General features: G+C 36.1%; 1 long non-coding RNA gene across 1 annotated transcript; it reads left to right on the forward strand.

The window, feature by feature from the left end:
- The first annotated feature begins 17,160 nt into the window (after positions 1–17,160).
- LOC120596945 (uncharacterized) lies at positions 17,161–43,683 on the forward strand. Its single transcript, XR_005651273.1, has 5 exons — positions 17,161–17,650; positions 33,690–34,664; positions 36,473–36,633; positions 37,493–37,634; positions 43,414–43,683. It is a non-coding gene; the product is annotated as an uncharacterized LOC120596945 (long non-coding RNA).
- The last annotated feature ends 28,406 nt before the right edge of the window (positions 43,684–72,089 follow it).

Consider the following 72,089-nt stretch of genomic DNA (forward strand, 5'->3'; position numbering starts at 1 on the left):
AAGGGCAGTGACCTGGGAAGTTCTTCTTGATTAGGGTGCACAGTAGCATGCATAGTAGCTAGTACAGAATCCAAAGGTATCTGGTTGATTAGGCCAAACACAAATTCTGATTCCTTTGTAGTAACCTGATACAAGGTGCACCCAGCTAATGTCTATGCTTCTCCTTTAGAAATAGTTAATTTCCAAAAATAAAACCTCTCAGGGACACATCTTCTTTTAGAGTCTCCTTCAACAGAAGACAGAGCTCCAAACACTCCTGTCTCCTAACTGCCTCTAATCAGTATGCATTTAATATCCTGAGTAATAGTAATATGTTAATCAAGTCTCAGACACCTATTTAAATCTTACCATAATGAGATAACATATACAAAGACTAGCATAGAAACAGGAAGTATTGGTCCTCTTTTCCTCTCAGCAAACACACAGGGAAGATTAAGCATTGCTATCAAAATGAGCTTATGCATGTGAAAACACTTCATTGAATATATCAGTATAGAATTTTAAGATAGTATTATTCTGCTGTCTTTTTTTTTTGTCCCACTGGACTAAAAGAATATAAGTAATTAATTGTTCAGCAGATTTATCTAGGTTCTTTCATCTAATTACTAATCAATTTCATCAATATTATTCAAGCAAAAATTCATTCAGATTGTAATCCATAATATTAATTGGATGTATGTACAAAATTTATGTATAGAATTATTCATCAGTATTTTTTGTACTTACAACTTTGAAAATTAGAGAGACACTTTAATTGTCTAACCACAGGGGACTGGTTAAAGAAAATTACGGTGCCACTCAATAATTATAAACCATTCTAAAATAATATTTAAAAACCTATGAAATAATCATAATTTATTTTTAGGTAAGAGAAACAAATTACAAAATAGTAGGTAGAAAGTATATGTAAAAAAATACATATAAACACACATACATCTAGGTAAGAAATTTTTTTAGACTTGTAAGAGACATACAAAACACTAACAGGACAGAAATTCTGAATTAAAAACATTACTTCTGTACTTTAATGCACTGTGTATATTTCCCACTTCTATACATTATCTTATATAATAGGAAAAAACAATTATTACAGAAGAAAAAATCAACGTAGTGGAAATAATTTGTGGTGAAAATGACCTAGCTATAAGAGATAGTGTAGGCAAAACACCTGGCTGGTTGAATTTTCCAGTTTTCCACCAGTTGTTTTTGATTATGTAGGCATAGCCTCATTTGCCAGTTTAGAAGCACAGACTTCCAGAAAGTCTAAACAAAGAAAATGTAGATGGCACCAGCAGAGATTGTTAATTTTTCCATTAGACCAACCATCTGATTTCCTTGACTCTCCAGCCCAGGATGAGTTTCTGGCTCAAGGTATCAGTTAACTCCAAGCAGGGCTACATAAGTGTTTGTGGTGGAGGTGGCCTGCTGGTCTTGTGAGTGGTGAGTGGTCTCTGGCAGATGTCCAAGAAATCCAGATGTTAAGGAAGATCACTGATTGTAAAGATATGGGAGAATTTCATATTCTTCTAACAGGGAGACACAACAAAGCAGCAAAGTAAATGGCTATGGGAAAACAGTCCTCTGAAGGGTATGTTCAAATCATTTTTGCATGTCATAGAAGATCAAGACTCTGAACTATATGCCAGGCATTTTTTGAATTTTCCTTCACTTAAACTAAAAATTAAAAATATCTGAGACATTAGCCCAAATCCTTGGACTTTTGCCACATATACACTTACCACCAGTAAATCATGGCTGTCTGACTTACCTTGGATGGATTGTTTTTGAACTACATTTCCTTTAGAGAAAGACAGTGAACAAATAGGAATCCCAGTAGATGCTGCTCTCTCTCTCTCCCGTTTTTTGTTTGTTTTACTTTTTTCATTTTCACCACCCTATTTTAACTTGAAACAGCCTTTAAGTACACATTTACTAGGGGCTGTCATATTTTCTACCTGGAAATATTATCGGCATTTGAAGCAAATGAGAAATCCTAGAAACCTTTTTTGAAATGCCATACCTTAAGAAAACATCGCCATATATTTGTTCATCATATTTACTTGTCATTTTGTTGTCTTCAAAAACACTTATATCAAGTACACAGCCATAGAGACTGAGCTGATATTCTCTAAGAATCAGTAGAACATGGCACCTGCCTCACCAATCTACTGCAGGTATGCCTATGGATGTAGGTTTAGCCCTGAGTGCTTAAGATAGAGCCATGATTTCAAATGAAGGTACTAAGTATAAGTGAAGGGACTTTCTGACCAGAAGCATTCTATTCCATTATCTAAGGAGACCGGGGGCGGGGGGTGGGGGGAGGGGAAGGGACAATAAAAAAAGCCTTAAAAAAATTTTTTTAATAATTTAAAAATTTTTTCAATTACAATTGGCATTCAATATTATACTAGTTTTGGGTGTACAACAAGGTGATTATACATTTATATAGCTTACAAAGTGATCAGCCCGATAAATCTAGTACCCATCTGACATTATCCATGTAATTACAATATAAGGATTATTTTTTTAAGCCGCACTTCAGATCTGTCTCTGCTAGCTGATTATCAGCTATCCCTGGGAAAGCCATCTACCTCCAAAGTATATGGATTGGAGACAATAATATCCTCGATAGCCTGTAACATTAATAAACATATAGCTACATTTTCTGTTCTCAGCACAATCTTTGTCTCCAACATTCATGATTTCTCTTATTGAAGTTCACTTTTCCTTTAGTCTATAGCACTTAACAGCTTGTAACATAGTATAGAAAGTATGTATTTATTATGTCTTTTATAGTCTCCTCCTACTAGAATAGAAGCCCCATGAAGACAGTGCTATCCCTTATTTTGTTCATTGATTTACCACCAGCACCTAGAGAAGTGCCTACCTTATAGTAGGTGCTCATTACATTTTTAAAGGTGCATGAATACCTTATATACCACATGCTCAAGCCAGATATTATAAGAACTTATAAATATAAATCATTATTTTTCATTAGAGTGCTAATCGCTAGAACTAATTCTGTAATATGACTTCATTAAGTTTGTTCACGCACATTCAAGAAAGATTTATGTTTTTAGAAATTTTAGGAATCCTAATTCTGGTCCTATGTACTTTGTCCTCTCTGAGCTGATATTGAATACTGAGGATCAACTCATATGTCCTTAAATTACCTCCTGCTTTAAATTGTGTTGCACTCTACACCAGCGTCTTCCTAGAACAGCTTTCTTTCTTTAAGGCAATCAAAAACTACTTTTTATGAGGAGTGGGATTATTTGTATTTACTGAGATGCTTGAGATACTAATTTGTGTTTTGTTTATATTGTTGTCAAGGCAACGAAACATATGGGATTCATTTATGCTTTTTTTTCCCCCTCTTTTTTTTCCTTTTTCTAATTTTTAAGAAGGAAGCCAGGACTTTTGTCTCTCCTTTTTTCAGGTGCTGTCTCCAAAATCAAAACCTTCTGATAAACGATCTTTCCCATGTTTGTTGTGAACTCCTAAATTTATTGTGGAGATTATGCCAGACTTTGCAGAGGGTGTGGGAGGAAGGGATTTCTATTGAGGAAAGGCTGGGGGCGGGTGGAGGTGCTTTGCAAATTGTCTAGGGTCTTTATGGCTATTAGAAGAAATTTGGCTCTCACTTAGATTTGGACGGGAAGCTATCAGAGGGTTTTGTGCCTAAGAATGACATACTATAGCTTTCTTTTTAACAGCATCGCCCTGCTACTTTTTTGAGAATAATCTAAAGGTGGCAAAGACTGGAGTGGGGAGATAAATTGGAAGCTATTAACAATCATCTTGGCAAGAGACGATGGTGACGAAAATCGAAGTTGGGGTTTCAGGGTTTGTGAGAAGTGATCAGTCCTTGGGAGAGGAGGCCTTGGGGTACTATTTTTTAAATAGAAGTGTTTGACCCATTTAAACCTCCTCTGGTCCGGATTCCTTCAGCTTGTATTCCTGGAATGGGTAGGGTTTGAGTGTAGTCTGCAGATGAGAACAGAGCAAAGCTAGCTGGCCTACTCAGGCATTGAACCCATGACCTGATCTCATTAGCTTCTGCTCTAATCAATTTAGCTAAATGTGGTTCAAGAAACTACAGAGATCCCTGCTACCTCTCTTCATTGCGTCTTATGCAGTCAGAGCAGTGTCTGCCAACCTCACATAAAATCCTTGAAGTTTCTTTGCCTTTGTTGTTGAAACAGTATTAAATGCCTATAAAATTGATTTAGAAAATAAAGCAAAGTCTACAAAGAATTCTGCCAGTAAAACAGTAAGTCTTGTCTATCCTGGACACATGTAACCGTTCTCGAAAAATTATATTTATATAGGTTCATTTCGATAGTCTTTCCTTATTGAAAATAATGACAATTTTCTGAATTTGCTCAATATTCCACAAGGGATCAGTTCACCTTCTGGGCACACAGTTAGATGTTCTAACAGGCTTACATGAGGTAAAGAAATACCATTTATTACAGCTCAAACAGTAATAAGAGATAGAGATAACCGCCTCTTGAATAATAATTTTTAAACCCTTCTTCACCCAAGGCACAATGTTCCTTCACAGGAGAATAGTCACGTGGAGAACATGCCAATTACGAGGCAATTGGTTTGTTTTTCTAGCAGATTTGCTTTATTAGGAGCCCCCTAATGTGTTACACGTTCTGTTACAAAGTGTGACAATTTATGGTGCATTCTGGGGATTTCAGAAAAGGGAAAGATCTTGCAAATTATTATCTGTGACAGAATTATAATTTTACAAATGATTAATCTCAATCATCCATCTCTTTTTTCTCTTGGGTTGAGCAGGAAAATTATATCCTGCAAAATTAGCTGTCAAAATGTGAGCCTGTGGTTTTGGAGCATTCGTACATCAGGAAAACGAAAAGGAGATCTTCATTAATGAGCTGGATTAAATAAATAAGAAGGTTATTATAGGAGACATGCTGCTCTGTTGCTACAATATGTCTCATGATTTCCCAGTACTCAGATAATATTTACCTAATTGAAGCGGGATTCGATATGACTATTACTTGTTTCTAGGGATATCCCATGACCTAAGTTTGATATTTTCACCTATGTCTTCCTTTTGGACTGAGTAAAAATGATAATGCATTTTATTGTCCTTTGTTATTCAGTTACACTGACTATAGGTAAGTTATTTTGATGACAAGAAATCAGAAGATATCTTAGGGTGGGGAACATCTCACATACATCACCAGACCAGTACAGAAGTCGGAGAGCAGCAGCTCAGGAAAGAAGAGAAGATTTAAAGAGAAAATTACGAATCGAGAACCATTGAAACAAACTAAGAGACCCTGAGATCAGCCTCACCAGACATTACTTTACAGCTTTGGTACAAGTAATTATATAAGTTGCTATCATTCTTGTGATATATATGACCTATTGCTTTGTATATGTGTCATTCTCCTCCAAGCTAGGCTGCAAGTTCAATTCCTGGAATCTAGTAGACGCTCAATAAATAAATTTAAAAAAAAAGAAGAGAGAAAGGGATACTGAATAAAATGTGATTAAAAACAACAGTGGCTCATAAGTTGGTCTGTATAGATACTTAACTACATGTTTAACACCAAAATGATTCACATTATGATACACTTTTTAACTTAGAAGGAAGAATCGAGGACTATAAGTTTTCTAAGCACATGAAATAAAGCAAAAGATGGAGATTTTGTAAAGGCTAACAATGCTCAAGCCTGCCTTCATACACAAAGATGTAGCTGCTACAATCTTTCCTCCAGACATGCCCAGGTTACTGCAATATCGTAAAAAAAGCAGATGCCTAGACTTCCCCTTAGGTCCACTGATTTTAAACTCATCAGGATTTCCAGACATCAGTGTATTTCAAAGTATATTTTAAAGTTGCACAAGTAACTCTGAGGGTCAGCCAGAGCCGAGGGCCCCTGGCTGAGGGTTGTTGCTGCCACTGTTTCTGAGGAGGGGCAGGAAACTGCTCGGCTGGACCTCTTTGCTCTTTACCATGCTTGTTTTAGTCAGGATCTTCAGTTAAAGGAACAGAAGACCCCATACAAGTTACCTTAATAAGAAGGGAGTTCATAATAAGGACACATATGTGCCAGAACTGGAAAACTGTCATGAGATGAGAAAACCCTAAATCTACTTAAATATACAAGTTCATTCATCATCCTGAGCCACAGTCTTCCTTCCTTCCTTCCTTCCTTCCTTCCTTTCTTCCTTCTTCTTCTTCCTTCCTTCCTTCCTTCCTTCCTTCCTTCTCTCTCTCTCTCAAAAAAAAAAAAAATTAGTGCATCTAGTAGAATGTTTGCTTTTCTCTTCATTCTCTATAGAAATACTTCCTCATTCTTCATGCATGTATGAAGAATTTCTTTGTCTCTGACAGAGCCTCTACATCTTCTTAATTTTCTGTTCTTCATAACTTCAGTTTCCACCTGACCCATGAAAACTGCCCAGACTCTTACTGTTATGACTTATCATCGTCATCTCCCGCTGCCAGCTGCCTCACTCCTGAGAGAGCATCTGATTGGCTTAGCTCATCTTTTCACAGAAGGCCACATTTTAGTTTGCTGTCTAATGCCTTTGCGTCAGGCGCCACCCACGCACCTGCCCCATCTGGGACTGGAGGTGAAGAAGCATGCTGCCAAAATACTTGTGCCTCTGAATGATCTCTTTTGGAGAGACTGTGCATATGGCAGATACCTTCTATCTTCTAGAGTATGTCTCAGCATCTGCTTTATTTTAGAGTTACCTATATATATTTATATATGTCTTGTCTTCTCATTTTTGAGCTCCTGAGGAAGCGGTGCATTTTTACATTGCGGGTAGTATTTAACAGCCTACTTGGCATATTTTCTTTGTCCAATGCATGTTTGTTGCACTGATATGTATAATTATACTCCTTTCCTCTTCTTGCCTGTTTTTTTTTCTTCCTTCCCTCTCTCCTTCTGTCCTATGTTCTCTTTATCCTTTCCTTCCTCACTTCCTTTTTTTTATTCTGTCCACATCATGCAAGGACCTACTATGTCAGAGACTGTGCTAGACACGATAATATCAAAAATGAAAAGCCATATTTACTACCACCAAGATGCTCACACTCGTGTGGGGAAAAGATATCTATAGTAGGATGTTATGTTTAAAATAGCATGCGTTTGCCCTCCTGATATTTTTTTCTCATGTAGCTTACCAATTTCTTATTACTTCATTGCTTTGGGGATTTTCCAGGGCAGAACACAGAAGAAGCAGATGGCAATGTTTCTTGTCTTTTGTAAATGCTTAAATTCGTGGAAGGGATGTCGTATGTGTCTCAGAGGGGAAATTCGGAGAGGGTGTTCCTCTGTGAAAACAAGAGAAAAAAGAAAGAAAGTCTCCTACAGCTGGGAGGAAGTGTGTGCATGGGTGCGGTGGTTCTGAGGAAGAAGTGGTGGTCTTGCCCCTTCCTTGGCAACACTCCAGGGAGACGGCAGATCCCACAGCAAATAGTTTCATGCTGCACCCACGTGAGGTTCCCAGCGTCCCGGCAACAGATGGGTAACAGAGTCCTACCTGCTGCTGTCATTTGGACTGAGACATTAAGCAGACGGGAGTAACCAGTGTCCACAGAACCTTCGTATCTTTCTTCCGACTCAGGGACTTCCAGCAATGGGCAAGGAGGATTCTCCACTGAGGAGAGAGACAGAACTTTCCACAGGCTGTGTGATATGAGATGGAGCTTGGGGTAAATCAAAAGGAAAGAGAAAAAATACTATTTATTATAGAAATAAGTCTGTGAAACTCATTGTATATGCAAACATTTGACTGTGATATAGTGTATCAATTTCTAATGGCAATAATTATAACATAGTCTGGGACCATAGAAAGAGGGTGATCGAGTCTATAACTTAAGAATTTTTTTCTTCTAGTGGCCATTAGCATGAATTTGTGCAGTGTGTCTCTGACTTTAGGGATAAAACTAAATAAAACAACAGACTAGAAGAAATAAACTATAGGCCTACACGCTATGGGGTGACATCGTGATGCCTCATTATTATCAAGTCACGTCAGCAAGATGCCAGCTGCCCTTGTCCGTTGGCTAAGTTTTTAAACAGCTCAGTTCCTCACTGTTCTCCCAAATATTTTGTTGTTCTGCTAATTCATTTAACCTCTTGAAATCTCATTCGGATTCCTCTTTAAAGAAATGAAGGAACTTTTTAGAGAAATCTGGGTAGATTGAATTTGTATATCTTATGAAACACCTTATGAAAGTTACATGTTAGCAGTTGTATTAATATAAACAATTTAAAGTTTATTAGCATTTCTCCAACAGAGTCTCAATTCTGTTCTGAAATCTCAAACAAGACTATTGATTTTAATGCACCAAAAAACATTCTTTGCTTATGTGTTATATAATTCACACGATTATATATTTATCAATAAATATAAGGGGCCGGGCCCTGTGTTAGGTGTTTCGTATGCAGTGGATAATAATAGACACGGCTCTCACCCTCAAAGAGATTATGATCTGGCAGAGGAGGCTAATATTACATTAGTTTGTGAAATTGCAGAAAATGCCCCCAAGATCAGGAACGGTGTTTTAAGAGAGAATTAGAGGGGGTAACCTATTTATGAGTGAGCCCGAGAAACACTTTAGGAGCAAGTGAGGGTTGAGTTGCCTCCTGAATAATTAATAAAGGCAGAGAGAGGAAGAAGGAGAAGGAGGGCAACTGGTAGGGGGAGGGGGAGATGAAGAGGATGGGGAATGGGGAAGGAGAGGGAGCTCCAACACTTGAGCTCTCCAGGCACAAGCACAGGATGGGTAAAAACTTTTTAGGCAAGAATGTTTTTGGTGTTTCAAAATAATACAGAAATAGTGCACATATTGTTCTTAAATGCTTCTTTTGTTAAGTCATTTTTATGAGCATTAACAGTTGAAGAACATTTCCAGTGGTATTCAAAACATGGCTGCATGAAGACTTTTAAAAATAGCAAGGGACATGTGAAATAAAGGAGAGAGGAGGTATGTATTCTACGTGGACTTTTTTTAAATTTTTTGTACATCTAGTAAATATGAAACTTAATGTTACATTGTGGTTTGCATGGAAATTAAGTTTTACTGTCAAAAAATCTTCTACATTTCTTCCTTTTCTTCTCACATGATAACCAAAGCATTGATATTATTTACAGCTCTGTTTTCACACTTGATTAGCTTCCTAAGCTTAATGTTTAACATGTAGCTAGAGTTTAGTGTCTTCACTGTCCCAATGATCAAAATTTTATTGATTCTCAATACGCTATAATGAGTGAAAGTAAAATCAAAATTTACATTATGTACTGCTAGTGTTAATATTTCTGACCCATTTAGACAGATGTCATCTCAAGCATAAACTTGTACTCAACTGACACAAGGCCTTTTTCCAAAGTGATTAGATACAGTCAAGCAGAAGCAGCTCTCTACTGCATAACAAATCATACTTTTCATTACCTTCATTAATATACCTAAGCATCGCCATGAAACACCACTCCACTACCTGCCTCTACTGATTTGTGCAGCCTTCTGGCTGCACCCTGACTAGGAGTTTCTTTTATAGAATTTTGCTCAAAATTTCTTTCCACTCACATTTAATTACTGTAATTATTGAAGCCATGCTACAAAAGACACCCATAGAGTTTGCTGCAATTGTGTGAGTGACACTATTTTCCCACTGCCCAAAGTTGGAGCAATGTGAGCAACAAAATAATGCAGTAATAGATTATAACCCAAAGTATAACATATATGTTATATTATGTATACTTGTATATATAAACATATATGATATTATAATATATATATACATGAGTCTATATTAGTATAAATAAATCATTGAATAAATAAATACATAAATGGGAGAAAGGGACATATCTCCCTTAGAAAAGGATTCCAAAAATATTTCAAAAACCAAAACAAAACAAAAGCTCTAGTAGGTGGAGCTTAATTCTCCTCCTTTTAAGTTGTGGCTGGACTCAGAGACTCACTTCCTAAGAAGATACATGGAAAGGGAAAAATTGTAACTGTCGTGGAGAAACCAAAAGACACCACCTTAATCAAATGATCAATATTAAAACCACAAGCTATAAATCATATTAATATCACATACCTCCTGATATGACATGATGAAAAGGGCACTTCACCACTGTGATATCCTTACCAAAACAATGATCCTGGTCCAATCAGGAAAAAACTATGATATAAAGCCAAATTTAGAGGCCTTCTACAAAACAAATGGTCTTCACACTGTCAAAGGCATTAAAAACAAGGAAAGACTGAGAAATTCACAGACCAGAGATAACGAATGTGAGGTGGGATTCTGGATGGGATTCTGGTAAAACTAGTAAAATCCAGATAAAACCTAGAGCTTAGTTAATAGCAATATATCATGTTGGCTTCCTTGTCAAAAGTACCACAATTATGTTAACATGTTAACAATAGGGGAAACTGGGTAAAGTATATACAGAAACACTCTAATATCTGTGCAGATTTTTGGCAAATCTTAACTTATTCAAAAATCAAAAGTTTTTTTTTAAAAAAAGCAAATAAAAATCAATGTTATTTTACTTCTGACAACTAAATTCTTTATTAATGAAAGATTTTACAAGATAATATTAACAATGACTAACATGTTCCGAATGCTTACATTGTGCCAGGCATGTGCTAAATCTTTATATAATCCGCTTAATTCTTACAATGTACACATGAGGTAAATACTATGATTATACTTATTACACAGATGAGACAATATCCCAGTTCTCACAGCTAATAAATGCTACAAAGCTTTCATAGGCCTTAGAATCATCAGAAAGATTAAATTATTTTCAGTAGTATTGTAGGATTAGATATTCAGGCTCTATTGTATTTAATTCATTGAGAATTGACAAACTTTTGTTAGACAGGATAGTCAATGATCAAGAGCAATCTATTTTCTAAATTACTGTGTGTGTGTGTGTGTGTGTGTGTGTGTGTTTTATATACTATAAAAATAAAGTGTATTGTGCCTGTGATTTTTGCCAGTTCTCCACCATGAGACATTTGATTTCTAAGGGCAGGAACACTGGTTACTGTGTTGTTTCTCCAGTGAGTAATTCACCCCTGGTCCCCAGTCCTGGGGCTGTTCTCTGCACAGAGTGGGGCTCATTGTATGCTAGTGCCTGACTGTATGAATGTGCTGCTTCAGGAAAGTTGGTCCAAATCAATCACTCCTGATGTTGAAAATTTACATTTGAAAAAGGCTGTTCCCAAACCCTGGACAAAATTATTAAAAGAGGAGAAAACCAGTGAGATGTCTGCTTCCACTGTTGTGATTGTGGTGGTGGTAGTTTATTTTTTATTTTTTGTTACATGGATCTAAATTGTCAGACATTTTCATTCTGAATTGATCCAATTAATTACATTTTCTTTGTCTAAGAACCTTTAAAGTGGAAACAAAACCAGAAACAATCAAAAGGGAAAGTTAGAACAGCAGAGAGGAAGATTGGAGGGTGGGGGTGGAAGAGAACCAACAAGAATGAGTAATAAGAGGATGAAATAGATAAAATCATATTCACATCTAATATGTTCTGGCCACAATTGCCCTCCAGCTTCCGTCTTTTGTAAGTAGCTTCCACAGGCTCTAAGTGTGGCCAGCGAGTGTTTTAGACTCTTCCAATATGACCCTGCCTTTTGCCTCACCAGCCTGCAGTAGCTGTTTACATAGCATGTGGATAAATAGAAAACTCATCTGCTTATTTCCAGTAACCATACCAAAAAAAAAAAAAAAAAAGTTAGCGAAGGATGCTGCAATACAGTATGGTGTGTTTAATAAAACACTTTCCCCAGGAATTGAAAGAAGCCTCTGCATGTGGGATGGAGCAGCAGCTTATCACTAATTCAGAATCTCCCTTCAGCCTCAGACTTTTGTCTTGCTTCTTCCTAGTAGCCATGCTTTCAAGCCTGATGGCTCTCTTTGTAGTCACTGTGCTCCAGAAGGGAGCTCAGAGGAAAGGGAGCAAGAGAGTTCATTAGGGATATTTCGCAGTCACTCAGATCGCAGGATCTCTGTCTCATCTTCGCAGATCTCACTGCTCATGGAGCGTTGTTCTTTATTTTGTTACTTATCCTTGTACGGCCAGAAGTCTACAAAAACGGGGCTCCTGCGTGCTGCCATTCACATCAGTGGAATGTGAGCACAATTCAAAGCATGTCCTGCACTGGCGCGCATTCACTGATTGCAAATCAGCTTATTGTATTTTTAAAATCCCATTTTCTTGAAATTACAGCATTTGAAGATGAAAATCTTATTCTAACAAAAGCATATTACAAAAAGGAAAAATAAAAGAGACGAGAGAGGAAGCAGGACGGGGGAAAGGAACAAAGAAAACAAAGACAAACAGACAAAAAGAATGATCAGGTAGGATTATATTTTCAAATCTAGGCAGCTGACCTATGAAAATCAAGTTTTGGTTGAGGTTTTAATTTACTTGTACGTATTTATTTCTTTTCAGAAACCTCTCCTCAAAGCCAATCAGCATTGCTAATGTATTGGTCTCCTTCCAGCCTTGAGAAGTCAAACTGAGACAACATTATCAGCACTCCGGAAAATCAAAAGAGTCAGGATATTCTCCACCAAATGGAACCTTTTCCCTCTCACCTTTCTGGATGTGGACCCTTGATTACAGCATGTTCTTCTTATTATAAGTCCTACTTTGAACATATTGCTTTATTCCTAGAAAGCCATAGCCATTAATGATTTTATCACTGAAATTCATGGCTACAGGTGGCCATTTGAAGTTTAACATGAGCTTTCTATTGAAAGAGAACATGCTTAATATTATTTAATAGGAGCTATACAATTTTGGGGTCCATAGAGGAAGTCACCTCATTCCCTACTGATTAGATGAAACTTCTGAAGTTCCAAAGGACATCTGAATGAAAAAATGGGCTGAATCCTCCCAGTCAGAAACCCCTACCCTCTGCCTAGATGCAGTATTTAGTCCACTGAATCTTTATGAAATCTAATCTTACTAGGCCCAAGTTGATCTTTAAGGCAGGGAGGCTGGCCTAGTAATGTAGAAGCTGGTTACATGCATTTCCCTGGCTAAAAATGACAAGTTTTCCAAGTTTGAGCAAACTTAGGCTTTATTTCTTTTAGAGGTTGGCAACTCCATGTTCATGTCCTTATTAGGAGAATGCACATGTGGAGACTACTTCGCACCCAGGAGCAGAAACACGTATGACTCTTTTCACTACTTCAGAATTCAAAAAACATTGATTCAAAGCAGTAACACTATGTTGAACTAAGTAAGGTTCGGGGACTTCCCTTTTCCCCAGACCACTGAAGCAATAGGAAAGAGTTTTTACATTGTACCAGACTTCCCTTGATTGCTACAAATCAAGCAGTACCCTCTGTGCGTGTACCAGGGCCGGATTGTACAATGCCAGGGAGTGCCATCAACACAATATAAATAATGTCCCTGGAGTTTGCAATGCAGTGGTAACGGTGCTTACTATGTGCAAGGAATTGGGATAGGTCCTGTAGAAATAAATATGGCACAGTCCTTGACCTTAAATTGTTTAGACTCTAAGTGGGAAGACATGCCATACGAAGGTATAAAATAAAACAATACTTTAACAGCTAAGTTACAAAATATGTGAGAATATAATATGTGTAACGAGACCCCGGGTGGTTCATTGTCAAGTGTTTGCATAAACAATGTGTTCTGAGTCTCCATGAGCAACACATGCCCTGGCCACTTGGGCACGCCCAAGTGTCACACTTCCATTTCAGCTCTGCTGCTTATTCTGTAATATCTTTTTTTTCTTTTTATTCACTTGTACTTTGAAAGCCTGATCTTAGACTTTGAGCTTTAATATTCTATGTTTCCAATTCTGTTAGTTTTCTCTGCAGCCAAATGTGCTTACATTCTTGTTCACTCAGTCTTAATAAAAAGGATGTTTGCACAGCAGGGAAGCGTATTCTCATTTATCTCTGACCAGAAATGTGAAGAATGGAATGGCCTGATGGCCATTATCTTAACCCTCTGTGACTGCAAACATTTTGAAGTAGTCGAGGAAACAACTGGACCTCGAAACCCACATTAAAGTTTGCTTCTCTCAGCTATAGACTACAGATTAAGTCCCCAGTCACATTTCTGACATAAGACTTTTTCTTGCAATAAATAAATATAAGATTATTTTGTGTTCAACAAAAAAAAGAGTCATCTAACTTGATAGACTGCAAAACTCATGAGTTCAGAGTTCTCAGTGGGAGTCAACTGGCATATTATTTTTTGAAATTCCTCCCACCTTATTAAAGAGAAGCATTAAAGGTCATGCCAGTGTTCCTCTGTTGTGACATCCTAGCTGTCTGTGGAAGCAAGTCAAAGCCATGTTTCTATTATTTCAAGAGTGACAGGATTTTTCTATTCACCTTGCTGCAAACAAAATTTAAACATAAATAAAATAAAAGTATGGATGTATTGACCTACTCCTCAATGAGAATATAAGCCATTCTAAGACACACCCACACACATACCCATGCACACACACACTCACACACACACAAACACACACCCCACTGAGGACTAGTAAATATTTCTGAGCAAACTACAATCAACAAAACATAATAACAAATAATTTATTAGTAAATATTATTCCTAATAACTAGATCCTCATTTAGAGATTTTGAATAGGCTCATGAGTTTAGTTTATAAGTGGCTAAGACCAAATTCTCTCTATACCATTCCTCCTAAATTAATGGGTTGAACACAAATTAATCTAACAATTCATGTTTCTTGAAATCTACTATGTATCTAACAAAGAAGGAAAACAAAAAGAAATAGTGATATCCTCTGTCCACTATCTGATATTCTTGAGAGACAACAAAGCATTTTATTAAAAGGCTACATCGAACCCTAATAATAAAATGTTGAGTAAAGAAAAGGCTGAAGCAGTGTGACATGCAGATATGGCATGGGAAAGGTCAAAAAATGGCAACTTTAAGAGAATGTTTTCAGTAAGGAAATACGGCTTGAGCAGAGCTTCGAAAGATGGTACTAGAGAGGCACAATCGAGGACTTGACTCAAAGCCAGAACAGTGTCTCTCTGGATCATTTCCTACCAGGAGAGCTGCTGAAACACCAAATTCTCATCATATGTCTCCTTGTGATCATTGGGTGGGTTACTACCCTAGAGCAGGGGAGACCTCCAGCTCATATCTACTTATCTACCTACCCTGTCAGTTGCACACTCCCTCCAACTCCCTAAACTTTAACGCCATTGTGGCCAATCCACAGTTCTCTGCTTTAAGGACAAATCGGGTGAGAACCGTTGTGATCCAGGCACAGTTGTTTTCCCAGTTTCCCTTTCCAAGGATTCAGTTACCCGCCATCAACCACAATCCAAAGTATTAAATGGACAATTCCAGAAATAAACAATTCATAAAATTTAAATTATGTACCGTTATGAGTAGCGTGATGTGATCTCATGCTGTCCTGCTCCATTTAACCCTAGACGTGGGTCATCTCTTTGTCCAGTATACTCATGCTCCCCGCCTGTTAGTTACTTAGCAGCATCTCAGTTATCAGATTGACTGTCCCAGTATTGCAATACTTGAGTTCAAATAATCCTTATTTTACTTAATAATGACCCCAAAGTGCAAGAGTAGTGAATTTAGATACACCAAAGAGAAACCATAAAGTATAAGGCATGTATGTATAGGGAAAATCATTGCAGGCTGCGTGTGTGTGTGTGTGTGTGTGTGTGTGTGTGTGCAACCATGATTTCAGGCATCCACTGGGCGTCTCAGAACATATCCCCCACTATAAGGGGGACTACTGTATAAACTGTTGATGTACTGAGTCAGGGTAAAGAGTTGAAGTCGATCTGAGAAAAATGACTCACAGAACGAAAGGAAACAGAGCATCAAAAAAGATGATGATTAAAATGGATGTGGAGATTCTAGAATTCTGTCTCTCTACCCAGTCCTCTATGGAGGTTCCTGTCATGCTTCTGTGGAGTTTTATGGAAAACCACTAACTCAAGCTTATTGTCTAGTCTGTTGTGTTTACTCTTGTTCTAAGTGGTAGAAGCTTGTGGTCAGGACAGATAGTCTGAAGGTCCGTTGTCTAATATCAGGATGATTCAAATGCTCGGTTATTAATATTCTGTAGTCATTGCAGTAGCCCTAGGCTCGAACAGCCACATGCCGGCATTCCTGGGATATGAGGTGTTTCAGAGCATTTGGTGAAAGAATGAGAGAATGCTATGAAAGAGCTGAGCACTTCCCATATACAGACATTAGGGGGATAAACAAAACAAAAACATATGTGGTCTGAATAGTTATCCTAGGCCTAAGACAAATGCCTCACTCTAGTGGTTCAAAAACAGTCTTTTTATACCCTTTTATGTATCAGGGCTTTCAATGGGCCACAGAGAAGCAGCAGCAGCAGCAGATGCTGTTCTCATGAGGTTTCCGGAATCCACTTGGCCACCGTTCGCCTCAGCAGCCAGGCACTCGGACAGTGTGACAGAACAGTGAGCTTGGTATCGGTACTTCTGTGGTGTTCATTTTGATGTGCACCCAGGCTTGAGGTCCCCAGGCAAGCTGAGAGCGATTTTTCACACTTCCTCCTGTTTCTCAGTCTCCCTCCTAGGAGGGAGGCCATTTGTTAACGATTAGGAAGACAGAGGCTTTGAACTGTTCCTCTCACCCACAGAGAAAGGTGGGCTCTGAGCCCTGGCCACCCCAAGTGTCCAAGGGAACATGAGCTTCCTCTTTTCCACCCTCTGTGAAAAATGTGGCAGGCCTGCAGATGAGGCCAAGGAAACAAACCAAGTTGGCCAATTTGCTGCCAGGGCCTTAAATGCTATAAAGCGAACACAGTGGCTCTCCTGTTGAAGGTGAGAGGTGCAAGATGAGGTTATTTCAACTCTACTGAGGACCCCTGCTCTGTGATGTCTGTTCACTCACTGGTTAATGCTGTTGCTTAACTAGATGCTCTGCCGAGAACATAATTAAGGAATATGAATTTTCTTTTGAGAATTTTCTAATTAGATTAAAAATAAAATTTCAAATAAACTTTTACTTTTTATTATTATACATCATTAAAATTTTAATTTTTGTTTAGTAAAGATTTTTATTAAAACACATTTTATTTTTTAAAAAAATATATCCTCAGTCTCATTAATCATTTAGGCAACAGTGAATAAAATAGATATTTAAGAATTGTTTGGTTAATATCTGGATGATTCAAGTGTGTAAAATGCAAGTCAGGTCATAGCAACTGCTAGGCTATGTTGGCTCTCTCTTATACTTTTTTCTTGGCTCAGACAGCATTCTCCTCTGGTTTATGAGGTGGGGCAATAAAGAGCCGATCTTTTCACCATAGGAATGCCTGTGATTTGGTCGGCTACTCAATTTAACTCAACTAAGTGCTATGTCATCCTGGCATGTCATGCGGGGCACACCCTGTTTAGAAATGGAATGAGGAAGCTGAGGTTTGCTTAACCCAGGCACCAAGGCCACTGCGTCAGATCCTGGGATGCCCTCCAGCTGCCAGGACAGCCCTGCCCTGCTCTGTGCTCCTCATCTGGAAGATTAGGTTGGGGCAACAAGGAGGTGAGAGGCTCAGCTTCTGGGATTCAGCCCAGCTGTGGAGTGGCACGAGAGTAAGACCTTGTATTGTTTTTAAGAATTCCAGAGAGAGAAGCTGGTGCCCTGACTGTGTGCAGGCTGAACCAGTCCATCGGGAACAGTAACATGTCTGTGAAGGATGTGTGTCATCTGCTGCCAAGTAGGAGAAAAATCTCTTTGGAAAGATCTAAATAATGACTTCAGAAAAATCTTAAAAGTAACTAGAATACCTTCAACTACTTAAGTAAGGACAAACTCAAAGACTGAGTGACTTCAGGCCAGCCTCATGGAGTTATTGTTCTCTGAAGAAAAAAAAAAGACTGGATGACAGCAATTGTGTCTTGATTTCCTGATTTGCTCTAGAATAAAATAAATTGCATGCTTGCTTCGAATAGATGTTAGTAATAAATAAATATGATATTAAAAATCGGTATATATCTAAACAGTAGAGAGTGCTATTAAAATGCTGTAAACCCTCAAAATAATTGCCTTCAAGGGAACCCCTGATAGAGAATATAGTCAGATGGTTGCTGGACTTATCATGGTGATCACTTCTTTAAGTATATAAATGTTGAATAACTATGGTGTATGCCTGAAACTAATATAGTATTGTCCGTTAGCAATATTTTAATAAGGAACTTAAAAAAAGGGATCCCTGAACTTAGGCAAACTGCCTCATGAGGAGGTCAGATGCTGTGAACAGACCTCTTTTACAAAGGAACACTACATACAAACTTAACTGCGCTCACTATACACATCACCTAATCTCACCACTACTTAGAGCACAAATTTGACTGACCTTGTGCAAATTATAGCTGCCTCCAGATGTGGTCACAGAAACACTGAGGTGATAACCCTTAGGAGTACAAGAATTCCTGCAATAACCTCTAATTACAGACATCAAACAAACTTAAACCAATTCCTCTCTCTCCTTTGTTGGGATTCCTGGGGCTTAACAGACCCACAAAGCACTTCCTTTCACGAATGTAACCAAGACATTAGTAAATGCACATCTCTTATACTGACAAACAATGTTTATGTGTGTCAATCAAATTATAAAATAAAATACTAACAGTGCTCTAATTGTTAACTGTAATTTTCTCATCAAAGCTACAAAATACAGTTGTAGTCCTAAAGTCACAGCTGGAAGCTGAAAGGTGTCAAGGCCACCTCAGGACTCCCCCCTGGCTTGGTGTAAACTGGTTCCCACGGGCCTGTACTTCTGATATTGGAAGCAGCATGCAGATCCTCAATTACTCACACTTGGTGAGAGATGAGCTTTGACAAAGCAACATACCCACCCTGATCTATTGAATAGAGACAAACTAGTGCCACCACCACCACCGCCACTACCATCACCACCACTATCACATCCTGTCTCTTCTTCTCGAGGTCTGTGAATGAGTAATCAGGTCCCACGGATAGCATCTATAATTGGCTTGAAACCTCCCTCAGAGTTTCTGAAATAGTCAACTCTAGGGCCTTCCAGAATGCTGTGTTTTATTCTTTTCTTTTCTGACTGGAATGACAGCCCTGCCCTGCTCTGTGTTCCTCAGACTCTCTAAATAGAGTGTGCTGACTTTCAAATGTTGACTCATGATTCAGGGAGAGACAGTAGTGAAATCCTGGTTTATGCCACAATTGGTATTGTACTGTGTGAAACAAATGACGTGTAGATGTATTTGGCCTATGCAGTACTTTAAATTTGAATTAATGGTCAATGTTAAAAAAAAAATCAGAGGCTATCCCATAAAAATCAATTTATGGTGTCTCTTGAAAATGTTCAGTAGCACTAGGCCTGCATTCTTGCATGATGCCCATCAGTTGGAATTGATTCCACTCTGCACAGGGCATGCGTTCTCTAGATCATCATGTCTCCTCTGTAAGTCTGTTGCTAAGCACAAGTGACTGGAACTATGTAGCACTTAAAATTCATTTACATTATCTGCTTGGCTTCTGTATAAATTTGAACTTGTGATCTGTACTGTAAGCTATGCAGTGTCCTTTATACACCACTTACCATTTTTCCCGCAGCCCATGACATCTGGCCCGGAAATCTCAGTACAGCCTTGGTGACTTACTCCACAGAACACTGCCTAATTTGACTGCCAAAAGGGGCACAATATTAGGTTTGCTTTGATAGTCTTGTATCTTTTTATTTTCTTCAAACATTCATGAGAAGTCTTTGAGTAGAAGTAGCATACAAGCCATTACTTCTTCATGAAGAATCTAGATTTGGGTATCTAGTAGATTTGGCAAAAACTCCAAATTAATGTCTATGTACCCAGAGAGAATGACCAAATGCGTGCAGATGTGGACTCTGGAGCGTGCGTAGAGACTCCATAATTCTTCCAGATGAAAAAGGTTGCCCTAAGTTTCACAGGTGCTTTAAAGGATCCCTGACAGAATTACTTTGACAAATGCAGTTTCTGAAACACAGTAGGAGAGTAAGGCTAGTCCCTGTAATAAGCAGTAAGTGCACAGGAGCTCAGAGAAGGGAGAGGCTGCTAGGGAAGCGGGACTCACAGAGGTAGCATCTCAGCCAGGCCTTGAGGGGTCAGCAGGATCTGAACATTTGGAAAGCAAAGGGAGGAGTTCTCTGTATCAAAGTAAAGATCTGAAAAAAAAAGCACGGTAGGGGGGAATGTAGGCAGTATACTGAGAACAGTTCAGTTTGCATAGAGTGTAGCTGAGGTTCTCATACTTAAAAATCATCAATAACGTAAAAGTTTATTTTCATTTGAATGTTTACAGTTTGACATGGTATTGAACTTGCAGATGTTCCATCTTTTTTAAATTAAATGTTTTGTGGCAAAATTTATTAATAAAATTATATGTTTCAAGTATACAATTCTATAATACATCCTCTGTATATTGCATTGTGTGCTCACCACCCAAAGTCAAGTCTCCTTTCATCACCATGAATTTGGCCTCCTTTACTTTCTTCGATCTCCCCCTACTCCCTTGCTCTCTCACAACCACCATACTGTTGCCAGACATCTATCTTTTAATGATCATTACAAGTGATTCTGTTGTGGAGGAAACACAGTCCACACTTTGGGAGAAACTTTCTTCATGTGTATAGTGGGTAGATAGAGGTGGCAGGGTCTGATTACAGACTTCAGGCCACGGAACTGGTCATTTTTCTATGGTCAACAAATGGCTACTTTTCCTGGCTGTTTGATATTCGATATTGGGATAAGAGAGAGGGATGCCTGAAAGATGACATCCAAGTTTAGATCAGAGGAAGGATCTAACAGAAGCGGGGATCGTTACAGAAAGAGATTGGGAATGGCCCTTGGTTCAATTTTTACCTGTGGGCAAAAATCTACTTACCTTTGGTTACCTCTAACACCATGTGTAATGGAGAAATCCCCTTGGGCACTGGTCCAGATCCCTCTGGGACTCAGTTTCTCATCTGTGACATGGAGATGAAAATAGTATCTTTCTTGATCTGTTGAGGATCAAATTGGCTTAAGTATCTGAAAGGGCTTTTGAGGAGTGTATATATGTATGAATTTTTTTTTCCTTCAGTAAAAGAGTCGATTATTAAAGTTTCTAGCTTGGCTCAATGGATGCTAGAACACCTATCCATGATTTATATGTGTTTGCAGAGTATGCATGGGTAAGGCTCATCATCAGGCATTAAGAGGAAAAAAAATAAACTGGATACAAAATTATGTTTCCAGAGTAATTACGATTACTGCATTATATGTGAGAAATAACTATATTTCAAGAGTGTTTTTCTCTAGTGGTAAGATTGTTCATAAATTTATATTTTCCTTCATTTTTGAAATTCTCTTCATGGGCATGTATTACTTTTGCAATCAGAAAAAAACAAACATTTTTTTTTTCAGTCCCAGGGTCCTAAAGCCATTCTGAAATCAGTAAAGTTATGGAGTGGTATGCTTTTCAAGAACCCCATTCTCCTTTTATTTGACTTTTCCTGCTTGAGCACAGACCCATTTTCTCAACTGAGTGTATGCATGTGGTTTAGATAGAGTCTTCAGGGAATAGGAAAAGGAAAATATCAAAATGCATTCCTTAAACTTGTGAAAGCTAAGTCAATGTATCTCAATTAAAACCAGGAATCCTTCCAATATTTACACTGGATTTGCTTCCAAACATTTGCCTTTTTAATGAATTGGGAGGGACACAGCAATGAAGCACAATAAACACAGGATGCTAACATCTGGAGGGAAGAAAAGAAAGGAATTTGTAGGGAAAAGCCAATTTTAGTTCCAAAATGGGGTATAATCTTGTTTCTAATTTCTCTAATTTGTTTGTGGGAAATGGAGGTAGTTAAAAAGCAGGGATTCATAAGAAGAGACTTGAGGCATGACTTGTTTTGTACCCTAGCCTTCCAGAGAAACAAGAACTTGTGCCTCCAGGATATTTGACATGCTGCTCACTGTTTGAAGCCAGAGCAAGATCAAACTGTATACGAAGCTATGACTCACTTATGTCAGAGTGGCAGACTTCTATGGCCTAGAAAATAACGAGATTAGGAGAGAAAGGCCTATGTCCTCATTATGTAAGTTACCGGAATTATTAGAATGGCAGACAGAGATAATTTGGGCCTTAAAGTCCAGGTAGTGAGTGTTTCAGAAGATGTCCCAAAGATGGGAATCATAACCATCCAAACTGAATTTCCAATGACCTATTATGTATATTCAGAAAATTTCTTGGGTCAGTTTTATAAGAGACAAAAAAATACCCTCAAGTTTAGTCCTACCTCTTTTTGTTCGGAAGAGTGTAAGAGAGTTAGAGAAACCATGGTTGGATAGCAAAGAGAAGATATAGCACTGCAAGAGGATGCTAACAGTCCATATTCTCTTAATAGATTTTCAGTGTAAACTGCAAAAGTGAATTTTCAAATAATTACCAAGAGAAAAAAATGAATAAAGTAACCTAAAAATGGAAATCTAGTTTCCCATCAGGCTTTTATGCCAACTTCATATTCTTTCGCCTGAATTTATTGCAAGAAAGCAAATGAAAATGCATATGAAATATTTGTATGTTTATTGAAATTAGCCACTAGCTTTCTTCTCAGCTTCACAGGCATGCTTTTACAAGAAACAAAGCATTTATTTTTATTTTAAGAGTCATTTATTTTCCTATTAAAACAGCAACAAGAACTGAACCCTCTAAAATATCTGTCATCTGGAATGTTTGATGATGGAGGTCTTAATATGTTTTTTTTTGTGTGCATGCTTATTTTGCTTTTGTTTTTATTTTTGGAGAAGAAAGATAGGGTGGTTTGATTCAAATTGATAACTATTTGTTTTTCACTTCATTTAGCTGGTATAGAACTAATATAATTATTTCTCTAGCAGCTTTTTAAAAGGATTATCCTATCTATCAATCAGTAGAATAAGATTGTGTTTAAAATAGAAATAAATCTATACCTATAAATTTCTTGCAGGCTTGGCTATCTTTTTTGTTTTGATTTATTAACATTATCAGTTTAAAATACTTAATTTCTACTTATTTCATTTCAGTATCTCTTACTTATCAAACCATTACATTGTTCTCCTTAGGTATAACCTCAGAATTTTCTCAACAAATACTGGTACTCAGGAACACTGAATAAAAATACAATAAAGACAGTTTAATGCCATGATTTTTCTTCTATTAGGTTCATACTGGATGTTTTGGGATTTTATCAGTATATATTCATGGCTGGCTTAACTAATAAAGAATAAACAGGTCTATACTTTAAAAGTTCAATACCATGCCAAACGGTAAACTTGCAAATAAAATTCTTTTGAAATGACCATAGTTTCAGGAAGAATTTAAGAGCTATCTTTCCCTTAGAAAAATTCTGCTAATATTGAATATTTATAATTTCATCCCTTTAACAGAGCTAATTGGTGACAATGTTGAAGAAACACTGCTTCCTCATGAAGTATTGAGCTCTGCAATCAGTACCCAAAAAGATTCAGAAAGCAAAATACAATGTTATTGTTTTTCTTTTCGTTTTTTTTCCTTACGTTAATTAGATTAAAATGTGGGGAATGCGAAGAGGGATTATCTTGAAAAGAGAGACAAAAATTCAACATAAACTTAAAGTCAGATACCAGAAAGTTATTTTTCATTGAATTGTTTTTTTTTTCTTTTTCTTCTTTTTTTTACTAAAATCTACATCAGGTACATATTTTTTTTTACTAAAATCTACATCAGGTACATATTTAGAATGCTATTAAACAAAAAATAGCATTTTTTATAAGTAGGAACACACTTATTTGAAAGTCAACCATTTTCCTGTTTTTTTTTTAAACTTGTCTTTCTCAAAGAAATAATCAAGAGATACTAAAAACTAATGATTATTACAACAAATATTCACCTACTAATTGATAAATTATTCTTGAAATGGCCCAGAGGTTTTTTTTTTCTCCCTTTTGATGTGGCAAGTTTTATCCCTTTTAGATCAATTGTTAGTTCTTTTCAGTGAAGGAAGGGAAGAGAGAAGAAGTGAAAAATTAGGCAAATCTCAATGAAGAGACTTCAAAGACCCAGCAGGGCCCAGAGGGATGACTTTTTAACCTCTCAGAGCTACTCTCTTTTGCTGCCCATCTTCCCCATGGATTTTGTTCCTCTTCTTCCTCCTGAGAGAGTCAAATCAAATATACTCTATGTACTTTTTTTTTAAAGGAATATTTCAGAGTCCACCAGATAGAACTGTTAGTGTTAATGGTTTACATTTTAAATGTCATATTGAATTTCTGCAAAACAGTGATCTCTCTAGTAATGCACTTTTAAGCTAATAAATATTTGCAAAGTTTTAGATAAAACGTGAGCTTCAAATCATTGCTATAGATGTAGCAATATTGGATCTTTATTTCTAGGGGTCGTTGTGTGCCTTTAACTATTTTTGCAAAGGTCTTAAACATGTGCCTTTGAGTTTGAAATCCAAATCTGTTTTCTCACCACCATAGATTTATGGGATATATAATGAGATAATCTTGATTTCACGCTTTGAAAGGAAGTGAGAGACCACACCTTCTCTTTCCTTTGAGGTTTGACTGTTAAATGGAGGAAGACATCAGTGTTTGCTTTCACCTGTTTTTCTGCAGCATCCTGCTGTGACATCACTGTCCTATCTGCAGTGTGAAGGGTAATGAAGGTTGTGAGGCTAGAAAGAACTTTGTCTGAGAACAGATTGCACACAATCCTCCCATATGCATCATTTTTCAATGACATGAAAATATGAATCTATATGATTCATTTGCTTCCTGACCTAACCAATCATCTGGCTCTCTGTATTTAATAGTTACCTGAACTAGTTTCTCTGTTCATTTGTATGACATCATGGATTTCACCTTCCCTTTCCCAAACATTAGCCTGAACATGTTACTGAAACATTAAAATACATTCAAACTCTAGATATTTAGGACCATATGGATAAAATGTCTATTTGAACTCTAATATTATAGTTACATTTTATATTCTCATAGCAAAATATTAAATACTTTGGGATTCAGAAGGTGTTTATCATTGAATGGGGAAATATATATTTTGTTGAGCAACCTAGTCTCACCATAGTTAAAGGGCCTGGGAAAGGAGAACCTTAAAATGAAGCTATAACTGAACCATGTATTTTACTTTCTTGATTTACTCTCTTCCTATTTCCGCATTTGGCTCAGTGAATGATAAACTGTGAAACCTCAAAGATGATCTCTTCCAACACATTGTCTAGAAAAGGGAACTGCAGCCCAGAAAGGTGAAATCCCTTCATTCAAGCTGAATTCAGGTCTGAAACCTTGTTTAGATTAAAGACAGAATTCCAAATAGAGGTCGGTGAACTTAGTGTAGCATCAGCTTTGGGGGTATGGGAAAGGTGGGAAATGGGAAAAAGTTTTCTGAAACAGAGAAAAAGCATTTTTAGAGTCAATTAGACAAATCACCCTTAAGGGGAAACATATTTTGTGATTAAAGCCTTCCAGCATACACTATTTCTCAATTAGTTCAAAGAGCACAGTCACAGATGTGGGCTAAAATATGCTGCCTCCTTCAGAAGTTCTCATATCAATGGTTAAGATCTCTTTGATTTCATAAATGAGTTGCATGTTGTATATGGGTTTTTTTTTTTTCCTTTAAAAATGAGAGACTTATAATCTGAGAAAGTTAAACACAAGTACACCCACTGAAAATACATTGGTAGCCTGGAAGATGTCTCATACCAGAGTATTAAAATGGGCAAAGAAATAAATATGAGTCTAAAATTGTTGGTGTTCCAATTCATAATACCTTTGACCTCAATCCCATCCCAAAATCTAAATAAAATATTCTTCCTTCCCTGAATAGGGTTGCCCTTTAAAAAAAAAAAAATAGGACACCCAGTTAACAAAACAAAATAATCTTTTACTATAAGTATGTTCCATGTAATTTGTGGAACATTCCATTTATTCCTAGTTAATCTGAAATTCAAATTTAACTTGACAGCCTGTATTTTTTTCCAGCAACCCTATCTATGAGAGAATCAGGCCTCATATCTCAGAATTTATAAAGGTATTTATAAAAAAACAAACACATACACACGGAGATTACGCCACACATTTCTTGGCAAACATTCTTACCTGGGGGAATTGCTAACAGAGGACTGGCCACAGTGACCAGCCAGGATGTGGATTCTATCTAAAAATCCTGGAGGTCTGTTCCTTGAGATGATCCATGAGAGAAGGACATCAGAGACGTACTGGAACAACAGTAGAAAAATGTTTTCTTGTCTACCTTTTTGTGAGTTCTTTTGCTGCCAAGTAGCCAGCTGGTACATTTTTTTTTTTTTTTTTTTTTTTTTTGGCCCAAGTCCATTTATAAGACCTACATCAGTCTTGCACTAAATTATTAGGCAGGCTGCATCAGAATTTGTCATAGTACATGTTAGGAATTAATTCCATGTGTTATAAGGCGGGGCGGGGAACGGAGAGGAGATTCATATTCTCATATGACTTGTAGACTCTTGGAATGTTAGGGCTGGAAATTTTATTTTTTATAAAATATGTAATCACTTTAAATCACAGAGGAAATGGATACTTAGGCCCAGGGAGCTTAAATGATTTGTCTGAGAACTCAGAGCAGGAGCCAGGACTGCTACCAGGGGTGCTGATTCGAGGCTTAGGTGACTGTTCCACATCTCAATACAATTAGGTATCAAAATTGGGATTGACCATGTAAGACTGTGAATGAGCTACAATCCACTTGCTTAATATTCCCAACACTAAAGGCCATCTTGTTTTCTCAATTATTTACTACATACCCACGATAAATAATAGGAGTGATGGCTACTAGTGCTGATTCACAGCAGCAGTAAGACCTAGTGGATAGCGTGGGGACTTGGACTCATACAGACCTACTCAATTTCTGGCCTGACTCTTTACTAGCAGTGAGGACTTGGGTTGGTTAGGGAAGTGCCCAACCTCTTGGAGTATCTCTTTCTTAATCTGTAGAATAAAGGTAGTGATGACACCCACCTCAAAGGATTGTAGTGAGAATGACATAAAATATGCAGATAGTGTTCTTACACAGAGCCTGGCACATAAGGATCCCCTGATGAATGTTGGCTGCTGTTCTAAACCATGAACTTAGAGTTAATCCTGTTTTCACTGAGTTCATATTTTAGCAACAACACACATAGGTATTTCTATTTAGAAAGAAATACCTTAAGTATTTATTCTTAGACCAAGGCATAATACTCCATGAAATAAACAGAAGATTTTGGTTAATTATCTGACAAAACCAGAAAAACAACCCCATCCTTATTATTCAGAATTCATGTCAAACTTATTGAGCAGACTCCACCAGTAGCGTGAGGGAGTCAAGCCACATATTATAAATCTTCTCTCCCACTCCTCTGAAACATTCAAATATGGCAGAGTGATTCTATTTGAGCTATTTTAACAACTGCATCCAATTACATCACTGACTCATTTAAAGATGATTAGATGTAGCAAAAGCAAAATTATAAAGTCAGCAGAATTTCTTCTTGGCAGTATCTCACTTCTCATTCTCCAATCTTCACTACCCCACACCCTAAACATTCAGTCCATTTGTGTAATTCTCTGACTCCAAAAGACCCAGCCCTGTCACTCTCATACACTCTGACAGAGCACGGGGGCCAAAAACCCTTTTCTTACACTATCCTTCTGCATGTTCATTAAATGTCTCATTTCCTTCATTGACAGGCATTTTGAGGAAAGAAAATTGATTTAAGTTAATTCAAAATGTATCTGATTGATCCAGTTAATTCAGCCAGTTTTTTTTTTTCTTTATACTTTTTGAACAAGAAGCTTTTAGCACAAAATACAGTGGATTTTTCTGAGCCAAGGTCTTTTTTGAGGTAAGAATGTCTAAGTGAGAGAAATTTAAGCCATGTGACCTAAGGAGTGTAACCCAAATTTCTCCAAGTTCTCTAGGCTTCAGGGATCACTCATCTATTTAATGCATTCTGACGCAGAATGTGCCCTGTCCTGTTCAGCCATGAAATGTCAGCTTTCTCTCCCTTGTATTTTTGCAACCCCTAAGGAATGGCGACATGTTAGACAAATCCATCCTGTAGTGATTTGCCAGCTTTCGCTCTGATCTGCTTCTCTAAATGTCTTTGCTGGATACCTCTTTCTATGTCACAGCCCTGCTCCAGCTTGCTGCCATTCTGCCTAATACAGCTAGGTGCTAAATATTGACTCTGTATCTTCCTTGATTTTTTCAAAGCACAAAAAATACCAGGTTACAGTATTTACATTTTTATCATAGCTTGGGACTGTCAGAAGTGAATTTTAATGCAAAAGAAAAAAACAGAATTCAGAATTCAAAATCATTTCTCATAAAATTCAATTTCATACTCTTTCTAAAAAGATTTCCATCTCTTTTAAGACTTTTCACTCCATTCTATCCCCTATCTTCAGAATGCCATCGTGTTCCAGGACTTAGGTTATCCACTGATTCTATAGGAATTCCAGAACACATCAGTGAGGTGTCTCCAAAATTCTTCCCCAAGTTAGTGCTAGACCCAATGGAATGAGATGGGCTATGGGTTCAAAGGACATGAGTCAACCAGGAGAGAAACTGACTTGTGTTAGCCGAATTCTTCTCCAGGGATATCCTAAGAAGAAATTGCTTTTCTCAGAGTGATATTTGGCTCAGGGATCTTCCACGATCCATTTTTCTGGAAAAAAAAAAAAATCCTTTCTCATGAATTAGCAAAAGTAGAAGTGGGGAGACAAATTACTGGAGTAGTCCAGGTGATTGATGATTGTGGTAAGAAGAGTAGAGATAGAGAGACGTGAAAAGGCTCAAGATAAATTATGGAGAAAAAATAGTGAGGACTTGAAGAAGGTTTAGGTATGACAAAGAAGGAATAATGACTCCCAGAGGGTCACAAAGGAAACTTCTGGCATCTTGAAAGTGATCACAAGTGTATTTATAAATAGACGTTTCTTAAGCTGTGTACTCCAGATGCCTACATTTCATGTTCTTTTATGCTCTGCACACTATACCTGAACAAAAATACTAAAATGAGGTTTCTGGCTTGGCATCTATGTGGATATCAGTATCCTTTTTTCAGCTGTGGAGGCCCAGAATAAGAATAAATTTCAGTGGGGGTTGGAGGAGGAATTAAGAGACCTATTTTGGTTTGTGAGCGCTCTGACATCACTGGGCATCAGCCAAGTGGGCCTGTCACGTGGGCAGCTGGACTTGCTTAGAGGAGAGAACTGGGATAAATATTATAGACCTTTCTCATTTTCAGAATTTTACTGCTATAGTCTGAGGAAAATCAGATAGGAAATAATATGCATACCTTCTGAAAAAACAAATTGTAGGAAGTTAAATATGTTTATAAAATATTAAGAACTGTTCCTGGTTTCCATTGAAATTCCACAAGCCTGATGGTAACCAGAAGCTCTATAGGGCCTTTTGCTTTATGTCACATATCTGAAGTTCTGGCAGCAGAGAGAATATACGTAAAGATCATTTTCAAGAATCATGATTGGTCTAGATTTTTTTATTGTTCCAAACCTTTCATAAAACCACAAAACCACTGCTTGTGTATATAATTTTGAAGTGATTAGATACCACACTGACCAAACATCATGTCATCTATATCTTCCAAAATTTTGGAAAAAATAATCAGGAAGAAACATTCAAGTTAAGCATTTTAAGACCTGAAGGATATGGTAAATTACTATGTTGATGTTGTTAATTTAATACATGCTACTTATCAATCACTGACAATATATCTGCATGTATGTCTCCCAAATTCACACTTTCTTTTTTTCTAGACCTAGAGTTGTACCATGGGGAATTGCAATTATCCAAATAATTAAAAAAATTTAATTATTATATAAATGAATTAAATAACCAGGTATTTCCGTGAAATTATTAAAATCATTATTTAGTGTTTTGATTATATATCACTCTGCATCACTGATACTGTCAAGATGCGTGAATCTCAGATGATATATTAGAAACAAAAATAAAAGTAGATATGTACTTTTATGTTTACTCTCAAACACACAAACACAAAAACTTTTACTACTGACAAGCAAATGCAATCATTATGGGATGATGTTTACTATAAAGAGTAGTTAAGAAATATAAACCCGGCTAGGAATCTACTCAATGAAATATGTTTAGAAACAGATTTGCCACCCACTCAACAGAGTACACTTCATATCAGCAGGTTATTATAATTATTTCAGAATGGATTAACAGCAATCTGTGTGAGAGTCAAACACAACAGTCACACTTCCTCCAACCTAATCATGGTGGGAGTCACACAGTGATCGCTGTGGAGCTAGGAGAATAAATTTCTGGCCCATCACTGTCCAGTTTACAAAAATACAAAAATACTTTTGAGACTCCTACATGCCAATAAATTATACAAATTATCTGTCAAAAACAAGTTTGATTTAGTCGGCAGGGGTGCTAGGCAAGAAACCATAGGGCACGACTGAAAATCACTGATAGAAAATACAGAATGATTGGAGAGCACAAATTCAGCAGGAAGAGACACAAGGGCCACAAGGACCCACAGAGACAACAAGATTGTTATTTCTTTATGGACACTCATGTGTGTGCACACTTTAAAAAGCCAGTCATATTCTTTTAGAGAACAAAAGCAAAATAATATACTCAGTGTTCAGAGCGAAGGAGAGCTTGCAATGCTAAAGTGATGAGAGCATTAAAGAGGTAATTAATATTTATATTCTATAACTATTGAAGTTCTAAGAGATAGAGCTAAACTAAAGACAACCCCAAAAATCAAGATTCAGCATATTTGTGGGAGAAAGATGGACAAACTAACATTTAATGACCACACAGAAAGTCAGTGTAGTACAGGAAGAGCTGAGCATGGAGCTGGAAGCCAGACTGGTAGGGGTTGAATCTAGGCTCAATCTCTATGTAACTGTGAGCAAACTAAAGCACCTTTCTATGCCTTAATTTCCTGGTCTGTAAAATAAAAATAATGGGACCTTTCTTGTGAGGTCCTTTTGAGATTAAATGTTAATTCTTGTAAAGCACTTAGAACATGTTTGTTAAATAAGCAGGCAGTAAATGTTAGATATTATTATTTGGAGACATTAATACAATTAGTTCAATAACAACTTTTCTTCTATTATGCTCATGGATTTATTTCTTCTTTTACAGGAAGTTTAAAAGAAGCAATTTATAAAAATTTGCCCATATAGTCACTTTCAATTTCTACTGAAAAGCAAGGGTGAAGGGATCATCTAGACAGTCTTACTCTTTTTCTCTGTTGATTGAACTTGAAGGACATCTGTGGCTGTGTCTTTGCTATCTCCATTCGGAACTAAGATTCTAGAGCTACAAATATTTAGTACACGAGTAGTTTGACAAAGAATGTGCTAGGCTACGTGTGGGGGTACAAAGTGTAATAAAACCAGGTCCTTGTCCTCAGGGCCTTAGAATGAATCGTGTGTCAATCTTTTGAGACTTAAGGGGAGTAGATGGAAGAGAAGAAGTAGGGTAAGTGCTGCACTATCAGACACATAGTACATACTCAATAAACAAGATTGCTTTCCAGGCTCATTTACACAATATTTAAAATCTCTCTAGGACACTCTTCGAATTCTCCCACACTTCACAATTGGAACATAGAAAAAAATAAACCAAAAATTTTCAGTATGCATTCTAATTTTCAAGCCTCAATTACTTACTGTTTTTATGAATTGCAAAAAGAAAAAAAAAAAAAGGTATTTTCCAATGCATTAAGGACTTTCTTTGGTGGCTCCCCAAATGGAGAGGAAATGAGATGCATCTCTGACCTAGTACGCCATTTTATGGTTATTTTTTGGCTTATATAAGTGTGTTCCCCATAAAATAATTGACTGTCTAACTATAACTAACTCATGTCACAATGTTTCCTCCACTAGCTTTAAAAATTTAAACGATGTCAAATAAATTTTGTGATTAAAGAATTTTACTAATATATATAATGAATCTAGTTCATAATAGAAAACAATAATTTTCAGTCCTGGGAAACTCACTTCTACAAGGCAGACAACAAATTGCCATAGTTCATAATAGAAAACAATAATTTTCAGTCCTGGAAAACTCACTTCTATAAGGCAGACAACAAATTTTAGAAATATAAGTAGAAATCAAATTGTAAAATGTGTCTTTTCTGTCTCAATCTGGAACTAGTGTCTCGTATTATCAGAATATTAAAAACTTTCTGTTCATGATCATTTGTCCATTTCAGTATATTGTAGATATTTGCTACTCTGTAATCAAAATCAAAATTACATACTTAGAATTTTCTCAACAAAGAACATTACAAAACACAATTCAAATGAGAAGTCAATGAATACTAATTACTAGGAATAAAGTTTTTTAATTCTAACATTGTATATCTTTAGTATTTTAAATTATAAAAAGTGATGACTGTTAGACTAAATGAATATTAAATTCTGTAAAATTCTCAAAAAGGGTTAATTTATTTTTGAAATAGAGCTTGGTCACCCATAGTAAAACTCTCATTATTTATTTTCTATTACTTAATGTCTAACATCATAGTCCATTCATATTTTTTGATGCTCTGTAACTTGTTCACTTATTCATTAATGTAATAGACATTTATTGAGTGTCTACCCTGTGCCTTGTGCTGTAGCAGGACCAGTGTTGCAGAGAAGAATGAAACAGATAAAAATCTCTGTCACTCTGGAGCTGGTATCACATAAACACTGCTCTAAGAAGGTAGATAAAGGTCAAGGGTGTCAAATGGTCAAAATATATGGTGATAGAAGGAAATTTAACTTTAGGTGGTAAAGAAACAATGCAGTATATAGATCATGTATTATAGAATTGTATACTTGAAATCTATTTAATTGTATTAACCAATATCACCCCAATAAATTTGAATGAATGAATGAATGAATGAATAAATGAATACATACATACATACATACATACATAAATACATAGATTCCATGGAAAACACAAAGACTTCTTTGCACTTAAGGCTGGTAAAGAATAGTAAAGGTAAAAGCGTTGTATTAGGACATGAACTAAACATTTTATATGTGTTGCCTTATTTAATCTCCTCAAAATATGATGAGTTATGCCATAATTATTTTCATTAACATATTTCACTAATATGCCATAACTATTTTCACTGATTTTCAATACAGATTTGGGGCCCAAATTTGTGTTCTTAAACACTATGACCAATAAATTTTCATTGATGCAAGAAGTTGTTGTAGCACAATAAATTGCTAGAAAATGAAGGAGGCCATCTAGATTTAGAGCTGATGAAATACTGAAAAAAGAGTAAGTGTTCAGAAGTTCTCCATAGAAAGTTTAGTCATAAGGTTGTAGACTAAGCATTTGCATAAAGAATTAAAGGTGGTGCAATTGTACAAATATATGTGATTGTAATGCCTCATACATGTAAAAGTTGGGTGGCCCATAGAGAAAACATTGTTCAAGGGGACAAGAAGAGGATGCAACATTCCTAAGCTCTGTTTCACCTTGTTTTCACCATTCCATTGCATTATTTCTTGGCCTAATTTTGAATCATTTAAAGATCATCTAATTAGAGAATTGTTTTCTCAGTCTTTTTTCCAGGCACTTCCCATCATAAATATGCAGCTGACCCACTATCCCCTATCTAAGGAAAGAAGTATGAAAAAAGTCTCATTCTTTTCAAGTCTTGGAGAAGAATGTCAAACAAGGAGGTCAATATTACAAAGGGCACAGGACAGTTGTGGAACAAGCGGCTTGTGCTTCATGAGTCAGTAATTGCTGGATTCCATCTCAGGGACTGCATTCTTTAAGATGTCTGAATATTCGAATCATGATGGACTGTACTTAGTACAGAACACTTCTATTTTTGTGTATTTTAAACACCTTTAAGACGTTTCCTGATAAAGTCAACTAAATTTCTGGATAATTTGTAAACAAAACAAAACAAAAACCTTCTGAGCCATCGTGAAAGTAGGATGTTATGGGCATAAAAAAAAAAACAAAGAGAAATCCAAGAATCTTGGGAGCTGTGCAATCACCAAAGGTTGGCTTTTACTCTAAGGGCTGAAAGTGGGAAAATTTGAGCTTCCAGTCTGATGGCTGCATAGAGCCCAAAGGTCAAGAGATAAGACTTAGGGTTGAGAATTTTTCTCCAGTCTCCCAGACTATTGCTGTGGACATCGAGAGATTTTCTCGTGTGCTGCTCTCACTGCTCACTTCCCCTAAACAAAGAGTTGCAATTATAGCTAAGAGGAGAGTGTGGAGAAGAGCAGATATGGGTCTGGGACTTGCTTTTCCCTTCCTTCCATCTGGATGGTGAAGTATTCACCTAGAGCTGCCTTCTTCTTACCCTCCCTAGAATCCCACAGGAGTGAATCAAGCTTTCTGACAAATGTATTGCTAAGTCACAGAGCACATGCCTGGCCCTAACAGTGAGCACAATGGACTGTAGAAGTCAAGGACACAGAATCGTGCATCAAGATCTGCTCTCATTCTCCTAAAATCCCAGGGACAAGCCTGGGTGCCAGTTCTTCATAGATTGGAACAAGGGTGGCCACCTGAAAGGTATGCTGGTGGTTAAGTTTATTTGCATGCCTGGCAGTGTTTACATCATGGTCTATATATCCCAGACCCTCACCATCAGATTCCTGGTAGGGTTACTTTATAGGACTTCTGTAATTGGCTATAGTCCTCATTGTAAATCTTTGGCCTTTCTCTAGATAACAACAGATGGTGTGGTGAGGAGAACCAGAGACCACCAATAGCTTTAATTGCTACCACTTATTTGGGGCTGACACTGCTAGGTCCTGAACACATGTGATAGGTACCATCATCCCCATTTTATCAATGTTAAAACTGAGGCTCAGAGAGGTCTAGGGACCCATCAAAGTTGCTCAGCTAATAGGCGAGTAAATCAGGATTTAGACCCTGCTCTGACACCACAGCCTGTTTCAGAGCCTCTGCCGGCCTGGCTGCCCCCACTTTCAGTTGCTCGGCTAGACTGGCAGTACTGCCTCTTGGAAATGGGGAGTAGTGGCTGCTCTTAGTGTCAGTTTCTCCAATAAACCATGTCACGATCCACTTAGGGCAGGGCAATGGTCTAAGAGTATCAATCTAGGACTTATATTCTTGCAGGTTTATAGCATTTAGAACACTTCAGAGAAATGAGACCCTTAAAATTCCATTTGATTATTTGTTTAGCAGCTGAGCTATCTTCCCAGTTACAATGATCACAGGAAAATTTTTTTCCCTCTACTTGAATAAGCACACCATATGGTGAGGTGGGTAACGCCTAAGGCTTCAGACTCTCCCAGGCAGAGATTTCTTGACTCACAGACTGTAACTGAATGTCCTTGGGGTCTTATAAATAAATCATTTTTTTTTATTGTGTTAATATTCAACTGCTATTGAGCAGGTCAATTTTTTTTTTTTTGCCATGACATATATCTCTGGAAACCCGCTCATTTTCACCAATTGCCTTTTCTCAAAAAATATGAAACTGGCTTGAATAAAATATACTGAATTATGTTTGGAGAGAGTGTTGAGAAAGCCAAACCGATGAGCCCCCCAAATCTGCTTGTCACCTGCTGTGGATTTCTAAATCATGCCATGAAGAATAAAGCACTGCCAGGAGTGTCTCAGATCAAATGTCAAAAGTGTCTGATTTAATTGTTAGCGTAAGGATTTAAGATGCTGTTTTTCCCTGGTGCTAACACCTCTCATTGATTCTGGAGCATTTCTATTTGTTATTTATCAGAAACGGCCTCGGTATTTACAGCCCTATCACTCTAGAAGGGAAGCATTTGCAATTTGCACTTTCAATTTTGACTCCTAGACTCCTTCTTCTTTAAACATCCCTCAAATGGTATCAGACTGTAATTCAATGAATGCTTTGTAAGCAGTTGCACACAGCAGTTCTCATCCCCATAGGCAAACATTACAGAAGGACCCTCATAATTCTTCGCTAATTGAAATCTAAAATGATGAACCTTAGTTAGGCCTAACCTCACCAACGTCAGAACCTGTGGGTGCATTTGTGTGTGTGTTCATGCATGCATGCCAGCATGCTGCAACTGGAGGCATATCTTATGGAAGATTGTATTGTTTAAAATCAGGCACATCGATACTTATTTATATCCCATTCCACATGATTTTCTTATGATGAAATGTTAGTATTCCTCCATCAGGATGTAGGCTCATCATTTCCTCCTCTTGAACTTGAGGAGATCTTTGTAAACTCTTTGACCAATAAAATGTGGTAGAAATGGTGCTGTATGTCTTCCGAAGTTGAGTCATAAAGAGCAATCCATATCCTGCATCTCTCTCTGCTTTTCTCCCTCTCTTTCCGTCTTAATGCTGCCCTTGGAACTCAGCCACCATGTTATCAGGAAGCCCGGGCCATGTGGAGAGGACACAAGTGCATGGATACTCTGGACAACAGCCCTGGCTAACACTCAGCAGTACCTAACTTCAACCTCCATGGGACCCTGAGCCAGAATCAACCAACCAAGCCACAACCTAACCCACAGAAACTGTGAGTTAATGAATGATTATCATTATGTAAAGCCACTTCATTTTGAAGAGATTTGTTATGATGCAATAGGCAACTAAAAGATACCATTTCTCATTTTCCCTGATTTGGAAATCAATCAGTATAGAAAATATTTTTTTCCTATTTTGATATTATAAACACTCGAGTGATAATTCTGAATGGGATTTTTGTTATCAATAAACTTGTTAAAAATAATAATTAACAACTCCATGAATGAACTGTAATATAAAATGTGGACTTTGTATGATAATGACGTATCAGTGTAGGTTCATCACTTGTAACAAATGTACCACTCTGGTGGGATGTTGATAGTCAGGGAGACTATGCATGCGTAGGGGCAGGGTCTATGTGGAAAATCTCTGCATCTTTCCTCAGTTTTGCTTTGAACCTTAAACTGCTCTAAAACAAATAAAGTCTTCATAACATATAAATACTAAATTAATGATAATTATAATTTTAAAAGTTAACATTTACTGAGGACTTGCTATGCATCCTCTAAATAACGCTGTAAGGTGGCACTGCTAACTATGAGGCTACACTAACATGAAAAGTTTATAGAACACCCGGAATACTTAGTGGCTCTCCAGGTTCTGGGATGAGAAAACTAGGCCTAAAGGTTGAGTGACATTGGGATATAGGGAGGCCTGGCTATTTGGTAAGCAAGGACAAACAAATCATTCATTCATTCATTTATTCATTCATTCATTTGATAAGTGTTTGCAGAGCCACCTACACATGCTAAGCCTTATTCCAGGTGCTGGGGATAGAGCAGTGAACAAAGTGCAAAAACCCTGTCCTCATAGTGTTGACCTTCCAGTAGACTAGACCATGTCTCTTCCAGTTTCGCAGGGTGACCACTGCAGATCCCACTGTGCACCCCAAGCTGCTCCCTCCTGTTTCACCAAGTCATCTCAGACATTAAAAAAGAGCCAATTATAGAACATACTTAGGGTCACGCGCTCATTCTCTACTCATCCCTAACTGTAAGTAAGAATAGCAAAATGAATGGAATGCAAAGCTAGAGGGAAAAGAAGAAAATTTCAATACCAAGTCAACCACAGCTCAATTTAAAAAAGAGAGAGAGAGAGAGAGAGAGAGAGAGAGAGAGAGAGAAAGAAATGGAGACTTTGGTAATAATCTCTGATGGGAAGAAGGAAGAAGTCAATTTTGGAGCTTGGGAAACTCTGAGTATGGGAAACAGCACATTTGAGTAGGAACTTAGTTCAGTCATGCCTGAGGACACCAGAGGCCAATAGGGGCTAAGTTAGAAGAGGAGATGGGAAGAATCCAAAGAAATATTTTGCTTATTTGGAAATTATGCTCAGAGTCAGTGCTGATGGAGATTAGGAGCTACAGAAGTCACAACTATTTTCAAGTTACCCCAAAGCTCATATAAAATAGCTGGTTCATATTAAAAATCGTGTTCTGTTTCTATTCCATTGGGTTCTGAAGATTTAGAGGAGAGAGGGTGAAGGTACTAAACCTAACTTCCCTCTGAGAAGAGTCATTTAACTGCTCACCTTAGGCAAATTATAGATTTTGCAGACTGCTAGGAAGTTGTAATTGGAGACTGACTTCTCTAGCTAAAGAGGAGGTTTGTGTAAAGCCCTTCCCCAGGCCTGAAGCTGGGTAGAGAGCCTGACTAAATAACTGTTGGTGTTTCATGACACAGAAACCCAAGCCAGCAAGGCAGTGTATAAGGAAAAACCAGAAGTGCTGCCAGGGCCCCAAAGAGTTCCTAACGAGCCTGCAATGCGAGTACATGGCTGAGGGTTGGCTAGCTGCAAAGCAGTCGTGAGACTCCGTGGATTTCTCTGCTCTCTTGTGAAAAACAGTGATCTTCCCTTCATGTAATCATCTGGTTAAAAATCTTACTTCGGTAACCTCTGAAGTTCTATTAACATCTCAAAAATTGTTGTCAGTCTTTCATAACAACAATGGCTGAGGAAGTAAAGTCTAGGAATCTTGATATCTTCTTCTATGATTTCTTTACCAAAGGTTTCATAAGATAAACCTGCTCTCTGCAGTTTCCTCAAACCTCTTCAAGTGGCAAAGGTAAAAGTGTCATGTAAATAAAAATGTCCCAAACTAAAACTGGTTTAATGAAGAAAAATCATACAGAAAGTGACTTGTATCTTAAACACATACATCTAAACTCTGGACACAAAATAATGTGTCCAGAGTTTAGAATTAAGAATCTTAAAGTGAATTTAATATCATATATAGAATAAGTTTTAAATTTAAAAATGAAAGAAAAATATCCTTCCTCTCTCTTAGTATCTATTTCAGGCTTTTTTTTTTCCCCCAAATTAATTGGGAAACAGGGAAAAGTAAGGAAATAAACAGTGCTTCATCCAAGGCAACCAAACACTCTGGATCCAGCCCTCCACCTGGGTGAGAGAAACTGTTCTCATTTCTCACCTCTCCTCTGATGAAAGAATATTAAGCTATCTTTGAATGGAAGCAGATTCTTTACCAACAGAGAGACATATAACTTTAAAGAAAAAAAATGAAGGTACTCCTTGGAAGGTGCTTGGTTACATGATTAGGAAATTTTTTTGAGATGAAACCTAATGGAAAAACTTAAAATCTCTGTACGAAAACACAACCTCAAAAGAGCAAGGAAAAACATCTTTGCCATATTTATGAACAATAAAAGACTATGTTTTTCTATCTACAAATAGCTTATTTAAATCAACCCAATAGAGACATGACATACTACGCAGTAGGAAAAGTAGAAAAAGAATGTAAAGAAGAGATTTATAGAATTAACCAGTTAGCGTACGAAAGATGTTTGGCTCATTTATTAATTTAGATGTCAATTGAACATTAACAAGATACCATGTTTACTTTTCAGAAAGACAGAAAATTAAAAGTTTGAGTTTATCTTGTACTATCAAAGATCTTGGAAATATAAGTTTTTGCACATTTTAAGTGAGATAATAATTTCATATAATTTTACTATAAGAAATTTTGCAAATATCTATCAAAATGTAAAATACATATACTTTTTGAGCCAATAATCTTACTGCGCACACCCAAATAAGTTTACTGCGAAGAACTTCCCAGGATATACATGAAAATTTTATATAATTGTGTGTGTGTGTGTGTGTGTGTGTGTGTGACTGTGTCTTCACACATATGGGTGTTCATTGTAGTATTCTTTGTAAAAAAATAAAACTGGATACAATCAGAGTCAGCCAATAGGAATTAAAGAAATTATAGGACAAAAACATAATAAAACAGTATAAAGTCATTAAAGAGAATGAGTTAAGTAAAAATGACTCATAATGTAAGTGAATAAAGCAAAGTGTACATAGTATATTTAATATGATCTTTTTGCTATAAGATAAAGACAGAAATATATAAGAAAAGGAGAGAGAGATGCCAGTATACGCAATGCCCTCTCCACTGTAAGAGATATAAGAAACCGTAAATCAGTTACAGTCTGGAGAAAGCCTGAGAGTTGGGGTCATGGCAAAGCAAAATAATTTTATTTTCATTTTATTCCTTTTTGTACCTTTTTATATTTTGTAACCTAATACATTATTAATTTCATTTTATAAAAATACCAACTGTGTTATCTGAGCCAGGAAGTTATAGTCCAACTCTTATTTTCTTCTTTGTACTTCTCTGCATTAAAAAAAACCCATACTATTAGCTATTAAATTAAAATATGTGTATCTTCCTCTCTTTTTCTTACATGTTGAGGATCAAAGTTATATTTCCCTACCAATAGCTAGAATAAACCATATGGTAACGAATTGAAATTGTAGATAGCAGGAACTCCTGTTATCTATATTAGCTTAATACAGATACAGTTAGTTACATATAGAAATATTTATAAATAATACCCTGTGGCAAAAATCTGTATTTTTAAAAGATCATCATCTCTTACATCACAGCATAAAAACTATTGACTTAAAATAGATTACAGACCTAAATGTAAAACCTGACTGTGAAATGTTTTTAAAAATCTCATAAGAATAAAGTCTCTATACTCTTGAGAAAGGCAAAAATTTTTAGACAGCAGACAAAAAGTACAAATCATACATTGTAAGATATTATCTGTTAGCCTATGTCTCAAGTAGCAATGTCTGAAATTTGTTCAATGCCCTCTTCCCTTCCCACCCCCTCTCCATTTGAGACCTTTGAGTTTCAACAGGGTGCTCCCACAGCCATCAGTGGAACCCACAGTGAGAACTCTGTCTCTAAAGGTAGAACACAGGCACTGTGGCTGGGGAAGGGGAAGGCTGGGTTTGGTTCCTGCAACTAGAGATGCTCTTCTTTCCCAAAATAAGATCCCTCTTGCTAAATCATAAACTAACGCAGACCAAGGCTTTTAAGAAAAGAAAAATCTTATGTAGACGAGTTTTTATATTCAATAACTTTCGTTTTTATGGCACTAAAAATAGGAATTCAAAGAACACAAAATCAGAGCATCCCTTTAAAAAATGGTTCTTTTGTGGACAACTTCTGAATTCTCCCTCTGTTGTCTGGATTGTGGGGTTCACTGGAGGACTCAGGTGCAAAGATAGGGCATTTATGCTCTATGTGACCTCTGCAGAACCCTGACCTGTTTCTCTTAACTATTTGCCTGTCTTTAAAAGCAAACTAATAGAATCAAAGAATGATTTTTTTTTGAAGCAGGTGTGTTATTTTGAGTGGGCAGATCTTTAACTGCTCTCCTTTGGGAAATGTTAACATCATAAGCAATCAAAAATTGTATAGTATCTGTAGTAATTGTTTCACAAACTAATCATTTTGCCCCTTCCTTCCTCTTTCCTTCCCTCGCTGCAGACCAAAGTGGTTTGAATGTGTCCTCCAAAAAGATACGTTGAAATTCTTACCCTCAATATCTGGGAATGTGATCTTATTTGGAAATAGGGTCTTTGCAGATGCAATTACTTACTTAAGGATCTCAAGAAGAAAGCATCTTGGATTTAGAGTGAGCCCTAAATTCAATGTCTGGTATCTTTATAAGAGGAGGGAAAACACAGAGACACAAAGAAGGAGCCACATGAAAGAGAGAGGCAGAGATTAGAGTGATATAGCTATAAACCAAGGATTGCTGGAACACAAGCAGCAGCTAGAAAGAAGCAAAAAAAGAGTCTCCTCTAGAGTCTTCAGAGAGAGCATTGCCCAATGACACTTTGGTTTTGGACTTGCCACCTCCAGAACTGTGAAAAAATAAATTCCTATTGTTTTCAGTCCCCCAGTCTCTGGTAATTTCTTACGGCATCCCTAGGAAACTAATACACTGGCCAGTCTTATAAAAACACCTGGATTACCAACAATATTTCATTTAGACCACGTCCCAAAGCTATGTCAGAGAAACAAGTCATTGAAATTAGAGTCAGGAATTTTTCTTAGTCTAGCTTAAGGTAAAAGCAGAAGTCGACGTGATAGCACATAGAGAAAAAACAAAGGCTTTTTTTTTTTTTAAATGAATTAGTATGAATTACCAATTAGTAGAATTATTTTTGAAAACAGTCTGGTATTATCTTGTAAAGCTGAAGATGTGCACAGCCTTTGACTGAGCGTGACCACTGCAAAGGAATGAAACTATTGCACGTGAGGACAAGTGCAGAAACTTTTTTAAAACGTTGTTGTTACTAATAGGCATAAACTGGAAAAAATCCAAATGTCCATCAGCAGGATAATGACATATTAAATATGTAGTATACTTACAAAAGAATGTTATTCTACAGTTCGTAGTCATAAACCACAGCTACATGAAACAAAATGAATGACTTTCACACATAACGTCAAACCAAAAAAAGCAAGACAAGAAGAATGTATACATAATATGATTCTATTTACAGAAAATCCTTAAAATAGTCCTCAAAACTAAATAAGATGCCAATAAATCCATAAAAACCTAAATTATATGATTCGGAGATGCATCCTTGGGTAGTAGGACTATAGAGCAGAGCAAGAAAGTGATTACTATAAAGTTTAGGGTGGTGGTAGGAAAGTAAGTGCTTATGATTGAGAAGAAATAGACAGGTAGGGGGCTCTAAACACAGTGGTGACATTCTTTTTATTAAGCTGCATGGTGTTTTTACAGATGTTTATATTTTTATTTCTATATCTTTATTCATTATACTCTCTTTCTTACATAGAAAATATTTTAAATATTTTTAAAACTAATTTTTTAAAAAAGGTAAAAGATAAAATAAGGAAAGAAAATAATTTATAGAAGCTTTAAAAGCGTAAAATATTCTAATTCACCTTGAAGAAATTTGTGTGTTTTAATATTGTTTTTTCACATTATTTTTCCTGCTCTGGTTTTCTGCCTGTCAGATAAACTCTTAGTCAAGGGATTTCTACTGAAATCCAAGACTCTGGAAAAGGAGGGGAATATGATTAAAAAAAGCAACTCAACAACTCTTAATTGTTGCCTCGAGGTCAGTCTACTGGGAGAATGTGGTATTTAGCTTTACCGCAGACTAGTTTTCCCAAGACTGTTAAGTGGTGGCTGATATTGGCTGGAGACGCATAGGTGTAAGAGACCAGCTAACATGTAGCACTTTACCATTTTCAAGAGCTTTTCAAAGCCCTCAGCTAAGCCTTGTCTAAGCCCAGTGAGAAGAACTTACTGCTATTTTATTTGTCAGATTGTTAAACTACAGAGAAGTTAAGGGATTTGTTCAAAGTCACAAAAATGACAGAGCCAGAATTGGAAACTAGGTTTTTTTCAATCGAATTCAATGACTTTTAATGGAATTCTGTGGCAAATGTACTGACATCAACACACAGGTGACAGAAGACTTGGTAGCATTAAACTGGCTTGACACAAACATCTCCAAATCACACTGTCAAGTCATGGACCGTGAGTCAACAGGATTGGAGGGGGTGTGCCGAAGACAGACACGATTTTAGCTAATCACAGTACATCTGAGGACATTTGCCTTTTATAAGTCTTCTACCCCTGACAAAATTAATATTGCTTGTGATGATTTGTACTGTTTAGCAAAGTCCTCTGATTATCTTCCATGTGGTTGATATTCCATCCCCCCAAATACTTAAACCGCCTCCAGACAAACCCCAGTTCTGTACAGACTAAAAATAATGAATCACTTATTAAATTATTTCAGATAAACAGACAATATCAGATCTCTGTTTGTACTTCATGCTGGAGAAAGTGTTCAGACCCTGTCTGTTTCATATTGCTGTACTTGATGCCAAAAATCGACCATTTGCACTACTGCTTCTGCCAAGAAATCCCCCAGGTCCTAGAGTGGTTTCAACAGAGGATATATGAAAAGACAGAACAAATATCATCGTTTGATCCTCATTCCTGTCCTCAAAGCCTTTGCAAACTTAAGCAAGCTATTTTTTATGTTATCTCAGCAAACTCTGGAAATCTACTGAAACCATTCCCAGAACTGGGACTTCGAGCTTGGAAGTTAAAAGGTAAAAGTTTGCATCCCCTAAATATTTTAGTAAAGTAACTGAAATAAAAGATAAGCTAAAAAGAAACCAAAACTAAGGTCTCAGTCAGCATCAAGATGGACATATTTCTCTTGCTTTCTTTAGTTAATCCTCTCATATACACTATACCTGAGGCACAGGCCAATGAATTACCAGTTTTGCAAAATGGTAAATCTTCATGAAAATCATTAGAATCTGGGGGAAAGAGTCAAAAAATGAAATTGTAAAGAAAAGAGCACATGGTGGCAAACGTGTTCGCTTATTATTCATTGCGCTGCATATGATGCTGGGTCTGGGCATATTTCACTCTTAAGATGAGTCTGGCCACCTGGTGGATATGTCAAAACAACATCCAGATCACCTCTTTCTTTTCCCTTCATCTTTTCCTGAGCATTACTTCCATAGTACAATTGCACACACCTTTATCATTTCACATAATCTTTCCAATATCACCATATTTCCATCTAAAACAAAATACAAGAAGAAAGTGAGTTGGAACCTTAGTATACATCATTTGAAGAACTAAGAAGCCCTACATCTGAAATTTATCTTTTAAATTGGAATGGTACATGTATCACATAATATATAAAATAAGGGCATTTTGTCCATTTTTAAGAGTCTGGTGAAGTTTCAGGAAAGGTTAGGGAGAGAATGTCTTCTCCAGTTAGATCCCACCACGCCTGAGGTGCATTACTCTGGTAAGCAAAAGTAACATATACATTTCTTCTTCCATGTTTTGACTGCATATCTACAATCAAATTAAGTCACTTCTGATAAGAGAATACGCAAGGAAATAAAGAGAAGCAAACTTAGGATGGTTTCTTAGACCAATCTCTGCAGAAAGAATTTAAGAATTTTCATATTTGAAGAAGATCTTCACTTGAAATTGCTAGGAAACTTAGAACTGATAAACCTCGGTTTTCAAATCTGCAAAGTGGAGATAACTGGACTTTCTTCACTGGGTTTCAGTAAAGGTTTAATGAGCTCATATAAAGTATATAACAAGAAGTCAAGTACTTAGTAATTGGTAAATAAAAGTTATATTTAGTAATTATATTTACACTATTTTCCAGAAATATTCATTTGCGTATAAAATTTCAGGTTAATGGGGTGAATAACAACAGGAAAACCACTACAGGCAAGAATATTATGTTGCAAACTACAAATCAATTTTTTTTCCATTATGTTAGTTATTGCTCACCAGTTACCTTGAGGTTCTATATTTTTATATTTCAGGGGAGGAAATCAAGACAATTTCGTTGGGAGCTCATAAACAAATAAAGAGCAAGAAGATTGCCTTGCACTTCTTTTATACATTGACTGTGCCAAAGACAGTATCAGACATACACAAAATTAGTTTTAACTACATTTAACTTTGAATTATAATATCCCTTTGAATTATATTTTTATAATTCTAAAGATGACAAAATGTTCTTTGAATCATATTCTGACCACTCTGTTTGAACAGTGCCCTATTCAAAGAAAGCTCTTTCATTTTCTTTTTGTGCCCCTTTCCTTAAAAAAAAAAAAAAAAAAAAACAATTAAAGGCAGAAGTGCAGGAACATGTCATATTCACAGGCATCTCATGGAATTTTAATCAACTGTTATCTCAGGGATCTTTCCAAGTGGGATAAAATAGAGGTGCAAAGAACTTAGTAGCTTTTTATTAGCTTGCTTGCTTGTTTTCAACAAAACTTTATCCAATTGCCTATGGAATAGGTTAATGATAATTTGTTATAGGAAAACTGTATTTTAGCTATGAAGTTTTGCTGTTTTCATGGGAATTGTGTAGAGATTAATTGTGTAGTAGTTCCTCAAAATAGCAAAGGGCACCTATTTTAGATAAGGCAATAATCTAGTGTCGCTACCCCTCCATCCTGCCTGTATGTTAGAATCATCCGGAGCGTTCATCTCTGCCATCCCTGCTACCCCACATGGAACTCTAACTGGAACCCAGCATTGTTATTACACCATGAGGAACCACGCTCGCCTTGTAAACAGGCCATGCCAAGAGCTGGAGAAGCCCCAGTGGAGGAAATCTGATTCCAATTTGGGGATGAAAGTACAATACCCCCTGCCAGGTTTAAATTGGGAGCATATTACTCGTTTTTAGTTAATTTCTCAGCCTGCAGAATAATTTGGCACATGTGTGCAGTATATGTTCCCTCCTTAGGGACCCTGACCTTGACAGGATAGTTATAATTGGGGGGAAAAGTTAATAAATGACAATTATAGTTAAATACCTTATTTACTGTTTGAAACACATGTATTAAAATTAAAAAGAGAACAATCAAAAACAAGAGAAGTGGACTAATAAATTTTTCTTGTCTCTGACTTAATTTTTTGTTAATGTCAAAGTCTGAAGCACCATGGGAGTGGGGGAGTGAAATGAAATATAATGTTTCTCAAAACACATGTATTGAGAAGAAACATAGTTATAGCAAGTTAGTATGGGAGAAGCCATCCTTTTTCTGGGAAAACCATATCTTCCTATGTATTTTCAATCCAATTCTTCTGGATAGACTTCTTATAAGTATACTGGGAACTTTGAAAGAGATTTTTCAGACTCTTTTTCACCTCTCTAAATACATTTCTTTTTAATATTAATAATTGCTAACCATCTCTTACATAAAGGTAGTGTCCATAATTCAGAAAAATACACAAAATTACAAACTCCTATGAATTCAGTAATGTTTTATATTTTATCATGTTTATATATGTTTATATTTACATATATTTATGTTTATACATGTGTGTATATTTATAATTAAGTACAATTACATTTGGATATATTTGAAAAATATGATAAAAGCAAGTCACCTAAATACATCCATGATATATATATAGCCTATGGTTATCCTTTCTTCTGATAGCCAAAAGAAGTTGCCAGGTCCCCATCTTAGGTGTCTGCAGTATGTCCAGCCCCTCCCACCATGTTCCTGAAGATTTCCGAGAGGATGCTTTTCCTTCTAACTCCATTCTTCTTTCCCCACTGCTCACCTTGACTTCACGCTACTGTTCTTCCATCTAGAACCATCATCGTATGCGTAAACACACATTCCTCCTCTTCATTTGCTAAAATATCACCAATATACAACTGTGGTAAATATGACTTTCATTCACAGTTTAGGAGAATAGAAGGGTGTGATCATACCACAACAAAGGAGGCAATTTAAAACTGAATAGCAAATATCTCTGTTCAGTCATCTCTCCAGCATTCTGTACCAAATATTATTTTTCTACCCTCTTTCTGTTTCTCTTTCTTGTGAAGATCTAAGCTGGCTCCATTTTGCTAGGACATGCTCTCTTTTAATCAAGAATTTCTCCCATTTCTAACACCCCTCCTTCAACAACCATCCTCCCCCCCACCACAGGCCCACGGACCAAAGAAATCAGGAATCCCACCTACCATGTCTTTGGCTTCAGGAATAAAACGAAAGTCTCTGTTATTTCATTACATAGAGAAATTTAAATCCCTTTTTGTTACTGTCCTGGGTGCTTTGATTAATCTAAAAAGCCGCATTAAACACATCTTTCTTCCTGCTCTCCCAGAGTAATCTGCCCAGACTTCAGTCAACTGGGAACACCCCATCTTTATTTCCCTGTCATAAATAGGGCTGAGAACTATTGATTTGGCCAAAGGCAATGCTCGGGGCACCTCTTAGAATCCATCACAGTGTGCCTCAGCCAGTGCACCACGACCACTCTCAGAAAAAGCTGATTTGTACGTTGATAAAACCATCCAGTGGGCAAATTTGGCCTTTGAGGCAGTTCAGTTTGGGTGAAAGTATTTATTTCTTCTCTAGTTTGTCATAAATTCTTCCTTTTCCTTCTCTTCATTTGCCTTCTGTAATGAAGCTAATGTGCTTACAGAGAAAAGAGTAAAAGAAAGCTAGCAGTAAAGTGTTAATTCTCTCAGAGGCATTGCATTTTAATGCACCTCAGAGTCTTAAACCAAAATAGCTTAAAGCAAGATCATCTGGCTATTGATCATCCAAAAGCCAGTGGAGAATATGTCTGTGGGGGACAGGAGCCTTCCCAACCCTAACCCTTTGGAATCATGCAACATAACATGACTTTCTGTGTCGTCTTCCCATATGTTCCCCTTTCATAGACTATCTTACTTTAATAGAGGCATAAAGACGGATGAGAGCCAAGTAAAATCATGTCTTCCTCTTCCAATCCAGAGTGCTAGTTTAATATCTTATTTATGCTTCTTTCATTGTCCTCCAAACTGATTACAGCACAGACCTGACTTCCTAGTAGGTGCTAAATACATTCTTACTAGAAGTCTCAGTTTCTAGGTTCAATAGAGCATTAATCAATCTCTGAAAGTCAGAAATATGCATTTTGCTTCTCCTTGAAAAGAAGTTAAATTGTAAACTCACCAATCAAGAGGTACACTTGCATTTTGAAATAGTGCCAAGTTAAATATACAGTGACCAGCATCATGTTGCAGTGGTTAGGATTTTGAATCAGAATCAGATCCCCTGGGTCTGCAGCTCAGCTCTGACATTAACCAGGTGACCCGGGGCAAGTTATTTAATATGTCTGGCTTAGTTTCATCATATGTAAAATGGGAATAATAAAGTACCTTCCCTGTGGGTTTATTGCAGTAACGAAATGAGACAATTCCTTTTAGTGCTTAAAACAGTGTATAACAAGAAATTCAAATGTGCTCCTTGTGTCTATTTTCACTGTGGTCTCTGAGTGATATAGATATCAAGGTGACTGTGAAACTGAATTCAGATATTACAAAGACAAGTGCAATGAATCATCTACCGAACTCTAGAACTCTCAGTCTCTTTGAAACCATCAAACATAAAGAGGAGAGAAAGAGTGTAAACATTAATAAAAATATTTCTTTGGAGTGGTTGGGGTGTGTGGCCTTGTTATCTTTTGATCTGCTGTTTTTTAACTTCGAAGTGAGAAAAGTCAATGGGATCACTTTGAGACCTTGATATACCTTGTCTGGGGCTGGGGTTCATTGTGGAACAGGACCTGAATCCTGCTCCTTTGATCATGAGGGCTGAATAGAAGGAGATGAGTTCAGTGCCTGGGTAGCAGAAGAAGGACCATGCTACTGGGATAAGGGCAGCTGTGACTCAGTGTTTGTCAAGGCAAAAGGTGCAGCACCATTTCCCATAGACCAGATGTTGACTACCTAGGAAAGAGAAAGTTATCTAGTACTAGTACTGACAGAATTGTCTGCAAGCAGCAGAGGACCTAAGCAGCTAAAGATGGAAGAAAAGGGGTGTTAGAGACTGTGAAAGGGGTGTTGGAGACTGTGAAAGGACTCACATGCAACCACCCAATATAGAGATGCATATGATGGTTTAAATTTATTGCAAGAGGGTGGGTCCATCCAGTCTTTGCAACGAGATTTAAGAAAGGTCAAGGAAGTGTTCCAGAGAGAAATGCCATTTTTTTTCAACATTTGCCAGGCACAGAGGGATGTTCAAGGAAGATATTTCCCATCCCTTCATCTCTTAACCCTCTCTGACCATAGCTCTAGCCTCAAAGGGGCAAGCTGGTTGATTATGTTAGTCAGAGTTCTCCAAAGAAACAGAACCAAAAGAATATGTGTGTGGATAGAGAAAGAGATGATAGAGATAGATGATAGAGATAGAAACAGAGATGATAGAGAGGTAACTAGATATCGATATATACCTATATCTATCTATCTATCTATCTATCTATCTATCTATCTATCTATCATCTACCTACCTACCTATCTATCTATATATCATCTATATATAGATAGCGAGAGATAGCAGGTCCTCAGGTAACATCATTTTACTCGACATTAACATTATTTCATTGTAACATTGATGAGATGCCTTAGGAACTTAGCTCTTGTTTATTTCCATTAGTCTATGGTAGAATTGGTTTCATTATACATCATTTCACTTAATGTCATAGAACCTATGGATGATGTTTAAGTGAGAACTTACTGTATGAAGATAGATATAGCATCTATCTCTATCTATATCATCTACCCACCTATCAAGATATTTAGTTTAAGGAATAGGCTTACATAGTCGTGGAGCCTGGTAAGGCCAAAATCTGCAGGATGAGCCAGCAGGCTGGATATTCAGGAAAGAGTTGCAGTTTGAGGAGTCTGAAGACGGTCAGCTAGTAGAATTCCTTCTTGCTCAGGGGAGTTCTGTTCCAGTAAAGGCCTTCAACCAATTGGGTAAGACCCACTCACATTATGGAGAATGATCTACTTTATTCAGATCGTTTACATCTAAAATAATGTTTGACCAAATATCTCAGTAATATAGCCTAGCCAAGTTGACCCATAAACTTAACCGTCATAAGTGAGGTGGAAGGAAGAGGACCAGAGCAAGGGATGAAAGAGGGAAGCTGGCCATACCCTTTTCCCACCTCAAGTTTCCAGACATGGGGAAGCAGGGGGTGATTTGATGTTAAATCATATGATGAATTTGATTATTATTATGTACTGGATATTCTAATTTTTGACATGAAAGTGTCTATATTATTTAAAGTAGAGTTACGACACTAGGAGAGAAAGTCATAGTGCTGCCTGAGTACTCATTTAGGAGCAAGAGATGGCACTGAAAATTTAAAAAGAATAATGAAATACTAAAAAGAACAACACAAGTCTTGAGATTACTCTGTAATTATTTATGCATAACATACCAGTTACAAGTGTCTGGTACATAGTAAATATCCAATAAATATTCACTATTATTACTACATATGCATACGTATATAATAATTTAGTATAAATAAGACATAAAATATATATCTTTTATATATATGTATAAATATATATATATATAATCTTTTTTTGATGGTGACATAAAATATATCCTGACGATTTGAAATAGATGCATACATTTCACTGAACTGCTTGATAGGTGCGAAAAAACTCCTTTTTTAATGCATTTACTTCTTCGATAAAATTATATTACATTTGCTGTGCTTTATATTCTGGTGTTTCACATAAATATATTGCTTGAGCTTCGCTCTATGGTGGGATAGATATAAACTTTGAAATTTAAATATACTCATGCGGTGGCAAACATAGTTGCCTTTCTTGGTGTTTATTATTGTCTGTAGCCTGGGGGCACTATTGACTTTTAGGTAAACAAATAATTAGCTTGCTCATTTGAAGTAGGATGGTGTAATTAATGAATTTGTTTACTGTTCTACTCCCCGGCAGACAGCCAGCCCTTTGGGTTCTTGTTCTCTCTCTCTCTCTGTCTCTCTGTCTCTGTCTTTCTCTGTCTCTCTCTCTGTCTGTCTGTTCTCTCTCTCTCTCTCTCTCTCTCTCTCTCTCTCTCGCTCTCCCCTCTGCCCCACAGTGTACCTGCCTACTCTGGATTCCACATAATACAGCTGCATATGGTACTCAAAGCAAGGTAACTATTCTAAGACGTCAGTTAACTTGACCCAATACTGATATTCGAGCATAATTTTTCAGATGTTAATTTCTTGGCTGTGCAAGTAGTCTTTTAGGAGATGCTTTTAACATTGAAGATAAAAATCAATAAGAATAAATATGATGCTCAGATTTAGCAGGGTTGTGTTAGGGCGGAAATTGTCTCTCACACAAATAAACCTTTTCAGTTATAACCTTAGTGGGTCTAATTTGGCCATGATCTTCTTGATCATCCTTTTTCTTTTGTTTTATTATGTATTATTTAAACAATTTAGCACTAGATTATACAACACTTTATCCAAGACTATTATATAATTTTATATCTAACTTTTAAAAACTTTTGCTAAAACACTAGCCCAAGTTGTTTCCCATCAAAATGAGACGTATGTGGGAACTCATGAGACCAGTAATGCAAAATAAATTACTTCAGTGGGCCACTATTTAAAAACAGAGGTGAACTGGGAATCATATTGTGTTAAGAGTCTCACTTTCCTGAGCAGTAATGGGAAAGACTTGGCTGCATCCTTTGGCAATATATTGCATGTTAAATAATTTGTGGCTAAGATTTAAACGGGATTCCTGCTGGAAAATCTAGCAGTTTCAGCAGCCCTATTCTCATTCCATCAGACTTCTTTGAAAATAAGATCTGCCAAGATTTTGAGAGTGGGATAGAAAAAATGTAAGGCTCACCACTGACTTTTCAATGCTGTATAAATCAAAAGGGTTGCCAGCCAGGAGGCAGAATGAACACAAGTCCACAATGATGCGGGCAATTACTCTGGTAAATGTTAAGGCTCAGATATTGAAATCGTGACACAGTTCTCATATTAAACAGGGGGAAGCAAATGATCCTCAGATTTTCGATTGATTTAAGTGGCTGATACTTTCTCAGTAAGCTGCGGCTTTTTGTTAAAACTCAGAAAAGGACTTTGTTTAAGAAAAATTAGTGTTTCTTCATCAACTCTCTAGGTATTAAATTATAAACAATTGATATCTCTAAAACATCTACTGGAAGCTGTGATAGACAATACATTGGGTAACAGATTTACCCAAATCTTAAATTCAATCCGTATTTCAAAAATCTGAAATACAAATTAGAAGTACAGAAAGGAGACCAACTTACATAAAAATATAAAACAACAACAAAAAAATAGATTTAGAAAGAAAAATGTGTAGTGATAAGAAAGAAGCCGTCATTTCCACCCTAAGATCCACTGTGACTGCATTGTATCACTAGCTCTTGTTACCAGATTTGTCTATATTCTTTTCAGATTTTGAGATCATTGTTATCATAGTTTCTAAGATGCTCTGCTTTCCCCTTTTTCAGAGGATGGGCTTCCCATCCCTCTGAAAGTCAAAGGAAGTTAGATCTTCCTATTACTCGAAGAGCTGAAAATGTAAGAAGGTGAAACTGACCAGAACACTCCTTACCAGTAGGTAACTATGAAAGGGACAGAATAGGAGGTCCTCTTTGGGTAAACAGGACACACTTCCCCTGTGACCTCTGGCTGACCTCCTGAGAGAAAGAGCCAAAGTAGTCAGCATCATTGGCTAGTGAAACCAAGATCAGCAACAACTGATGCTCAAAGAACTCCCTGGCTTTGGGAAGGAACAAAACAATGACACAGCACTGTTTTTAGGCTGAGTGAAATGATAATAACACTGCGGAGACTCATTTATTCTCAGTCTGTTCACTGCCTGTCACATTTCCCCGTGGTAAATATCCATTAGACTTAACGGTGATTTGTTATAAAACCAGTTATCCTGTTGTCCTAAAATAGCAAGAAAGTATTTACAACTTATAATATGTGATATATGAAGACACAAGGCTTTTTTTCATTTTTATTAGGTTCTTGATTAGTGCAGAGAATTTTGAGCTGCCAATATAGTTTCATGGGTTTGTTTTCAGCACGCAGAACTAGTGACAATTGCTGCAAACACTTTCCTATAAATACAATAAATAAATATGGAAAGAAAACTTTAGGGCCAAATTGGCATTGTATCATTTAATTTCTCCTTGTGTTTCCAGCTAATTAAATGAATGGGTGCCTGTAGTAATTAAACTCACTTTGATAATTAGGCACTAAGGATTCTTAAAGGACTGGATGTTAATGAATATTTCCCAAGTACAGTCCCTGTAGTCTAAGGGCTACCAAATGGAATTTTCCTGTTTATCATTAAAATATAGAGTTCTTTAAAAATTTCCACATAGATCATCGAAACTAAAAACAAAAGATTTGGTTTCATTGACTTACTTTTCAAGTCTAGGCAGGTTGATGAAATTTGAATCAAAACCAAATTTTATTATAAATGAGGTATAGTTGAACTCAGCCTTTGGAACTTGGGGGGCCACATATAACAGCTCACAAATTGAAACCATAGACAGGAGCAGACTGCTGCCTCACTGCAGCTGCCTACAAATGGACAACCCGTAGTCACCTGCTGTCTTTGATAATAATTTGAGGCTAAGGCAAACAAAGGGCCTGGGCAGTCTCAGAGGTGTGCTCTCCACAAAGAAATGTACAATGATACTGCTTTGGGTTTTCCACCAGCAAATGAGCCATACTGAGCATTTTTATCTGAATAATGATTACTATGAATCTTAGGATTGTTTTACAACCCATGATAATTTGCTCCTCAGACTTACAATGCAAATTGGTAAACCAAAACATACTTGGATCAAAAACTAATGATAAATAGTGAGTACTGAAGGAACCATTCTTAAGACGTGTCTTACACATTTATTTATTTCAAATGTTTCAAACTCTCAAATATTCCAAATATTCAAATATTTATTTCAAATATTCCTCAAAGCCTTTCTTATATAATCTTCCTTATTGGTGGGGGGCGAGGGGGTGTTGGGGACGGTGTGGGGAGGAGAAAGGTTAAGATATAGAATTAGCTTTTTTTGAACCTCCTTTATATCCCATGTTCTATGCTACCTCCCCATATATCATGAGCCCAACACCAAAAATCATGACATATTGATGGGTGAAGTCTACCTCTTTAATTCTATAGGACAAAACCATGAGAGTCATTAAAAATAATATAATATATTCTACATTATACCAATCTATTATTTAAATCAACACATTTACCCTCGGTTACTGTCATTATATATATATATATATATATAGTATGTATATGTGCCTACTATACATACAAGGAGAGGTGCCAAGGAGACAGGTGATAAAGAGGATTTCTGAGTGATGGTCTGTACTGAAAAAGTGATATGACAATTATCAGGGAAAAGGAGAAAAGAATTTCAAGTTCCAAACATGAGAAGCTAATGTTTAGAAATATAAAGAATGAAAGAAAAAAACAAAAGATACTGAGAAGAAACAACTAGTGATATAGAAAAAAGTGAGTGTGATGGATTCCTGGGAGGAACGTGAGGAAGTTATCTTTTGATATTTTTTGGTGGAATACGAAGCAAAGCATCAGATGAAAAGAAGATGGGGAGAATGTGCTGGAGGTATGAGGATAGAGAAGATGGTGTGAAATAGTCATTGAGGGATTGAACAGCACACATGTTCATCATTGCTATAGAAGTGGTATGGTAATTTAAGTCTTGAGAGCAAGAGAGATCACAGAGAAAGAGAAAAATAAAGCATTGGGAGAGTTCTTATTTTTGGAATAAGAGGAAGAACCAATGAGTGGAATAGAGAAAGATCAGTCAAAGAATTAATCAGAGATATCAAGGAGAGAAAATGTTTAAGACAAGACAACACATTATATAAGAGTATGAATTAGGGAGTCATATTCAAATCCCACATCCACCTTTTTCTAGCTTTGTGACCCTAAATAAGTAGCTCAGCACCACTGAAATTTACTTTCCTCATTTGTGAAATAAAAATAATAATAGTATCTGCATTATTGTGAGGATTACATGATCCATGGCTTGCAAAGCACTTAGAATAATACTGGCTCCTATCAAGCCAGTGTTACCAAAGTCAGAATTGATGAAGAAAGGAGATTGTCAAATGGACACAGATAATCTGAAGGATTTATGTAGAAATTAGAAAGTACCATCTCCACTTTCTCTGTAATGGAATGTGAGTGTTTCCTGGGCTGATACTTCTAAGTGACACATTCATATATTCCAAAGCCTGGGCTCCTTGTCTGCTGTCCTGGATTAGATTCTTTGAGTCATTGGAAATGATTTTGAGCAGATTTTTTCAGGGACGAGATTAATCTTGATTGAGATGCTGAATTCACCTACCCTGGAACCGCAATCTCCAGATTTCTTTTAAGATATTACATTTTCTATTATATAAATATTTTAAGTCAGGATTCCTGCTACCTGCAGCCTAAACCACCATATCTGATGTGCTATGAAAACAAAGCTCTCCTTGATCAGAGAAAAAATTCATTGAATCACATTTTATTCTTGAGAGGTGGAATAACACAATAAAAGTCTATTTTTTTTAAAAAAATTAACAAATATATACAAAATTCTCAAAGACAAAAAACTCCAATAGAGTTTTAGAGATATTCAAAGTTATTTAATTTTTTTGATACAACAGAAAAAAAAATTCCCAAAATGTATCCTGATATTTTGTAATTATTTCTAAAATTACTGACTAATTTAATATATTTAAGATTTCCATTTTAATTAAGGTATAATAATAATAATAATACTTCATAGAATACTCTTTCAACTATTTGCTTCTATATTGTTACTAAATTAATGATTTAGATTTCTGGTTTCAGCTTCAAGATGTAAAGAACTGTAAAGAATATCATCCTCACCCTTACAACAAGAAAAAAGCTGAGCCCACCAGAGAATTGAGGTCTCAGGGCAAAAATGTAACTCAAATATGGAGAGAGGCAGGTGCCTGCAGGGATAAATAGAATCTGAGCATTCATTTACTTGTGGCAGTCTCTGCCAGACTCCACATAAAATTGTAAGACGATATAGCTAAAATGTTTTCAGAAATTGCTAGAGGCTGAGTGTGGGCTAGCATGAGAGCATAAAGTCCTTGGGTGCTGCAGATATATAGATATTTGCATATTCTTCTTGACAGTGTTCATAGGAAAGATTTGGAAAAATTCTGAAAAAGCTTTTTCTGTGGTGCTGACTTGAGAAAGAGAACAGTAGCTACTGCCCAAACTCTGCCCAAACCTATCTCCTCTATCTCCACTACAGGATAAAAGGCTTAATCTACAGGAGAGAAAGCAATGAAAACTTTCACCTTACTGGAAGAAATCCATTGTATCGTGGGGTGAGGGGAACCAAAAACAAAAACAAAATTATCCATCCTAGGGGAGGAATAGAAATACCTGAAAAGTGCAACTCCGCAGCTAGAGAGGCAGAGCGCTTATGAAGACCATTGCCCAGACCCAGGGACCGAGACCCACTTGAGACTAAAGCTTAATCAAAGCATCAAGAAATGTTTTATTTTCCCGCCACCAGGCTACCATGCTTGGAGTAAAACAGCAGTAGACTATAGGTAGGAAAGAGATCAACCCTTATTAGGCAGCAGTGTAAAGGGAAGACCAAAACACAAGTAGGGAACGGACATCAAAAAAGAACCTCAATCAAACTAGCACACACTGTAAACACAAGGTATCACTAAAGGGATTTTAAGCCGGAAGTATACTCAGGGAAACCATAAAAACAACAGATACCAAACTCTGCTCAACTCCTGAATAGATTAACTAACACAAAGCCCATGCTTAAGGTCTAGCTGAAGAAAGGTATGGTTATCTTCAACCATAAAAATATTTAACCCACTATCTATAGTTCTACACAAAATGTCTGACTTTCAATAACAATTTCTAAGGCCGATGAAAAGGCAAACACATACACACTCACACAAGCACACACACTCACAGAAGAAACAAAGCAATTGTTGGGATCAGACTAGGTAAGACAGAAATTGGAACTATCTTATAGAAATTTTTAACTCACTATGATTAATATGCTACTGGCTTTAATAAACAAAGTAGACAATTGTCAAGATCAGATGAGTACTTCATCATAGGGATGTAAATTATAAGGAAGAATCAAAAGGAATGCTTTCGAAGGAAAAAAAAAATTAGTAACAAATATGAAGGCCTTCAACAGGCTCATCAGGAGGCTCAATACAATTGAGGACAGAATCTGTGAATTTGATGACAGTTGAGTGAAAATAACCCAACTGAAACAAAGAATAAAAAAGAATAATAAAAAAGAATAGAGCACCGATAGTGTGAGACAATCTCAAACAGAGTAATATATGTGTAATTAAAACCTGAAAAGGGAGAAAATGGAGCTGAAGAAATAATGGCCGAGGATTTTACAAAATTAGTGACTTACATGAAACCACAGATCCAAGAAGCTCACAGAACATCAAGAGGGATAAATACCACACACACACACACACACACACACACACACAAGGTCAGGCGCCGATATTCAAACCTCTGAAAACTAAAGATATAGAAAAAAAAACTCTTAAAGTTAAACAAAAAGTGTGGGATGGGATGGGGAACACCTTATCTACAGAGGAACAAGCATAAGAATTTAAAGGAGCTTATCAGAAACTATTTAAGCAGAAAGTGAATATAGTAATATATTTAAAGTACTGGGGTAAACCTGTCAATCCAGAATTCTATATCTAGTAAAAAGAAGTGAAAGAGAAAATTTTTAAAAATTTCTCAGACAAAAACAAAGAGAATTCATTGCCAGACATACTTTATAAGAAATGCTTAAAGAAAATTCTTCAAGAGGAAGAATTATGACGTCAGTCAGAAACTTGAATTTATACTAAAAGATGAAGAGAATATGAATTGAAATAAATGAAAATGAGATAAAATTTATTTCTTAAATGTTAATGATCTAAAAGATAAGTGCCTGACGTATATGTATGTGTATGTCAGGTAGCTAAGGTAAAATGAGGTTTTATGGTGGACCTTAATCCAATATGTCTTTATCATGAGAAAAAATTATGACAGATGTACAGAGGGATCACTAAGTGAAGACGTAAGGGGAAGATACTCATTTATAAGTGACTGACATACATACATGAGACTATTTACACATAAGAAATAAATTAATATATTATATATAATATATATTATTTTATATAAAAATATATAATATATATATTATATCATATATAATAGCTATGGCAGCTATAAAAGTAAAATATGACACTAATGGCACAAAGCATAGGTGAAAAAATTGACAACGTACTATTATAAAGGCCTCATACCATATGAAATAATATTATTTGAAGGTAGACTCAGATTAATTTGAAATACAAGTTATAAATTCCAGGATAATTATTAAAAATATTTTTAAATAAGTATAATTATTAAGTCAATAGAGATAAAATATAATCTTAAAACTACTTAGCCCAAGAAAAGACAGAAAGAAAAGGAGAAAAGAAAGAAAAAGAGAAATAAAGATAAGTTAAATTTTAATCTAACCATATCAATTATCAATGTTAACTGTGAATAATCTAAATATACCAGTTTAAAGACGATTGTCAGATTGAATAAAAAATATGACCCAAATATTTACTGCTGACCAAAAAAAAATTAAAATAGACATAAATTTTCTTTAAATATTTAAAGCTTAATCATATAAAATATATAAAATATATATTAATATATGAAAGTTCCAAACATTAATAAAGTGAATCATTCAATTCTGTAAGTACTTACTCTATACCATATATATGCATTTTACATCATCACAATATACTATGAGGCGTTTATTATTCCTCACTTTAAAAATGAGAAAACTGTGACTTAAAAAGTTAAATAACATGTTCAATGTTTCTTACCTAATAAATGAGAGAGGTGGGATTACAACCCAAGGTGTCTGATTAGAAATCCTACACAATGATTCAATATTTGGAACTGCTATTATAGATAGCTTTTGTTTACAGGTTTAACAATGCCTGTGAGTCTATAGATTCACAATGATTTCACAATATTTTCTGGTTCTTCTGAGTACTTGCCTTGTGTAATTATAAAAACAGGTCTGTTTCATTATGGAAAAGATGGGGGTGGATAGCATGACCTCAATTTGAAATTGTTACAATCTCACATGCCAATATTTTATAGGTCTATAATAGTATATTTATAACTTTTTAACTATCCAATTTTACTTGGCCCATGTGATCTTAATTTCTCATGCTCTCAAATTTTTTAAACACCAATTCACATTATAATATTTATCTTACTCTTGTCTTAATATCCTTCTGTTTTGAAAATAAATATTGGCTAAAATACTACATACCTTGGCAATATCTAAGTTTCTATAAACCTAGCGTAGGTATCAGTTTTTAAAACACCTTATCTATTACTTGTATACATTTTGAATCCATTAAGCTATATTAAAATTTTATGTAAAGATAAAGTTCCTGGAAGTAACTTTTTAGAAAGCTCTGAATACTGCCAACAAATGTTTATGTAAGAAAAAATAAATAAATAAAAGGCAGTAGATTAAGAAGACGTTTTTATTTAAATGTGAAACTTGTAAACTTTATATTTATGTTAGATATGATTGCTTGGATAGTCAGCATTGGATAAAACCCTGTACTCTTTATTTGATAGTCACAAGAGTATATTGGGAACAGAAAACTTCGAATTAATTTTAGCGCAGATGATTGTTGTGAAGAATACTAAAAATGGTCATAAAGCAATTGGCCAATAAACACACACAAAAGTACAGTAAAGTGTATCTGGAACAAACTGGTCTTAATAGCACATACCATCCATTGTAAGCACCAGGATCAGTTTCAGCAATAAATAAATGGGTATGAACTAGGGCAGCTGTTAAATTTTAATCAAAAGTGCTAGATACTAACTGGGAATAAGAACAAAAACTTGGAGAAAAATGTATCATCCATCTGACAGTGGGGCCTGTCTTCTATATCAGACTGGATACTAACCCCCACTCTTGAATTCTCTAATGTTTAAAGTTAATCTTCCAGTTTTTCTAATCGATTTCAGTGTCCAAGTGGTAAAATATATATTGGGCTGTACTCCTTGGTCCCTAAAATTACCATCATGCTCCATTTCATTCATTAGAGAGAATAACAAATTGAAGCCAAGAGTTCTAGACATCAACCTGATTTCTCTACAGCTCATAATGATAACTGATGAGCTATTTCCTCTCATTGCCCCATGACATAAACAAATGCCACATGTCTACTTGTTTTGGTTTTTAACTTGGCATATATGATTCCACCAAAAACATTTTCTTGTTTTGGTAGTTGAATAAAATCCTTTTGCATATGTCTTTATTTACTATTGTAATAATATTATCTTATAGTTATTAATGCTTATTATCTCTCGGGCACTATAAAGCCACTTTAGAGATATTACCTCATTTAATATATACAACCATTCTCTGAAGTAAGTTTTATATTATGACTGTTTTATGGATGTGAATAGTAAGAATTAGAAAAGTTGAATATTCATTCAGGAGTATCCAGTTAGTCCACTTAGTTCTTCATGGCTTCCTGGCTTTTTCAGTTTTTACATTCCTTCATGCATCACAGTGCATTTAAGCTGAACTTAAATTAGATAAAAGAATTTATGGGCTATTATTGAAAAGAGATATCTTACACTATTGCCAAGGTTTGATAGGATTACTTCAAGAAAATGCCAAGTTGGTAACTACTTTCTTTCACAGAGAGGTCCCAGGATACAAAGACTTTGAAGATAATTGACTGCTTCCTGGTGATTTTGTTTATTGGAAAGGACATCAAATAAAAGGCACTCTCCAACCTCATTGGAAGGTACTTTATCAGACACCTGACCACAAATGGACATCTACCTCGTCTATGGACATCAAAGTCTCCTTGACAATGAGAAGATGCTGACACCAGAGGTAGACTGCTATCCCATGACATCAGCAAGGCTTGCATACCTACAGATTAATATTGAACTCAATTTTTTTTGTTTAATTGTTTTTTACCTATTTACTAATGATATTAGTAATAATAATAGTTATACTTGTGCTTTGGGTTTTTCTATATAGTCCAACTACTTATAATTACTGAACATGTGTAACTGTTAATACTCTTTTTATGGCTTATGTAAATATTACACTAGATGCCAAGTACAGAAAAATGAGACCGAAGGTAAAATTTGGATCATGACAGTTCACAGGTTAGAAATGATCCAGTTTTTGTTTGTTTGTTTGTTTGTTTGTTTGTTTGTTTGTTTTTACGTGAAGGCCATAAGATTTGACTGCTTTCCATTTAGTTGCCCTTCCCTTTTGGGGAAAAATTCAGCCTCAACTCAGATTCCATGGGTACAGTTTTGCTTCATCTTCAATGATCAATAAGAAAACATCTATACTTAGACTTTCTAAGAATGAGCCTTCCTAGCACTGTAATACCACACCACCTGACCAAAATGCTGGTCAACAATGAATCCTTCAGAGTGATTTATGATGGAAAGAGAAAACTATAGATGAAAAAAAAAAGGTTCTATGGAAAGTAACCTCACAGGGTGATCTCATCATAAAGTCCTAACTGAGCAGTTGGGGGGTAGTCACACCCCAGGCATACAACTTTTTAGTAAAAAGTTTGTCTTTGCTTTAAGCAAATGTTATCTATTGTTTCTGTGCATCTCGGGTTAACATACCTTTGAAATAAGCCATAATCACCCTCAAGAGAGCTCATAAATTTGTTAATTATCCTGTAATCCAATCTTCACCTTGCTTTCTCCAATCTTCTTTATGTCCCTCCCTTAATTTCAAATGCATAAAAGAAGTTGCAAAATCGTTATTTTCCAAAGCATTTGAAATCTTGCTACCCAGCATATGTCATCAGTTTGGCTCAAATAAGCTCTTACAAAAATTAAAAAATATATAGTACCCAGTTAGTAAGTTTGTGGTAAGCTTAGACTTAAATCTAAGTGCCTACATTACACCTGAAGTGAGATCTGGAACCCATGAACCAATTGGAACCAGAGTACCAATGAGGAGTGATACTATCAAGACCACACGAAATGTTTGGCTAAGTCATTTTGTATGACCGAAACTTAGGGCATGAATGAGGAGAGGAGGACTTTGGGAGAAACAAGCTGTCAAGCTCCAAGTCATGGACAAGTTCACTGAACACAGAAATTCACAGTTTTTGAGACTTTGGCAATAGCAAGCTGCTTGAGCATGTTTAAAGAAGGTTACGATGTGATTAGAGTTACAGTTAAAATTGAAAGATGAGTAGTAGATATTTCAATAGTTCGGATGAGTTATTACAGGTATATAAACCCTAAGGCAATGTTAATGAAGATAAGGAGAAAAATTAGTATTAATAGTGCTTAAAGTTGAAATGGGATTTGATGGAAAAAGGGATCAATTCAAAATATTGTCTTCAGCGTCCAGGTAGAAATCAATGTTATTAAATAAGATGAAAAATTAACAGAGGAGAAAAAGACTGCATATATTTGGGGTGTGCGCCACAGCTATACTCTAGTGGATATATTTAGTAGACATTTAATAATCTTTAATAGTAGTTCAGTTCATTGGAGAAAGTAAGAAGAGGACAAAAGACAAAATAATGAGGTACCACCAGTAGTATGTCAAACGATCAGAATATAAAGTGTCAGGGAATGAGACAGAAGGGGTGAGCAAAGAGACAGAAAGAGGTCCAGGGGGTTATGCTATGTTAGAAACCAAAGATTGCAGAGTTTGAAGAAATAAAATCTGAACAATGTCCAATGCAAGAGAAAGATCATATAAGATTAAGCATTGAAAAGCAGCAACTGGATTTTGCATTCAGATCACTGATGATCTCAGGGAAGGCAAATTTCATCAAGAATTAAAGGTGGACTTCAGTTATAGTTGACCGAAGAGTAAGAGGAGATAAAATAGAGATATCAAGTACAGATTATTGACTTCTTTTTTTTTTTTTGAAGAGTTATTTAGCAGTTAACAGAAATAGCAAACTGAGACTATATCTGGCAAAGAAAACAAGTATGAAGAACTCTTTAAAAACTTTTTTTTATTGGACTATTTCATTGTCTCAGTTTTCTGTTGTGAGAAAATCAGACTTGCATATAGGTTGCTTTTAAGTGAGTCATAATTAAGCTAGAAAAACTTTTTCCAACTTATCTCCTCAAATGGGCTGAGGCAAGTAGCATAGTTAAAAGTCTTTTTAAGAAAACCTAGTTTCACTGTTTGACCATAGTGTTTGGAGTTCTTGCTTATACCTCCCTAAAAACCCTTCTGAGCAAAGTAAGTCTCTAGTGAGGTCCTGTTTACCCCTGGTGGTAGACAGTCTCCAAAGATGGCCTCTGTCGACTCTTCTACAGAAGAACACCATGCCATCCACCAAGAGACGGAGTCTTCTTTCCCCTTGCCTTGCATCTCTGCTGGCCTTGTGACTTGGCTTTGCTGGGAATTCTGTCTTCATTCCTGTTCAATTCTGGTCCAGTTTTGAAAAAGCAGCTTCTTATTCACATTTCATTCAGTTCGAATTTAGCTCCTTGGCATTTGTGGCTTTTGTTGGCCTTGGGGAAGTGTATTTTACAACCCTCCTCTGATGCTACTTCAGCTTTATTCTTTGTAGGTAGGTTGTTTTCCACACACTCTGGTTGGCAAGTGCTGATGGTTTGTGTTCGGGGCCACTCCATGGTCAGGGAAGCCTTAAAGACATTTTTCTATAAATAATATTTTCTGATACTGTTTCTGCATGTCAGGGGTTGAATTCTAGTGTCACAACTTTAAAGGCCCTCATCACATACATACCATCTGAGCTTTTTGTTTGGGAAAATGATTTGGTCTAAGCCAGATTGCTTATGAATAATTTCCAGATTAGAACAGGCTATGGGAGAAATTGTTGGGCTCGATATATCCTGGAAAATTGCTTTCTTTAAAAGAAAAAAAAAACTGAAGCTATTTGCAGATTTCAATTTATGTATGAAAATGAAAAAGCAGTATTTAATTTCTTAATGGTAACCTGTTTCCTGCCTAAAGAAATTTGCAAAATAGACCTGGTTCACTGGAACAAAGAAGGTCTTCATAACAGCAAATGCAGTGGTGTTACTCTGCCTGAGGAAGCAATCCGGCAATTAAATAAGCTCCCTATACAAATTACATACTCAGCTTTAGAGTGAAATTTAAATTTCTTTTTGATTCTCTCTCTCTCTCTCTCTCTCTCTCTCTCTCACATCTTTTTCCCATTTGTTTCAGTTAATTAAAATTTTACTATAATTCCACTTAATAGAAGATGTTTAAAATGATACATTTTTTGTTTTGAAAATTTTTCAACAAAGCTTGGCATTTTCACATTTATATTTTTTTCAAGTCATGTCTGGCTTATCTTCTGAATCAGGAAAACAACTGCCATCTCTTACCAGGAACACAGCAAAAATAAAATGATTGATATTACTTGGCACCTACTGCGCTGAATGCCTGAAGTGGAAGGCTGTGGATCAAAGGAAGACCCAGGATGGTTGATAATTTGTATACTGAGCTCAGAACCAGAGAGCCATTGTTCTGATGCAAACAGACAGGCTCTACGTGTACTAAAACTTAAATACAAAAGAACACGATCTGTGCAAGGATTAAAAAACATTTTATTCTTTCCTCCACTGTGATTTCTGAACATCACAATACCTCCATAACAAAAGTACATCTAAGCATACACTTCAATTACAAGCGTTCTGGTTTTCACGTCTGGTTCTGCAGATAAAATTATGAGCTACAGATAATAGGCAGATGCATAATGTTTCAATGATATGGGTACATACATAGCTTATGTCTCTATTAAATCCATCATATACATTTATTCACAGGAACATATTCAAGTAGAGAGAAAGAGAATAGAGAATGAGTGTTTTTATTGCCGATTTCAGCAAAAGTGGCATTTTCGTTTAAAGTACATTAGTCATTTCACTAGCATTACATAGACCAACATGTGATAAGAGTAGACAGCTGCTATTAAGTCCAATAAACTCACTAAAAATCTTACAAAAATAGATATTAAACAAAAGGGATAAGATGAGCAGTTTTGGGGCAGTGGTCCAGAGAGTTCACATCTGATTGAAAATGATTTTGATTGGTTTATAAATATCATCAATTCATACCTCAAGGCATTTGTTATCAATATTATAAACATTACATTATACTTTTAAACAAAGTCAGGTAGTAAGTAGGGTTGGGGCGGGCAGGTCCAAAGTGTACTTGGGAAGGTATGTGTGCATATGTGCATGTGTCTGTATGAGAGTGGGAGAGAGAGAAAGAGACAGAGACAGAGACAGAGAAAGTTATTCTTTGTCGTATTTTGAACATACATTTGTTAAAGTAAAGGAGGCTTGATGGAGGTATTAATGATTTTCAAGACTTTGTTGAAAACTTGCCCTGAAGAACAGGTATATTTGAAGACAAATCCTTAAGACTGTTCTCCAACTTGTCAAGCTGTAGTAGGACAAAAGAGAAACAATCCAAGAATGTTGATCTGCACTTCAATTCTACCGAAGGAGACAGATGAGCAGATGATCAATTGTCTTCTGATGCTGTTTGAAGAGAAAAAATATTTTGGAAGCAAATGGACTACATAAAAATATATTTTAAGAACACCTCTAGCCATTTTTCCTAAGGCAGTAATAATAGCAATACTCATGGATTATCAAATCTTTTATTACTAGGAGTAATTTTCTTTGAAATTCCATTAGCATTACTGTTATATATGGCTTCTTCTTCAACAGTAAACTCTGGTTCCCCCACCTCTTACTTTCCTTTCCCCAACACATACACACATGCGCACGTGCGCGCGCGCGCGTGCACACACACACACACACACACACAGCCCTGGAAGTTACCTTTGGTTTACATAGGAGTTCCTACTGAAAGCATTGGGACAAGGGAATTATGATCTAATATAAAGACCATAATTACATAAAGCTCTGTCTGGTTTTTTAACCTTTATGGTCAACTATATAAGAGTAAAATTTTTCTTTTTTTAACTGATTTTTCCAAATCTTTGGACCAGAAATGATCTAAGAAGTTATCTATTCTACCTTTCTCCTGAAAAATTTTGCAAATATGAAAACTGAGCTTCTAAATAGTTAAGTGATCTGTCTAATAAAACCTGAAAATATAAATCTAACAATGATCCTTTCTAGATTAAACCTTTACTTAGTTCACTATTCTCTATAGAATAAAGCATTTGTTGTTTGACAAGGCTCTATGTTTTCAGTTTCACCTCCACCCCATTTTCCTTCCACAATTTTGTTAAGCAACTTGGAACTGTTGAGTTCCCACAAGACACACTGATTCTGTTCTTGAGGCTTGCTCATGATGTTGTCTTTTGCTGGAGCACCCTGTTCACCTCCAGCTCTTCTAACTCTTCATGCAGTGTTCAAAACTCAGGATAAGGCATCGTGCCTTTGTAGAAGTACTTCAGATTCCCTATCTGGTTTAGAGGCCTCTCTGTGACCTCATGAGATTGAATATCTTGATCATAGTTCTTAGGCTGTTTCAACAATCTGTTGATGGGATCCTCTTCCATTAATCTCTAAGCACTTTGACAACTGAGATTGTGTTTTTTCATCTTTGCATTCCCAGCAAGTGTCTGAACAAAGCGGTTTCTCAACAAATTTATGGAACATCTATTTTTATTGCTAAAAAACCCTTTTCTTCCCTATTCCTATCTATACGGTAAGCATGGGCTTATTAGATTTATACAGAGTGATTGAAGTTTAATAAAAAATATGTCACTTATATAGAGACTGAAGTTTTGGGAGCACTTTCACATACACCCTTTTAGGCAGATATTCTTGGAGGCATATTAATCCTCTTATGTATAACAAAGCAAATACTATTACTTACCCATGGCTAAGGTGTGATAAATAAATGAAATATTCTTTGTTAATCATTCAGTAAAATTTTTGACACACGGCAGTGTTAAGTTACTGTTTTTATTACAAGTACTTTTTAGAAATGCATAGTGTCAGGCTTTGTCTCACATATCTGCCATGATATTTAAACCTAATTTAAAACTTCAATCTTGAAATTGTTTTTCATTCTTCTAGAAGAAAAAAACAATTTTCAGGATTCAGGGATAAGCTATGTCTAAAACTGAGAAATAGAACACTGTCCAGTGTTCTGAAGAAAATTATGTACTCTAGGTATTTAGGGAAAAAAAATGTCAAGAGGAATCATGATCAATGTCTTAAAATATCTGTGATCTTACACAAAAATATGATTCATCTTGTGTATTAAATATATGAGTTGAAAGAGTAAATGGAAATAACAGAAGAGAAACTGGTGATTACCAGTTAATATTGGTTTATGGAGAATTCCTATAAGTATGGACCCTTAATCTTCTATGAAATACTCAAGAATAATAAAAAAATAAATAAATGATTCAGCTTCATCTGTAGAAATTTATATTTTTTAATGAAGTGTCAAATGATTTTAACTTAAAAAAAAAGTTTCGACTATTTTCTATATAAGTCCTAAAAGGAAAACTTCAGCATAATAAAATCTAAACTATTTCACTGGAATTTATAGGGGGAAAAAGCATAAGTCAAGAACTGATTATACTTAGACACAACTCACAATACTAAAATCACTATTTACATTGATAAATATATCATGTATTATATTAACAAAAGATGAATAGAGTTCCAAAGGGTAAAAAAAAAAGTAGAAATTAGAAAAAAGAGTATTACTTGTTCTCTGAGAACATATATCATTCTGAACTTCCCTTCTGGATTTCTGGTAACTTTCAATTTTAAATTCCATCAATAGGCGTAGCCTACATAACATAAAACTCAGATGGCAGTATATGCGTCTTTCTATTTGCTTTGGCAGACTTCTCATCTCTCTTAACAAGACTTGGGTAACAGATAAAAACCAGTAAAATTATAGTTGGTTATGAAAGATTGCAGTCCTAGTTTATTCAGAGTTTGTATTCCACCTCCTAGGGAACAAAAGTTCTACAGATTTTATGCCTCTTGGTGTGGGCCACCTCAGTTACTCAGATAAATGAAGGAAGAGGACTTCTGCATTGTTCTTGGTGGTTTTCCAGGTGTTTATTTTCTTAGTTTTAAAAAAAAAAAATCATAGCTACTTTAGTTATTCTAGAAAAATCCAAGTATTCTCAGGACAGTGTCTCAGTTTATTCATCTAATATTCCTACGTCATTTGGTTTCAGTGCCTTTACAAATCCTTCCTTTAGGTCGTTTCCAATCATTGGCATTTAAACCAAATACATATTACTACGAATATTGTTTTAGGATTCTCTAAAGAGTAATTATACTGAAATCTTTTATTCAAGCTCAATAAGCCATATCAAAATGCAAGTAAAAGTAATGTTATGTAGATAGCTTTGAATCTGTTCTTGTTTTTATTCAGTAAATTATTCTCTAACATCTACACTTTAACTATTATTGCTAACAAATTGCAACATACCTAATATCTGATTGCATCATCCAGATGTCTTCACTGAGGTGGAGAACCACTCTTTTAAATTGAAGTGGACTTTGATTTACCTATCCACGATTTACCAATTTGCAAATACACATACTGATCTTTTAAATATTTTTCATTAGTCAACCTGCCTTACTCTTTAGAAGTGTGTGTTATTTTAATGAATTCACCCACTTGTCTCTTGAATCATTGAAGTTGATATGTCCACCTGAAGCAACGACATTCATTTCTATATTCATAGTATATGTTTGTTATTTTTTAAACCTAATTGTAAATCTCATTCCTATAACAATCAGCTTGAGGTGTAATCATGGTTTTTTTAGCTTTGCAGTGCCAGCAACTAGTTCATTGCCTAGTTCATCGATTGGTATTAAACTAATTTGGAAGAATTCATATGATAGCAGTGTCACAGAGTATTTCAAATACTCAATTTTAAAAGTAAAGTCTTTATATTCTTAAATAAGTTGGACGGTTGATAAATTATGACTTGATATGCACAGGGACTTTTGAAGGTGTCAAGAAAGGAAAAGGAATTTTTGTATCTGCACCAGGAAAAGGTAGGGAAAATCAAAGCAATAGGGAAGGGAATCATGGCATTTCTGTCAACTGGCTTGAAATAGTCTTGATTATTAACAAAAGGATTAAAACCTTAAGCTGAAGAAAATGTTTTCATAAAGAATTTTGTGAGATTCTAAGAACAATCAATGTTGCTTTGAAGAATAAATGAGAAGACTACTGAAAACTTGGAATGGAATAGGTATTCTCCCCACTTACAACTGGATAGCACCTGAGGTTACAAGGCTTTCCTCCAATCTGAGAGTGTCTTTCTTTTAATAGTTGAGTTCATCTTATTGACATTTACTGACATGGCAGTTATGTTTTATCTTAGTTCTTGTATGATTTGTCGTTACCGTTTTCTAACTATATGATGTTTGTGTTTTGTTTTGGGTATGTTTCTCAACCATTAGCTTGGACAGTGCATACTGCATTTTTAGATCCCATAGAATTGATGTTTATACATTTTAACAATGATCTTATTGCTTCTCATTTTTTTGTTTGTTTGTTTTACAAGGTGCATATTTACTCTTCCCTTTAAACAATGAATAAACGAACATTCATATTTTTTCCCACTTTCTTTCTTCATTCCATCTCCTGATTTTGGTTGTAATGTTATTTATTTAAAATTTCCTATAAACCTCTCTATATAATAAAATAATGTATTTAAACATATTTTGCTTAATTTGTCTTCTTTTAAGCAGTATTAGTCAACTCTTGATATGAAAAATTAGAAATTTAGTCTAATTAAATTTCCACCATTCTCCAACTTCAAAAGTTTGTTAATCATGATGATAATTCTACATTTTCAAAGTTTTAAACACATATTCTGATCTAAAACCATAATCCCTGCATTTATTTATTATTAATGCTAGATCTGAATAGATCGTTTATTTATACCTGGCCTTTTCCCACAATACCCCTTTTGATGGACCAGAGCTGACGGATGCTTCCACAGATAGTTCTTACCTGTGACTTTGTCATTATAATAAAGGAGTAGTGGGTTCATCAGAGGTATGCTCTATTTTTTAAGGACCATGCTGTATCTATCAGTTTTCAGCTGCAAGTAAGAGAGATTAAACCACCAGGACATGCATTACCTTATGTAATAAAGAATCGGCAGATAGGTACTTGCCGGGTAGTTATTCAATGGAACAGAGACATTACTAAGGGCTCAAATCCTTTGCATCTTTTCTGACTGTGCCAAGTTCTGCATGGAGAACATTCCCTAAGAGAGTCACTATATTTCCAAGAGTCACCTGCAGATAATAATATTCAGAAGCCATAAGGGGCTCACCCATCTGTGTTCCTTTTTCAGGTGAACAAAAGTCTCCTAAAAGCACATGGCCATGTCCATTTTCTAGAATTGTCACTTCTCAATCTCAAACTAGCCACTGACAAAAACAAATTATGATGATGAGCCAAGACTAATCATAATTAACCTCTGAAGTTAACGGCAATCCCACGTTTACAGAAACCCAAGGTCTGTTGGCAAAGAATAAAGCCAAGGGGAGGGATATAGGGAAGCAGTGGGTGGAAGGAATGACTATTGAGTGGCCAACCAATGATGTGCCATAGCTGAGACATTGCCCGAACTCTACGGAGTCTGTGTCTGCCCTTGGTACTGTCTTGTTTGGTTTGGCAGCTATTTTTATAATTTTGTGGCATATGATTACAGCCATTTCTCAGCTTCTTAAAAATAAAATAGTCTTTTTCCTTTTTTCTTTCTTTCTTTTTTTTTTTTTGCCCTCATGATGGGTTTTAGAGACAATAATGAGAAGAAAACACTTCAATCTGCTCTCTGTCAAACTAGAGATCAATAGAATGGACACTGTCCTAGAGATAATTAACTGGAAAAGCAGTAAAGAGTAAATTTAGCAATGCAGTAGAAGGAAGAACATAAACAGACTTTTTCTTGGAAAATTGAGAATGCTTCCTTCATCAAGGATTGGCCATCTCTCTGCTTTAAATTTCAGAGACAAAAATTTTACTGCACTAAGAAGAGCTATAAGTAGATCAAATGATTTCATGCATCTTTTCCTTTCTTATCAAATGCAACACTCAGAAAATTTAAATATTTGCTACACTTCTCTTTTTCAGTCTTCTCCAGAATGTAGAAATCTTGGTTCAAGCAGTCCTGGGGCTCAGACCTGGAATAGTTTGATGATGCAAGGGGACGAAAAGGAGTTTGGTCCACAACTCATAGCTGGTCTTCTGTACAAACACTCAGGTGAGCATTTTAGCAGAAGGAGACATATCTTTACCCTTTTTATAACTTTTTCTGGGGTAGAGATGAAGGATAATGATGAACTCTTCTCACAATCTTCCAATCCCATTAAACTTCACCAAAGGGAAATACCATTAGACCTTATACAAAGGAACAAGTCCCTCCCTAAATAGATTGGAAAACATACAACAAGCAAGCAGGCGTTCCAAACAAAGGAGCTCCAAGCAAGGTTATTTCTTTCCCTTCGGTGCTAACAAAGCAGATATTTTAGAGGAAAGGATGTAGTAACCGTTGGCTAACTTGCTGCAGAAAGGTGGCTATAGTCTCAGCGCACTGCTTTCTTGTAATAAGGATAAATTACTACTTGACTAAAGCCATGTATAAAGAAGTATTTCCTGACACTACTCATACAGAAACA

The sequence above is a fragment of the Pteropus medius genome, unplaced genomic scaffold, assembly GCF_902729225.1.
Source record: "Pteropus medius unplaced genomic scaffold, Ma_sr-lr_union100, whole genome shotgun sequence".
NCBI lineage: Eukaryota > Metazoa > Chordata > Mammalia > Chiroptera > Pteropodidae > Pteropus > Pteropus medius.